Genomic DNA, 72,089 nt, shown 5'->3' on the forward strand with positions numbered 1-72,089 from the left:
GATGCAGTAATTCCTTCCAGATTCACCTGGAACACAACTAGGAAAACAATCACAGAGCAAGGTAAGGAGCACCATTAGAGAGGTCTGAAAATGTGCTAAGTTGGTCCAGAACAAGGAGCAGCTGGTGCTAACTAAGAGGCAAGGTGGGTACGCTTCCCAGAGGAGGTGACATTTGAACAAGGTCTTAACGAACGAGTAAGGATTTGCAGGTGGAAAAGACAGGGCATTTTGGGCTGAGAAAATTACATGCACAAAGGTAAAGAGGAAATGATAATCACATTCAGGGTTTCAGATATGTGTTCCAACTTAAGGCCCCCAACACTATGTTAGGTGTTATGTTGTATTATTTCTTCTCTCTTACAGAGGACATAGGCACAGGTTTAGTAATTTGCCCAAGGTCTCTCAGCTGGCAGTCAAGGAATATTAACTATTGCTCTTATTTCAGTCCAGTTATGTGGGCCATTGTTCTAAAGCTGTACTATCCAATATGGTAGCCTCTAGCCAGGAGGGACCATTGAGCTACTTAATAGTCACTCGAAATGTCGAAATGTGGCTATTCCAAGTTGAGATGTGCTATAAGAATAACTACACACTGGATTTTAAAGACTTAGTAACCCAGAGTTCCCTGGTGGTCTAGTGGTTAGGATTCGGCGCTTTCACTGCCGTGGCCAGGCTTCAATCATTGGTCGGGGACCTGCAAGCTGCATGGCACAGCCAAAAATAAATAGACAAACAAATAAATAAATAAAGACTTAGTACCCAAAAAAGATTGTAAGATATTTCCCTAATAATTTTTATATTTATCACAAGTTAAAAATGACAATGTTTTGGTAAAATAAAATATATTCTTAATTTCCTTTTACTTTTTTGTAATCAAGAAAAAATTTTAGTTACATATGTGGCTCACATTATATTTCTGTTCATCAGCACTGTTCTAGGGTGGTCTGCTGCGAGGGGGCAGGGTGTGGGAAATGGTGCCCAAGGGCAAAGGCACGCAGATGTGCCCAGGTGTGCTGCTCCTTGCCAGGAATCTCCACCTGCAGAGCCTCACACACTGGTGCCTCACTGCTTCGGTAGCTTGCCCCACGCTCCATGGCTGCAAGTGGCAGAGCTGGGCTTGGAAACTGGGCAGCCCAGCCCCAGAGCCTGCCTTTGAGTTCCAGAAATGTGACTGATTGAGATGTAGTTGGCAGTGAGCGCAAGGGGACAGGGTCAGGGCATTCATCTATTACCCCCTTCAGGGAACAGGTTTGTGCACATTTCCAGAAGGCCTCTGAGGAGTGAGTGGAATGCTGGGAATTTCTGGCACCAGCGGCAAAGCCTCAAGGAAATAACTTCCATCCTGAACCAGCATCCTGTGAGAGCCAGGCGCTCTGGGTGCTATGTTGGAGGGCAACGAGATTTTGGCCCATTTTAGCGAGCTTCTGTCTGAAACCTCAGCACCGCACAAGGATCCAAGCTCCTCCACGCCCCGACCCCTGCTTCCTGACATTGTTCTAGCATCTGCCCCACCTCCTGCCCGCCACACACCCGGCTCCCCGTAGACCTCACACACTGCTGAGGTCCTCGTTAATCCTCTGCCTCAGCTGATGGGTCCTTTCCTATCTTGCCCAGAAGACCAACTCATCCTTCAAGACCCAGCTCAAACATCACCTTTACTCCCGCCTTCCCTGACTCGCCCGGAACAGAAAGTATCACCCCCTCCTCTGTTCTCTACCTATCCGTGGCCCCTGCTTGATGATGTGCTCTACCTGGGTGCTGGCAGCATCCTACTTGTCCCGGCCGCCCCAGCGGAGCCAGTGTGTGCACACACCAGATGCTCCATGCCTGCTTTGCAATGGAGTTGAATAGAATCACATTTAACCAACTGAAGGAGAATGGTGACAGCTCCTTCACGATGGAATTCCCCTTCGCAAATCCTCAGGAAGGCCAGTGGCTCCTGCCTGTGAAAATGCAGGATTGAAAGAGGAAACAGGTAGCAGCTGTTGTTTAACTTCTGAAATGGTTGTTACAGAAGCAAACCATGCAAGAAGAAACCCCATGATAACTCACCTGTGTGAGTCAGCAATGAGGCACGTTCCCGGGGAAACAGAGTTGGTTTAGCTCACAGGCTCTTAATCTGTGAAACTGAGTCACTCTCCCTCACAGGGGTCTCATGCTCTGATGTCTTAGGGCAGGGATCCCCAACCCCCTGGCCTGGCCTGTCAGGAACCGGGCCGCACAGCAGGAGGGGAGCAGCGGGGCGGGCGAGCAAAGCTTCAGCTGCCTCTCCCCATCGCTCGCATTACCGTCTGAACCATGACCCAATGCCGTCCGTGGAAAAATTGTCTCCCATAAAACCGGTCCCTGGTGCCAGAAAGGCTGGGGGGCCGCTGTCTTAGGGCTCAAGGCACAACTGGGGGCCTGGTCTGTGACATTGGAAGGCTTCTATGCTTGATTCTTCACTTGATTCATTTGTTTCTCACAGCAGCCTCACGGAGTGTAGGATGTTTGGGGGTATTTTCATTGGTCTTAAAGTTTGGTCTCATAAATTAACAAGTTGTGACAACTTCTCCCACCTCCGCATGGTTTGATGTTTTCCTTTCAAACCCACTACTGATGGTCATAGTGCTCTGGATCACGCCTTTTGAATCAGTACTTGCTTCCCTGACTGTAGCCAGATGCTGACAGCTGCAATTAGGTGGCTGGTGATATCTTTAAGACGGCAGTAGGGCCTGGAGGACACGCCACAGGCCCTGAAAAGGAGCCCCGTGTCAGACTCAAGAGCTGGTACATGCTGCTGTGTCTGTGAAGGAGTTGTCCTCCCACCAGAATAAAACTCTTATTCTAAAAAGAAAAAAATTGACAACCTCCGCCAAGCACACTGTTATTATACCCCAGGAGCCTGTCCATTCCATCACCTGAAATATTATTTTGCATAAAAATTTCAATTATTTTCCTGTAATGTCCAGTGAAGATTTGGCACCTTGAAGCCAGACAACTCAACAGGACGATCTCTCAGTTTTCTTCCTGGTTGTAAATTTGTATCATAAATGTTGGAATATGTACAAATTAGAGAAGGAAACCTGCCTTCTGCTCACAGTGGGGAATTTGTCTATGCAGTCAATGTGTGAAGAACTGTGTTGTGGAATGATCTGCTGATACTTAGCTTCTGTGGTAGTGCTCTCATTCTTCTCCCCCTACTCCATCTCTTCCTCCTGCCTCTCTTTTCTACCAAGAAAGAAATCAGAAAGTCTGGGTGGGTGAGCTGTCCTGAGGTACTGCAGTAGCTCCCTCCATCTGAGGGCAATAGGGCACCTTAGAGGCCATCAGGATGCCCAAACATAAGAAGTGATGGGTAACCCTGTTTGCTGGAAATGAAGACCTTTTGTATTTCAAGGGTTGAAAAGGAAATGTCGCCAGACCTACGGTGGTGTGGTCCCTGGAGATGGAAAGTTTATGGAAGTTTGGGGTCTGCAGAGCCGGACAGCCTGATAAAATCTGATGCAGCCCTCTCAGGTGACTGGATCTTTGGGGAAAGATCACATAAGGGACTGAAAATTAGCACTAAGAGCTGCAATTCTGGGAACCTAAGCAAGGGACAGTCTCAGCTGGGCTGAGCATGAGGTCTCAAGAATCTCCTTCCCACACAGATCTTCAGCAGCTTGTGCAGAGCCCTGCACAACATCATCTGAAGGCTCGTGTGGGGCATCTTCCACAGCCACGAGGCAGCAATCAGTGACATTTCTTCCACTGGCGTGTAGGAGTCAGGCTGACCCTTCTTTAATCCAAAAAGAGTCCTCAAACTCTGCACTCCCAATGCAGGGGGCATGGATTCAATCCCTGGTCAGGGAATAAAGATCCCACATGCCCCGTGGCACAGCCAAAAATAAATAAAATAAAATAAATCCTAAAAAACACAAAAACCCAAAAAGAGTCTTCAAGATTTTGGACGAGTCATGGGGTGAGAGACAGCCCCATGACAGAGATGCTGGACTTTTTGCTAATCCCACAATCTATTAAATGATGGGAAATTAAGCCACTTGTTTTGTGTGAAAAAACTAAATATGACAGTATTTGCCCCCTGGATTTCTGGAGCAATCCTACTGGTTATTATATCCAGGATATGTGTATGTATGAACAATTTGAAAGCCAAGAAGTTTTCACCACCAGCCCAACATTGAAAGTTGCTGAAGGTGCTGACCCCACGCTTCTGCCCTGATGGTTCTGAGATTCACTGAGTCAAAAACAAACAGCAGAAGCCGCTTAATGTACATTTTGTGTTTATAATGAGAAATGAAAATGATTACTCTTGGGACAGATGGTGCTAAATCAAAGCAACACGAGAGCCTAAGCTTTGAGACAAGGTTTGCCCATAGTCATTCTGCATTTAATAAATGTCCATAGTACTCACTCTTTGCCATGCACTGTGCTAGATACTAGGGAATAAAGTGATAAAGCAGACGTTGTCCTTGCCCTCTGATATAGTGATGGAGAAATACATTAACGAAATCATTACTCAAAAACGTAACTGGCTGTAGTTAGCACTGGGGACTAATTATTATTTATTTTCAGGCTGATTAGTTTTCAGCTAAGAGGATAGATGAGACTCTAGGTATAGAGTTCAAGATAGGAAAGAGTTAAGCCCTGCATGGGGCCTTGCAGAGGCTGTCCCAGGGGAAAAGAGGGGCCTCTTCATCAGTCCTTGGGCAATGGGTTGGTTCTTCCTCTACTGTCATTTCAGAGAATGTATGCTCCCTCCGGCATCCTTGCTGGCCTGGAAGGTCACTGCAGGCTCAGGGTGCCACAAACACAGGATTGTTCACTCTCTTTGGCTGGAGAACTGGGCTGGGAACCAAACTGGCCCGCAAACTCAGGTTTTCCCATTTCATTTCAAGGGCAGCCAACTTCAGGGACTTAAAAACGAGCTTATGGCAACACTGAGAGTGATGGTGAGGGGAGCCAAAGTCAATGCCATCGATAGACCATGCTGCCTTCAGAATAATTTCCCAGTATTTGAAACAACTACAGAGTGATTGCCAGAGGGTTCAGAGGGGAGGAGAGTTGGAGTGACTTTGGCTAGTAGGTTGCATGTTGAAATAATATGAAATAATACAAAGAATTTCCTAGGAATCCCCGACCTAGTCTATTTTTTTTTTTTTTTTTGCGGTACGCGGGCCTCTCACTGTTGTGGCCTCTCCCTTCGCAGAGCAACAGGCTCCGGACGCGCAGGCCCAGTGGCCATGGCTCACGGGCGCAGCCGCTCCGCGGCATGTGGGATCTTCCCGGACCGGGGCATGAACCCGTGTCCCCTGCATCGGCAGGCGGGCTCTCAACCACTGCGCCACCAGGGAAGCCCCCTAGTCTATTTTTGAACAGTATGGTTTTGGTTTCTTCCTATAATTCTTGGGCATATGGTGAATTAATATGGAATTTTCTATTAATTAGCTAATTAATTCAACACATATTCATTTTAGTCCACTCTTTTACTAACTATAAGACCTTAGGTTACAATCCATCCATCCTTCCTTCCATCCAACTGATCATTTATTTAGTGCCTACTGCAAGTCAGACATTGTGCTACACACAAAGAAGGGAACCTAACCCAGATTTCGCCAAATCTCATGCCATTCATCTCTTTTCCAAGCACATTTCCTAGATCCCTTTGGGAGTCCTTTTCAGGTTGGGGCCACATGACTGGATTCTAGCTAATAGGATAGAGTAGAAATGATGTATGTTACTCTCAGGTCTGACCATAAAATTCATTGTGTAATCGTCCAGTTTCTTAATTTCACTTCTTTGGTGAATCCAGATGGCAGCAATATGAGATGAAAGGAATGTGGATCCCTGAGTCACCACTTGGAGGAGAGCCACAGAAAGATTGCAGTTTGGAATTTGTTGTAACCTAGCCTCGCTTTCCCTAACCAATACACACTCTCTGAGTGTGGGGATGTCTAAGTTTAATACTGAAAGAAAAGAAGAAATTAGGCTAAGTCAGGTGATGTGAGCACTTTTAGCTATATTTTTCCAGCTAGAAAAAAAAAGTATATAAAAAATAGCCAGCTTACCAAAGAAAGCCTTGAATGAACCCCAGGTTTCTACTTGAACAACCGGGTACAGTGGTTGCATTCATCAAAGTAGAGATTGTAGAAATTTCCTGAAACACTCTGACTCACACTTTACAAAGTTTTAACAAGACTGAAGGAGGTAACAGGTTAGTTGAAGAAATCACTTTCTTATCATAAAAATGGATCATCTACTTCTTGACTACTTGGAGTTTACAGCTTAAGTGTAGAATAGAGGAGAGCAAAGATAAAATGTCAAATTCATTCAAGTCCTAGAGCCTTGGATTTAGATTTTTTCCCCCCCTTCCAGGCAGGTTCTTCTTGTCATTTGCTTCCTCGGAGAATGCTTTGCTGACAGCTCGATATAAAGCAGCCACCCAGTTACTCTCTATTGAATCCCCCTATTCTAATTCTCTGTGTAGCTCCTCACTATCTGATAGTTTTCTTGTTTATGAATTTGTTTGCTCTATTGGGTGTCTTCTCTCACTAGAGTGGGGGAAATAACACTTTGTTCAACATTATCTCTAGCATACTGAACAGTGGCTAGCACAGAGGAGGGGACCCATAAATGTTTATCAAATAAATGAATGGAAGGCAGCCAAACAGGAGTGAAAAATCAGATGTCTTATTTTGCAACAGGTTTGTAAATCTGAATGGCCAAGCTTGGGATGTTCTTCAGATGAGAACTATGAAGTAGCCATGTTTATCATTCTGTATCCAAAAAACCAATGTCAATTGACATGGATATCTTGCAAAATTTCTCAAATGACACATTGGAGAAAGTCTATTCCTGGAGAATTCTTTCTTTAGACTTGAAAAATTCCCAGAGATGCAAATAGTTTTGAATCTAACATAGTTGATACACATTAAACCCCTCTATTGCAACATGTCTCAGATAAATTGATGCCTAGGATGCAATTTTTGCTGTAGAGGCTGAAGGAAGCAAGATCTCTCTTTCAAAAGGGATATGAATTCTTTGGCTTGGACCTCCTCTACCTGACCTAACTTCTCTACACCCTCAGCCATGGGCATTTCAGATCTGAGTTATCAGGAAATCATAATAACATGTAGGGGGTCTGTTCCATGACCTAATATCGTCTTCATGCAATCAACTAAAATCTCAGGTTTGAAAGTCATGTCTGTAATGAGTGTAAAGACTTAAAAGGATGTGGTTGCAATCCTGAAGCTAGAAGCTATAGACAGAAAATAGGTCAAGAAAAAATTGACTAACAAAATCTGCATGGAACTGGATTCTGCAAGGGCTAGCCTTACTGGTTCAGCAAACAGGGAGGACTCCTCAGGAAGCTGCCTGAGAAACTCATTTCAAGCCTTGCTAACCAACTAAAGATGGCCTCACATAATAATAGCTTTAAGAACAGTTATTTCAACTAACACTTACTGAGTGCTTACTGTATGCCAGGCACTCTACCAAGTGCTCTACATGAATCACATACTTAATTCCTCATGGCGTGTGCCAATAAAGGAGGGATAAATCAGTTCTTTATGGGCCAGGAAGCTGAGGTTGATTAACTTGTCCAGGTATGGACAGACTTTCCTGAGTCTAAAACTCAAGGTTTTAATTACGACCCCTCCAACCTTAACATTCATTGGAATTCATGAAAAATAGTAACACTTCTAGAGTGGCCAAAAAAAAAAAAAAAAAAAGAAAGAAAGAAAAGCATAGGATATGAAAATGTATAGATACAGATATATTTCATTTGAGTTTTCTTGTAATAGAGAGGATCAAAGGATTCAATTCAGGAGACAGCACGTGGTGTTGTGGGAGGTGTAAAGTATGTCAAGGCCTCTGTGTCCTGTCTCATCCCTGCACTAACCACTCCTATGACTCTAGGTCCCTCACTGACTTTTCTCTGTCTCAGTTTCCTAGTCTATAAGATGGGACTAATCTCTGCTCTGTATTTCCCAGTCCTGAAAAACTTTCTGAAAGTCCTAACAGAAGAAGGATTCTAACTTGGCTTGTCTAAAACCGTTTCAATCCATTTTAGCCTCCAGGACTTTTTTTGCTGCCCACTAGGAACACAGGAGAAAAAAAACAAACCACCATATAATCACAATAAAAATCTCATCTGCACTACAGGAAACCTAAACCATTCTCTGTGGCCTATATTGTGCTTCTTCCCTTTAGAGGAATAAATAGGAAAGGTAAAATCTTATGATCCATGCCGCGGAGGATTAACTTAACTTGTCCAGGTTAAGCAGGAGGTAGCTTGGAAGAGGGGTAGACACCAAGTTTTCACCTCTAGCTCTAGTGGGAGGCAGCTGGTATAGTACAGCAGCCGAGAAAATGCCAGGAGAGTAGAGGTTGTGCCATATCCATCTACTTAAATTCCTTCAACATTTTTATTATCTGCTGTACAAATTATAAAGCTTCAGGATAACGTAATTTTGGTGTTTTTAGGTAAAAATCTTGGATTAACTCCAGTTTCCTGGTCTGCCTGCGTGTCCCTGAGAGGCAGAGGTAAATCAGGGAGGGCCCTGGATGCTGGGCTGGGGGTCTGTGCATCAGGAAGACTGTAATGCCCAGAGGTGCTGAGGGACCTGGGCTTGAAGGGCTCTGTGGTTGAAGGGTGGAGCCCAACAGATGGTTCAAAACAGTATTCTTCCTTTCACAAATGTTGATTGTGTGACACATGCCAGGCATTGTCCTGAGCACTGGAGATGCAGTAACAAAGAAGATAGTCTTTTATATCCAGTTTAGGAGACTTGAAGCAATCAGACTTGGGCTTAAATCCTGCCTGTGCCACTAATTAGCTGTGACCTTGGGGAAATATCTTGACTCTTGGAGTTCAGCTTCTTCAACTAGAAAGTGGGGACAACCTCAAAGATATGCTTGTGAAAATTAAATTAGATTATGTAAGTGAAGCTCTTAGCACAGCCACTGGCATACTTACAATGCTTACAATGCTGTAAGCCCTAGGAAGCAGGGATTGTGTCTTGGATTCATTTTGAATAAATGGTGCTTGCCTTAGTACATAGAAGGTGCTAAAAGGACTATCTGTTGAAGGCTTAAAGGTTAATAGAAGAGTCAGATTGGAGGCCAGGAAGCAAACTAAGGGTCTGGAACAGGATAAAAAGCCAAAATATCAAGAAGTAGAAAAAGCAGGGACTTCCCTGGTGGTCTAGTGGTTAGGGCTCTGCACTTCCACGCAGGGTTCACTCCCTGCCTCATTGGGGAACTAAGATCCCGCAAGCCAAAAAAAAAAGAAGAAGCAGTAGAAAGCAGAAACAGGATGTAGGAAGAGAACATTCATAGAAACTAAGGTTACTGATGGGGAGGCCTCTGTACGAGGTGGTAGGTGTACGGGTGAGCACGGACCAACCAGCTCCACAGGCTACTGACGCCTCCTCCTTGCTCCCATGGACACACCCTGCTCCCTTCTAGCAACAGACAAAACCAACCAGCATAGCAAACAGTTCAGTTATGAGATATTTGCCTATTGGGAGAGCCGGGGACCGAAAGACAGGCTCTTGAGATCATAGCATTCCCAAACTAGGGCCCAGTTTGAGCCGTGGCTGCTCAAACTTCCCTTCTACCTATTTTAGGTGCTCCCTGCACCATCTCCCTTAGAGGGAGGGTGACCATAAGTCCACGATGTCCGAGTTTAAGCTCATGTCCTAGTGCAAACATTAATACAGGGGAAGGAGTATACACTGTATATACAACTGGTATACGGTATACACTGTATATACCAATCACCAAGACATCTTGCTAAAATGCAGATTCTGATTCAGTAGGTCTGGGTGGGGCTTAAAAGTCTGCATTTCTTAAAAACTCCCAGGTGAGGCTGATGCTATTTGTCCAAGGACCACATTTTCAGCAGCAAGGATCTACCACTGACTCTTAAAGGTAACTAGTCAGTATCACCTTTAAATTGCAGACTCTGAGACCCCAGCCATCTACTGGTGTGTCTCAAGGGCTCAGAAAGACCAGCTGTGAAATAACTCCCCTTTATGAATTTCTACTTGCTTTTCTACCAAGGCTTTTCTTTGGGTTAAGGGAGTACAAACAGAAAATCAACCTGTTAACCTCAATGAACACACCTTGGTCTACATGCAGGGGAAGGCATCAAGGGACCTGGCAATTATGAGGTACTGGGAGGGTAGCATGTCTACCAGGTCCAAGGAGCCACTCTGGAGTTTGTCCTTCAGATGTCCTGGGGTTTGGCTGGGAGACACATGTGAGGCTTTGTTGGGCCTGGTTAATATACTGCGGGCCAAGTACTGAAAGAGGCACTGTGGAGGGTGAGGAAAGCCGCACTCTCTGGCTTTAGGGAATTTTAAACTAAGAGATAGGATTTCAGATCCTTTGAAAGTCCCGGCTGACACATGCAAAAGAAATCACACAGAACACCTGGGTGCTGAAAAATAAACCTGTAGGGAACTGAACTGGATGAGGTGAGAAGAGCGAGACCTCCAGGTAGAAGTGAATTTCACACTGGGTCTTGCAGGGGATAATCCAGGGGCAGTAGTGGAAGTGGATGGAGGATGTTGCTGAGTTAAGGGACTGAAAGGTGGAGGTACCCAGGCAGGAAGAAACAAGCTCGAGGAGGTGTTTTAAAAATTGGAGAGAATAACCTCACTCTGTCAAGGACCCGCAGGGCACTCTCCTCCAACAGCTCCTGATGGTGACGATGGTGAGTGCCTGAGGCAGCGACCAGACCACATCCTGCCCTCCTGCTCAGGACAGTGTGGCAACCTGCAGTGCCTGGGCTTTTGGAGACTCCCCAGGGGTGTTATTTTGATCGTTCTTGCCCAGAAGTAAAATAACACCCAACGAATGAGCTGCCGATTGCAAACTGTTGGAATTACCTCCTCCTTCCCTGTCCCTGTTCTAACCTATCCTGGAGTGGCCTCACTTGGGCAGAAAGGAATGGTAGAAAAAAGCAGATTTTCCACGCATTTCATAGCAGGGTCAAATGAAAGGCACAATCAGGACTTCTGAGGGAGAGAGGAAGGGCAGAGAAAGGGCTGCCTTGCTGCAAGACAAAGCTGGGTGAACAACCGACTCTTTCCCTCATTGACAAAGGAGAATGAGGGACTTGTGCCAGGCTGACTGGAGAAAAGTAACTTTTGTAATTCATGGCCCTCTGCATGCTCTGGAAATGCTGGCAAAGCAGTGAGACAGGCACGCACCCTTCAGGCAGAAAGAGCATGAACCGTGAGACAATTTCGGGCTCCAAGGTCAAGGATGGGGTTGTTCAAGGTGCCAGGGCAGCCTTGGGGAGGCAGGGGCTGCTGGGGTAGGGGTCTGGCAGTTCCTGCAGACCTCTGGGTCTACCACTACCCCTGCCCCGCCTGCTGGGCTAGAAGGGGCTGCAGCTGGCTCTGCCCACTTCTGTAATCACGTGGGACAAGGTTAGCCATCCCACAGCTGGGTGCTGTGGGATGTTGAGGAGAGCTGGGAGACTTCTCTGTAGGGAGGGAGGACACAATGAACAAGTCGGAGATTTGTTCTGACTGTGGCAGGAGAGAAGCTAGTCTACCCTCTCTGTCAATTGGTCAACAAGACACTGGGTGTTTCCACTGGGCTCAGCATGGCAGCTGAATTTGGCTCCCACTGCCTAATTAATGGGTTTGGGGTGTAGGTAGTGACTTAGCAAGGATGAGGTATATTGAAGTCTTGTCCCCTCAGCCACTACCTAAACCTCAAAGAGGAGGAGACAACCCTGTTGATGGCCAATACTGGATTTCTCATCAGTGTTGGTGACTGTGGCCAAGCCAGAGGTCATGATTTAGAACAAAAAAATGTGAAGTTTCTTACATTCAAGTGGTCTGGGAAAATCCATACTAATTACATGGTGTAAACCTGCTGTGATCATGTGCTAAGTTGGGTGGCAGTTGAGTACCGCTGTGGTGAAGTAGAGCGATCCCTAAGGGCCAGAATGATCAGGAAAAGTTTTGTGGAAGGGGGAGAACTGGACACAGGTGCTGAAGGATGGGCAGACTACGGATAGGGAGAGGAAAGTGGGAAGGCATTCCGCGAGGGAGGGGCAGCATAACCAAAGACCCTGAGATGAACATGGTGAGTTTATGGGGCTTTAGAGGGATTAGGCTGTTTGGAGTTTAGCAAGTGCTTTGAAGAGCATGGGAGAGAAGAGAGCACAGGTAGCTGGAGCTTAGAGAGGAGCTCACTGCAGGGCCCCACAGTGCTTAGGAGGGCCTCAGCTGTCAGGGTCTTCCCCTGAGACGCATCCTCAGCTCCTTTGGGGCTTTAGGGAGATCTTTCATCAGAGTTCCAAGCACTTCAGTTGATTTTCAATCCCCCTCACTGAATTTCCATGGATGGGAGCCAAAAAAACTGGTGTCACTTATCAGACGTACTAAAACTCTGGTGCAGAAAGGATGAGGCTGCTCCAAAGGGACCTTTGAGAGAGAAATATGGGTGTCTTAGAAGTTTCTAAAGTCTTTTAAGCATGGATCCAAGAAGGCAGGAGGAGATGCTGAGGGGAGACCCTAAGGAAGCAGAAAGACTTTGGGCACAGGACTGGCTGTGGGGCCAGGAACCTGGGCTTTAAGAAAGGGGCAGCACTGGGGAGAAGCTAGATAACGTGAGAGTCTCAGGCCACTGCCATAAAGGTGCTGCACTGTGAGATCCTGGGTATCTGCAATACCTCCTCCTTCTGGAAGAGACATCAGGGCTCCCTTGAAAAGAGAACATCCAGGATCTGTCAAAAGCACAGGACAGAAAGAGGCAAGAATGTTTGCTTTCACTACTTCTATTCAGTTTTATACAGGAGTGCTAGGCAGAACAATTGGGCAAGAAAAAGACATTAAGGACATACACATTTGAGAGGAAGAAGTAAAACGGTCTTTATTTGTAGATGACATGATCTTGTTTGTAGAAAAGCCTAAGGAACATATGAAAGTCTACTGGAGGGACTTCCCTGGTGGCACAGTGGTTAAGAATCTGCCTGCCAGTGTAGGGGACACAGGTTTGAGCCCTGGTCTGGGAAGATCCCACATGCCGTGGAGCAACTAAGCCCATGCACCACAACTACTGAGCCTGTGTTCTAGAGCCCACGCGCCACAACTACTGAGCCCAGCTCCGCAAGAAGAGAAGCCACTGCAATGAGAAGCCCGTGCACCACAACGAAGAGTAGCCCCCTCTCACCACAACTAGAGAAAGCCCGTGTGCAGCGCAGCAACAAAGACCCAATGCAGCCAAAAATAAAAGTAATTAATCTTTAAAAAAATGTCTACTGGAACCAATAAGCAAGTTTAGTGTTGTGGGTTACACTATTAACAAATAATCAAAAAATGAAATTAAGAAAATAATTCCATTCATAGTAGCATAAAAAAGAATATAATACTTAATGAAATGAAATGAAGTGCAAGACCTGTACACTGAAAACCTCAAAACATTGCTGAGAGAAATTAAAGAAGATCTTAACAAATAGAGACATGTACTATGTTCATGGATTGGAAAATTCAATGTTGTTAACATAGGAATTGTCCCCAAATTGATCTATAGTTTCAACACAATCCATATCAAAATCCCAGCAACTCTTTTTGGGGTAGGATTTGGTAAGATGATCCTAAAATTCATATGAAAATGCAAAGGAGCTAGATAAATCAAAATAATTTTGAAAAAGAAGAACAAAGTTGGAGGATTTATTATAAAGCTATAGTAATCAAGACATTGACCAAAAGATAGGTACGTAGATCAATGGGAAAGAATAGATTCCAGAAATAAACACTTACATTTATGGTCAGTTGATTTTGACAAAGCTGTCAAGGCAATGCAATAGTCTTTTCTATAAATGATGCTGGAACAATTGGATATCCATTTGCAAAAAAAAAAAAGAACTTATATCCTTACCTCACACCATATGCAAAAATTAACTCAAAATGAATATAGAGCAAAATGGAAGAGTTAAAATTATAAAATTTCTAGGAGAAAACATAGGAAAAAGCCTTTTTGAACATGGATTGGGCACAGATTTATTAGATATGACACCAAAAACATGAATTATAAAATTTTGATAAATTGGACTTCATCAAATAAAAAAACTTTTGCTTTTCAGAAGATACCACACAAAAAATGAAAAGGCAAGCCACAGACTGGGAGAAAATATTTGAAATCATACATCTGATAAAGGACTCATATCCAGACTATATAAAGAACTCTTATAACTCAATAAGAAGATAAACAAATTGATTTTTTTTTAACATGAGCAAAAGACTTGAGTAGGCATTTCGCCAAAGCAGATATACAAATGGTTGTAAGCATATGAAAAGATGCTCAACATCATTAGTTGTAAGGAAATGCAAATTAAAACTACACTGAACCACTCCCACCCGCCACTAGAATGGCTATAATAAAAGACCGACAATGTCAAATATTGACAAGGATGTGGAGAAACTGGAACTCTCATACATTGCCTTTGGGAATATAAAATGGTATACCTAATTTGGATAACAGTTTAGCAGTTTCTCAAACTGTTAACTACATATTTACCATATGACCTAGCAGTTTCATTCCTAAGTATTTACTGAAGAGGACTGAAGATATATATCTGTATAAACATATGCAAATGTTCATAGCTGCATTATTTATAAGAGCCCTCAAAGGGTAGCAAAATATGCCACCCCAAAATATACATTTTTGGCATAAGGATTATTTTGAGAAACATCAGACACAGGAGAAGCTCTGAAAACAGAGTAGAAGTTACTGTTTTGTAAGTGAAATTTACATTTATGAAGGAAGTCTCCATTTGTAACGTTGTCTCCCTCTCTGTAAAGAAAAGGATGATTCTAAATCACAAGAGAATCTAAACAATGGAGAAAACACTGACTTAAATGGGGCTCCATTACCCTTGTTTACCTTGTTTTTCTTGGTAACCTCTCATGACTCCACTACCAGCCTCCCCATACACAACTCTCTTTTGTCTTTAGCTGGAGATGGTATTTAAGCTAGTAGCTTAGGCCACCTAAGGGAGTTACTTATTTTATTCCTGGATATCTCCCATATGTACTTGAAGGTATACATGTTAATACACTTCCTTTATAAAAAAAATCTGTCTGGGAATTCCCTGGCAGCCCAGTGATTAGGACTCCACACTCTCACTGCCAAGGGCCCAGATTCAATCCCTGGTCGGGGAACTAAAATCCCACAAGCCACACTGGTGTGGCCAAAAAAAAAAAAAAAAAAAAAAATTAATCTGGCTTTCATTACAGGGGTCTCAGCCAAGAACTCAGAAGGGTAGAAGGAAAATTATTTTTCCCTCCCCTACACCCCAAGCTGGGCATAATCCAAATGTCCATCAACTGATATATAATAGATAAACAAAATCTAGTACATCCATACAATGGAATACTACTTAGCAATAAAAAGGAATGAACTACTGAAAAACATGCAATGACATGGATGAGCTTCAGAAACATGCAAAGTAGAAAAAGTCAGACACAGTAGACATTTTGTATGATTTCATTTATATGAAGTTTGTAGAAAAGGCAAAAGTATAGAGACAGAAAGCAAGTCAGAGGAGTGAAAGTGGGAATGGGATTGATTGTGTAAGAATAAGATGGAAATTTTTGGTGCAATGGAAGAGTTCTAAAACTGGATTTTATGATAATCGTGATGATTGCATGACTGTTTAAAGTTACTTTAATTATCAAACTGTACACTTATGATGGTGAATTTTATAGTATGTAAATTATACTTTAATAAAGTTATTTAAAATAAAGTACAGGGAGACTCCTAGAGAGATCTCTGGGGAGAGGGTGTGGTGTATGTGTGTGTGTGTGCGTGTGCATATGTGTGTGTGTGTGTGTGTGTAGTTGTCACAGGAAGAGAGAAAACATCTATGGGAGATAGTTATGAATTTAATTGCAGTGGAAAAACACAGGGGTTCTGGAGCCAGGGTTCTGGGTCTGAATCTTGGTTCTCCCACTTACTACCTGTATGAACTTGAGACAAATGACTTAAACTCTTTGAGCCTCTGTGAAATGGGGCTCCTGATAAATACCAAGGTAATTGTGAGCACTGAAAGTGATGTATGTAAATTGCTTAGTTCAGAGCCTGACACCATAGTAGGTATTTGCTGAGGGAAAATTCTGGACCAATTACTTCTGCAAATGATTCAGGGCTTGGTAGTAACTGTAGAATTACGGGCCCTCTGGTGCGTTGCAGCAGGATTATAAGTCTCTCACTGACCTGATTTAGCAGCTTCTTTAATGAGGAAGCCTAGGAGCCCGGGCCAGAAGACTTGGGGTTCAGTACTGGCTCTACCACAATCGTACTGTATAACAGTGCTCCCTGACCTCTCTGGGTTCCTAATATATACCCCACCTCCCAAATAGGGTTGTTGGGATGCTTCTGAAGTCAGAGCTCACCGCCAACATTAAGTGTCCTGTGTAAGGTAATAATGGCGCCGAGCACACATCGGGGGCTAGAGTCCAGTGTGAAAGAAATATAATCTGACCAAGGTCCCTGTGCCTATGGGCTGGGATATGTGAATATTAGCTCAGCAGGAGGCCATGGAAATTTTCATAAACTAAACTGGCATTTGGAGCTGAACAGGAAAGATGTGAACACAGGATGTTACTGAAAATGGTGACGGGCAGGGCTGCTACCTGAGGTTTTGGCAGACTTCACCCCCTGCCGATTGATTGAAGAAGGATGTTGGATCATCAGGAAACAGGGATTTAAAATGATCCCACAGGAAGGTGTGAATAACAACAGAAGTAACAAACGAATCCAGCCAGGCCAGGTCTGGCTGGGGGTAGGTTGGGGGCGTGTTGGTTGAGACAAGTGAGTTCTCACTTTCTTCAACACTTTAGGAATTTCTGAGGAAGAGCCCAGCTGGTATTCAAACATGGCTTTGTGATAGATTCCTTCACCTCCCTTCCCCTCCTCCATTAATCTCTCCTGGAGGAGCAGAGGGACAAGTAGTGGCTTAAGGGGCTAGCTCATTTCTGGTTCAGGACACTGGTAGCCCTCCATGTAACAGTGTGTAGTGGATGCTTGCTATACTTCTGGAGGCCCAGCACAAGCTCCTACCCTTTTCTAGTAAGATCACTCGGATTCTTTTTTTGCGAATTTTCTCTCCTCTTTATGTACAGTCTAGGTGGGGCTGTCAATACAGGTAAACTGCCCTCCTCTGGCCAATTAAACTCTCCCTCCTGGACTCTGAGTTGAGATGAGTGATGGACAAGGATGGGGAAAAAAACCCCAAAACACTGTTGGAGAGGAAATGATGCCAGGCCCTCACTCAAATTTTACTTACACCTACAACATGAAACCCAGCCCTGCCCCAGTTTCTCAACCCTCCATCTATTTTGTGAGCCCCTGATATCATTCCCAAAAGTTCTGTTTTGCTTACGTTAGCTGTGTTCCATTTCTGTTTCAAAGAACAGACATGGGGCACGGCTCTGGCACCCTTGCTCAGGGCAGTTTTCATAGAGGACATGAAAGGGGGGCAGAGAGAGCCCAGCTTCAGTCACCTACTTTAGTTATCGACTCCTCAACTTTCTAACCATGTGACCACAGGCAAGTCATTAAATCTCTCTAAGCCTCAGTTCTGTAAAATGGAAATACTATTGCTTTGCAGAACTAATTTAATTCATTAGGATTAAAAGCATTTATTTATTCCTCCATTTACTGAATACCCAGCAGCCACCATTTTCTTGGCACTCTGAGGAACCAGAATAGAAAAGTGAATAAGACAGACATAGCACAGTCCCTGTCTTCATGGAGCACATACCCTAATGGGAAGAGAGTCATTGAACTTAATGTTTACAAATCTGGTGATGTAATAGTTCAAGGCCCTGTGAGTGTGGTTCATAAGGGGATCCAGGGAATCCAGTAGAGGGCCACATATGGAAGGCCCTTAATAAATGTGACTTTCTCCTGGCTGTTGTCTTCATCAAGGTTCCTTTGCCACTGAATAGCCCACTTGTATCCATGTTCTTAGAGCAGAATTAGGACGCTCCAGAGAAGTCCTGATTTGATTCAGTGACTGAAAATTTGCCTATTGTGTTTAAAGCAGAAGTTGGAAACCACTCAACCCAACAGATGGGCCAACTTGGTGGGGGATCCTTACCCCAGGATAAAGGGAGGCCAAAACTAAAAGGTTGATGAAGGGAATAGGAATGCGCTAACACCTTCAGAATTGACTACGTCTCAGACTAATAAGGTTTGCTAAGAGTCGAGAAGGAAGAGGTGTGCCTAAAGTTGATATTGACAAAACAGAGCATGCAACTTATCTAATCCACTAGGTACCTTTCTAGCATAAAAAGTCTCAGGGCTTCCCTGGTGGCGCAGTGGTTGAGAGTCTGCCTGCCAATGCAGGGGACACAGGTTCGTGCCCTGATCCGCGAAGATCCCACATGGCCGCTGAGCCTGCGTGTCCGGAGCCTGTGCCCCGCAACGGGAGAGGCCATAACAGTGAGAGGCCCGCGTACCGCAAAAAAAAAAAAAGTCTCAAAAATGATTCACAAAATGTTAGCACCAGAAAAGACTTTAGAGAACAGTTAGGAATCTCTTTCATTTACAGATGGGAAGTCAAAGTTAACTGGAATTAAGCCTCTTATCTGTGTCCTGGGTGTGTAATCTGTGACACATTTAGACCCCTGCTAAGTAGTGAGAGAGCCCAGACTGGTTCCTTTTTCATGTGGACAAATCTTGGCGGATACGCCCCCTGAGAAACAGTCTAGGTTAACCTCTCAAAGAGCAGGCACCAAGGGAGTGAAGCTCTGTGCTAGGTCCTGGGGAGGGACAAAGATAGTAAGACACAAGTCTGTAGGGTCCTTCTGATATAGCTGGAGAGCTGAGATGCACACAATGCCTTATAATCACACAAAGCAGTGATAAATGGGAACTGTTCATTGGTCATGGCCACAGAGATGGTACCATTTCCCTCTCAATATCTCTGAAACCTGTCTGATAATTTCTGTCCACATTTCTCCCCAGTCTCCTACTGGAGGTGCCTTCTCCTTGGAGACCTGTATCTATTAATAGTAGTAATATCTTCCAATCACAAAGGCTTGAAATATTTTTTCTCTCTTTTCCTCATCCCTGCATGCAGTTAGTGACTAGGTTCTGTTGATCTGATCCTTAAATTCTACCTCATTCTGTCCAAAGACACAAAGTAGTATTCTTAGTACACAGCTCTTATGTCATTCCCCTGCTCAAAATCCTTCAGGGTGTCGCAGAAGAGTTTGTAGAATGAAACCCAAACTCCTTAGCTTAACATCTGTTTTTCCTCATGATCTACTCCCAACTCCCATTCTCCCACTTCCTCTCTCAAGTTCTGCTACTTTCCTGTATATCAACCATGTCTTTTTCTTTGGTTCTTTGACATCTGGGGCTTTGCTGACCCCAGAGGGACTGCTCCTCCCAGGGCTAACCGATTCCTAGAGGTGGTAAATGACTAGCCCCTGAGTGCACCTTTCAAAGGCAGAACAATCAATCCAGAGCCCACACTCCCAACCACCCCTTCTATTGGGCTTTCCCACCTAGGGCTACTATTCCTCTGCCCGAAACACCCCAGGGCCAAATACCAAACAACTAGGAATGATCTCTGTGCCCCTGAGCCCACTGAAATTATTCACATTTGCCAATCCCAAGCCTGCTCACTCTGTCTTGCCCATTTCTTCCCATGGAAACCACAATAAAAGCTCTTGCACGTGTTTTCCTCTGCTCCTTCTGCTTCCTGACCAATCCTGAGTCTTCCCTGTGTGGCCCCCTGTGGTATGGCATGCCACCTTCTCCTGGGACCTGTGAGTATGACTATCTTTTCAATGGCAGTCCTCTCCTAATTGGTTGTTCTTGCCAGATCTAAATAATAATAAAACCTACACTTGTTCTCAAGGAGCTCTCTCTGCTTCCCAAATAAGCCCCTGCTCTCCTGCACCCATGTCTTTGCCCATGCTATTCTTCATTCTCCCTCTGCAATTTCTGCATCTTACAATTCTATCCGTCCTTCAATGTACTCTTAACAGCACTGGCTTGAATCACTGGTGATTTAAAGATGTGTGTGGGCTTCCCTGGTTGCGCAGTGGTTGAGAGTCCGCCTGCCGATGCAGGGGACACGGGTTCGTGCCCCGGTCCGGGAAGATCCCACATGCCGCGGAGCACCTGGGCCCGTGAGCCATGGCCGCTGAGCCTGAACGTCCGGAGCCTGTGCTTCGCAACGGGAGAGGCCACAACAGTGAGAGGCCTGCATACCACAAAAAAAAAAAGAAAGAAAGAAAGAAAGAAAGAAAGAAAGAAAGAAAGAAAGAAAGAAAGAAAGAAAGATGAGTGTGCGAGGTTCACAGTGGTTCATGACTGGTACCATGGGTTGGCCAAAAAGTTCGTTTGGGTTTTCTGTAACATGAAAAACCCGAATGAACTTTTTGGCCAGCCCAATGTGTCACACAGTAACTGGAAGATAGGGTCAGGCCTCAAAGCCTAGTAGGCTTTCTTTGTGTCCTTTTCTATCATTGTATTGGCTCAGGTCCTTTGAGTATGTGCAACAGAAACTGACTAGCCAACTTGAGCACAAAAAGGATTTCCTGGAAGGATGTTCGGGCAGCTCAGGTAATTGGAGGAGCTGAAGGACTAGACCTTGGATGAAGTGGGAACAAAGGCAGTCCCAGTGATATGAGTCCTTGAATCTTCCCTTAAGATCCCAGTCTTTAATAGGACTCAGGTCAAGTCTACTCCCTTAAAGTTTCAAATATCTGAAGGTGAAAATTTGAGGGACCCCCACCTGGTCAGGTGTAAGTCCTGGATCATTTGGCTATGGTAGGGTGTTTGGGAGGGGGCAAGGTAACCAAACACTAATATGATTATCACTCCCATGTATTAGAGACGTTTCCCAAAGGAAAAGGGAACTGTTGAGGCCTGGGCACACACCCTAACTTGAGTCACCTACGGCCATCTTTCTAATATTTTAAATACTATGTTCTCCAAATAAAATTGGATAATGGAAGGGTTGGATGAAAACAGCTCCAAAGCAAAGCATCTTTAACAGTTCCACAAATAGTCATTGAATGCTTATGCTGTGTAAAGTACTATGCTAGACACTGGGTGGGGAAAGAAATAAGGTTGGGATGTGAAAATCAGTAAGATCTGGCTCAAGGATAAGATAAGCATATAAATCACGACAATACAAGTCAGGATAAAGGAAGCCACGCTCCAAGACGTACAAAGTGCTGTGAGGTTTTACAATATGGAGAGATTCCTAAAATTTATATGTAGAGGAAAACCAAAAAACTAAAGTCCGTATTTTCCTTCTTTTTGCAACTTCACCATATGCTGGAGAATCTATACATGCATGACTCCATGCGGAAAGGAACACAATGTTCTTATTTTCACCTACTGCAGCCCAGCTGCCAATTCAAGCATGTCACCCTTTAAATGTGCACTTAGGGAAGCGTCAGTTAGGGGGCTCATGTGCCACTGCCAAGCCCTGCTTAGATGGACTGTATAAACACGGTACCTGGGAAGGAAAAAGGGACTTGATAGAGGAGAATCCTGCCTATGCTCCTGCGAAGATTGCAGATGACCAGGGAGACACTTCTGAAAGTCTGTGGGCACAGACAAGAAGAAAGCTGTGTGCAATTCTTACTGATAGGGTTAAGGACAGGACAGAGTCCTTTGCTGATAACATCGCCATACAAGGAGTTTGCTGCAACGTTTCCTAACTCATGAGCTGCAGGCCCAAGGCCATGCTGTTGCAACATATTTGGATCCATCTCACATTATGGTGGTGAGAGTGAGAAGAATTTAAACATCTGGTCCCATTGGGATTATCCAAACAACTTCTTTATTGAGAGCACCAGGTACACCTCATGACCTCTCAGGGTCAGGAAAGATCAGCTTAGGATCTGATACAGGGGCGGGAATCTGATATGGGGTCTTCCTCAATTACCACCAATCATTTGGCTTATCTTTAGTCAGTGGTTATGGGAGGAGGCGGGGACGAAGGGGATGCAGAGGAAGGGAAGGCTAAAGAAGCAGGGAGGTTAAGGAGGGGGGAGGGTGCATATGCTTGGGAACAGGTGGGAAAGGAAAGGAAGAACAGGAGTTGTTAGCACGGTTTTCTCTACTGAAGTAGGGGAGAGTAAGTAAACAATCAGTCTCACCTTTAGCAGTAGAGAGCCAGGAGGTGATCCGTTGAGGGAGAAAATGAGCCAGTCATTATTTCTGTAGGCCCACTTTGGGTCAGGCACAGCTGCATCTTCTCTGACTTGGGAACTTACTTAGGGACAGAGAAACCTCCAGCGTTTGCACTTGGAGACATACAAAGACGCAGCAGACACCTCCTCACCCTTAATGAATACATGGGCTTCGTCTCTAGAACGTAGCTTTCTTTTAGCCAGATGTTCGGCCTCCAGCCCTGGGTCAGAGAGCTGAGACCGCTTTTGTTTGGAAGTTGAGAGTTCATGCTCACACACAAATGAGACGCCCTCAATCTTGAGGCTCTGGTCAATACTGGGGGAGTCAGAATGGGCAGTGTGGATTTAGCTCACTGCTCATAGTCATGAGAAGGAAGAGCAGAGCCTCCCATTCAGATTTCTGACATTTATCTCCAGGTGAGGTTGTATTAAGTGGAACTATATGAAACAGTTGTTTTTCTAGGTCAAAAAAGTGGTTGAATATCAGTAATATCATGTGGCTTAACTTAATACATAACATACATTGTAAATTATATATGTTGATAATTTGTTAGATGAAATATTTAAAAATTATCATTTTTGTAAACCTGCTTTGTCATCTCATTCTTTTATTTTTATGTTTTAAAGTTATTTATTTATTTTTGGCTGCGTTGGGTGTTCATTGCTGTGAGTGGGTTTTCTCTAGTTGCGGCGGGCGGGGGCTACTCTTCGTTGCGGTGTGCGGGCTTCTCATTGCGGTGGCTTCTCTTGTTGTGGAGCACGGGCTCTAGGTGCACGGGCTTCAGTAGTTGTGGCACGTGGGCTCAGTAGTTGTGGCGCACAGGCTTAGTTGCTCTGCGGCATGTGGGATCTTCCCGGACCAGGATTCAAACCTGTGTCCCCTGCATTGGCAGGCGGATTCTTAACCACTGCACCACCAGGGAAGTCCCTTGTCATTCTTTTAAAAATAATATATTGGGATCTTTAAGGAAATGGAAGTGACCCTTCTTGACTCTGGCTAAAACTGGTTCTATCTTTATCTTGGGACCCTCTGACACACATTTACATGAGCATCACGCACTGGTCAAGACCCAGAGCACATCCTTAGAAGTGCTTCTCATGTTGAAGTCTGAGTCTTTTGCTGAATGTTATACCTCAGCCTAATTTCTATAACTGTCTAAATCTCACTTTTCCTGTTATGTATTTTTATATCGCCATATCTGTTTGGTCACCAGATGGCTGCTCACAAACATCTTTTCTACCTCTTCAAATTTTCTGCAGCCTCCCAAACTCTTGCTCTGCAAACCACGTTTAACTTCCTACAAAGTTTGACATTAATTCTAAATCCACTAGAGAATTCAGGCCAACATAAAACCTATTCATTTAGTGCAGCAGCTGTCAAAAGCTCACCTGGCTGACTCCGAATGTACAGATGTTGTTGTAGGGGGAGAAAAAAGGCCTAGTATAGGTCCCTCCTACCATTTCTCTTCCTCTGCTTCACTGAGCTCTTCAAAACACAAAACAAAATCGTTTGCTTCACTTTGTTCATACTGTGTGCCTATGTGTATACTATTGTTATATGTGCTCATTTTTCAACAAAGATTTACCGAGACCCAATTTCGTGCCAGGCATTGAAGATTCGATGGTGCATAAAATTGACATGATTCTTGTTGTCATGATGTTTACAATCTAGTAGGTGATACAGATAAGACTGATGATATAGGCTGTAAGCACCACATAGGAATGACTGGAGGCTACAGGGTGCTATGGGAGCCCAGTCATTCCTTACCATAGGGGTCTGAGTGTCTACTTGTCCCAAGCACTGTTCTAGAGCCTAGAGGAAGAGATGATAAATAAGTAAACTGGGAGGCCTATATGAGCAGGCAGCATTTGAGCAGGGTACTGAATAGTGACAGGATCCAGGAATCAGGGAAGAAGAGTACGGTACACTGAACCCAGAATGAGAAGTCAAGGAAGCCTTCCTAAGGGTGGTGATGTCTGAACTGAGCCCTGAAGGATGAACTGGAGTTATCCAGGTGATGGTGGCTGGGGTTTGGTAGAGAAGAGTTCCAGGCAAAGGAAGCAGGATATGCAGAAGCCCAGGAGAGAAAGAGCAGAACATGTAAGTTTGTGACTGAAAAAGATGAGTGTGTGGTAGATGATCACTAGCTCCTCCTTTGCCTGGTAAAATTGTTTTGATTGTGTAAGGGCCAGTATTTTTGGGTACCTTCTTGTCTGTTTTAGTAGCCTTACTGATACACCAGTCCGAATGTGTCTAGACAGCTGACAGGACGTGCCAGAGGAACTCCTGCCATCTGGTGGACAGACAGAACATCACAATACATAGAAGATTAGCATTACTATAACGTCGGGCTCACAGCGTCCCCGATTATCGCAGTTTTCCATTCAAAGGTATAAAAGCCCTGATGCGCTAATTTTTTTTTAAAGGCTAAGGAAGAAATATATACAAATGTTCTCAGGCCCTACTCCCCTGTATGGGGGAGATGAAGGGAAAATTGGGGGCAGAAAGGAGAACAACTGTGTACTGTGTCAACCTTATACTTAGGAAGCAGGCTCTCATTCCTCCAAACAATAGATAGGCGTATCAACCCCGTTTTGCAGTTGAGGAAACCAAGACTCTCAGTAAAGGGAAAAGCCAACCTTTGCTGACTCCTTTACGTTATACTGCCTCTAGGCAGGGTTTTTTTTGATTGTTAGCCGTGCTGCTTGGCTTGTGGGATCTTAGTTCCCCGACTAGGGATCGAACCCTGGGCCCTTGGCAGTGAGAGCGCTGAGTCCTAACCGCTGGACCGCCAGGGAATTCCCTAGGGTTTATTTTTAATCGACAAAGGGTGAGTAAGAGGGCATTAGTTCTCCGGTTGTGACCTCTATACTTTTAAGTGTGAGGACCTCAATGAAAATACTTAAGGCCCCATCCGGTGCTCAAAAGGCATTAGAAGACTCTCCATTATACTCAATAATATATACATCAGCTGGTTCCCAAAGAAGAGAACTTCAAATGCCACATATGTTATAGTGGACACATTTTCAAAGCTAAAAAAAGTAGAATGCAGTTCTAACAATTTCACACTACTTCTAGTTAGAAAGACATTCCAACGCAATTTGGATGCAGAAAATATTGGAATTCTCAGAACACATCAATGAGGACTGATATTTTTGTAACAGAAGCTGCCTCAGAAAAATCCAAGATGAATAGGGTCCTGCACGTATGAAGATGAATCGCATTATCAAAGCATAATCAAGTGTGTATATAATGATTTCCCATAGGAATTTACACATGCTTATAAGTCATTAAAACAAACTGATTTTGTTGTTGTTATGGTGCTTGGCACACAGTAGGCGCTAAAACCATGACTATAATAATTATAAAACTTTTGCTCACTTGCCTCTTATACAAGGATGTTAAGGGTTATTAAAAACAGAATGTCCACCAGCTGTTCTCTGTCTCTGAGGTCAAAGCGATGGGAATTGGAGTGGAGAAAAATTAGAAATGATATGGATGGGAAGGGGGTGAGAAGCTGGGAAATTTTAGGACAGACTACCACGGGAAAATGTTATAATCCTGTAGATGTTTAAGAATGAAAGTGGCTGCCTTTAGGCTGAGATTATTTTGTTGGGGTTTGGAAATAACCCCTGGTGTCAGGTCCTTCGTCAACCCGTTTTGACTGAGTACTTAAGTCTCTAATGCGTTGGTAAGAAATGTGTGTGTGGGGGTGGGTGGGACATAAAACAGTCTCTACCCTCCTACAATCTGGGTACAGGGAACCGAGAAAACGATCCTTTGGATTGGAGTGATCAGGGAAGGTTTTGTAGAGGAAGGAGTGGGACTACTGGTAGCCTAGTAACAATGAATGCATCTGGGCTAAGGGAGGGAAAGGCAACTAAAAGTCCAAAGACCCCTTTAGGGCTATCCTGAACCTAAAGCCTGGCATCAAAATCGTGCCTTCTTTACACTACATATTTGTTGGGGGGGGGGGAGTGGGAGGGGACGGTCGACTGGAGATTATGTAAGGAGGGATGAGGCATTTCGTTTTTCTTACCATTTGGTGTCACTCCCTATCAAATAAGTTGTACCAAACAGGAAAATAGGCACCCTTCTTAAGAGAGGCTTTTGGCTTATATCTTGCCAAAAGAAGCAAATTAATTAGGTGTAACTTAAATGCATGCATTCAACAAATATCCATTGAACACCCACTCAATAAATGCCTAGTCACACTGTACGGGGGCAAACAAAAAAGATGTTTCTTCATAATACGCAACATAGAGATGTAAAGATGCTGGTGTTTAACACATAAAAGTGACTGAAATTTTAAAGAGGAGTACACATTTGATATGGCCATTTATGGAGGTTTTTTTTTTTTTGCGGTGCGCGGGCCTCTCACTGTTGTGGCCTCTCCCGTTGCGGAGCACAGGCTCCGGACGCACAGGTTCAGCGGCCATGGCTCACGGGCCCAGCCGCTCCGTGACATGTGGGATCTTCCCGGACCGGGGCACGAACCCGTGCCCCCTGAATCGGCAGGAGGACTCTCAACCACTGCGCCACCAGGGAAGCCCCCATTTATGGAGTTTTAAAATAAAAAGTGAAAATGACAAAAACGACACTCACAGAACACCAGACATTCATTTCACTAACGTTGGGGAAAAGCGTAAAGGAGCATTGATAATATTTGTCTAACGATTACTCATATACATACACATACAGTGGGGCTGGTTTTGATTTCAGTCAGAACGTTTGTGTGTAGGAAGACCAGCAACATGCCAGAAGAAACAGAGAAACTTCTATCGGGTAAAAAAGCAGTAAGATGAGTGTCTAGAGAAATTCGAAGGTGGCTGGATTCCCGGGCCCCCTGCTCCTTTTGCTTATGGACAGAGCTGAAACAACAATGTGAGGCTATGGAGCCATACATCTGTTTCTGATTTACTGTCTTAGTCTTGTCCTAGTTGGAGTCATTTCTAGACCATATGCTACAGTCTTCAGAGAAATTACAGAAGGAATTTACACAAAGGGTGAATACATAATTAAATATACACATATAAAGACACACCATGAATAGAATGTAGACAAGAAACGTATGCAAAAATTAGAAAGAATTATCAGATGGCTCTTTCATTTTCTGATTTGTGCCACTCACCCCTGCAGCTGACAGTGTTGTTATTACTGTTCTGATTTCAGGATGTCAGAAGCCTATCCCTTGGTTCATCTTCTTGGTTCCCTACTAGAGTGGGTGACCTTGGCCTTCTCTAAATCTAGAACTAGAGATCAATCTAGATGCTATTTGGTCTTCATTTCCCTTCATAAGATAGGATTAAATTTTCTAGTGTAAATCCATTGCTTTCCTCAAAGAATTGCTTCAGTAGGGTCCAAGATGGAATCTGCTTAAGGGCTAGGACAGTGTCGTGTTAAATTTAAATGGGCATTTTGCATACAGTGCATCAAAATTCTAAACCATTTACATCTTGGGAGTTCCCTGGCAGTCCAGTGGTTACCACTCAGTGCTTTCATGGCTGGGGGCCTGGGTTAGATCCCTGATCGGGGAACTAAGCCCAGCACGGCCAAAAAGATACAACATTTACATGTTTTGTAGTCATCTTTCTTGCCTTATAAAGGGTTTGTACATGCTCTCCAAATAAGTTTTTCGCTCCTCTAGAATTCTTTTACATACATTGCTAATTTTTTAAAGTACTCAAAACAGAGATTAGGGATAGGGAAATTCTATTCTCTTAGTTCATTTTCTTCTACTGAGAAAAAAAAAAAATAGCAGCTCAGATTAAGCACAAACTATTTTGGAATCTCTTTCTTCTGAACTTCATTTTTATAATTTTCTCACCCAACTTCCAACTGCTTTGCGAAGATCATGCCTTTTTACTTCAGGTATCTAAAATGTCGTTATTTACTATATACTTGCCTTAGCACTGAACTTTGTGGTGACTTTGTTGAAAATCCTGCTGTAGTTTGACACAGCATTAACTACTTCTGATTACTTATCTAGTACATGGGTGATAATACCCAGCTTTCAAGAAAGGAAGATAGTTGAAACACCTAATTTGACAAAATTAGGAAATGGCAACGTCAGTTCTAAGAACATAGGAAAAAAATCTGAACAGAGAATTGACATTTCTGCCTGGTGTTAGTGTTCTTTAAAGACCACAGACAGCACACACAGTTGTAGGCGGAAACAATACATCTGCAGACACTGGCAGACAGCATTACCCGCCAAATTTGGCCACAGTTTCTTAAGATAAATAACTTTTCGGTGACGCGTAGGGCTGAAATTACATAAACAGCAGAAATTACTAAGACCTAAGCCTACGAGTTTTGTGGGTTTCAAGATTTCATGCAATCAATACTCTGACATCTGTAACACCATTTTGTTACTGATGCCAGGAACGTAAGAGATTAATAACATCACTTGATGACTTATGTTCAGATTTTGAATAAACTAAGTTTAATTCTTTGGAATAACCATTCTTGAGCCACATTTTTATTTAGGTCATTAAGACAACTATAAGCATCTCCTTATAAGGAAAAGTTTCATTAAAAATGCTAGAGAGCTGCAGCCTGTTTTGAAAACCAATACTTGTAGCTTGTTATATTAATAGTTATAAATGTCTAAGGTTTATTAAATGAAAACACCCATAAGTTTTATCTCAAGAGTCTGAGCAATAAGAATTTTAAAAAGCTGACAATGAAAAATAGCTGAATATTCTGGGAGATTCCATAGTAATAGGAAATGGCATTAACTAGTTACCTTCTCAATCTTCCCCTAGAAATGACTATTCTGCCTATTAATATCATCTTTTAGGGAGATATCTGTCGTTACAGTGTTCAGAAGGCTGAAAAACCTGAAGAATATGAATAGGGAAGCTCCTTCCTAATTTTTAACAACAAAACACCAAAAATTGAGGCAACATTCTCTAGTGGGATTGAAATTCCCTGAGAACTAACTTGTAACACTGGATATCTTTTAAAACACTAGCTCCTTTTACCTTCCCTTACATATCAACCAAATTCTATTCTTAAAGTCGAGTATTTCAACTTTTCTATTCAAAAGACATTAATGGAAAGTTGAAACCACAGCCCTGAATATTAAACTTTCTTAGAGAATGTCTCCTTACTTGCACTTTTGGTAAATTTTTCTTCCTGTTAATTTTCTGAGAATATGTTAACTTGATTGTGAGCCACATTTCTATAAAGAAATACATCTATCTTTCATATATTACTTGAGTCAGGTCAATGTTTGTTAATCTACTACCAACTGTTTGCCGAACAGAGAGAATTCATCAGTCTCAGAAGGAAAATAATCCTAGTGGTCAATACTTTTTTAAAAAAGGGCATTTTTCAAATGAGTAGTCTGACATTGACATAAAAAATATAAAAGGATGACTTTATTAAACATACAAATTCAACAACATTCAAGTTTTTTTTAAAAAAGATTACAGCATGAGAAGATAGCAGATCAATGGTAATGGTATATATATATATAATACTTGCCAAACAGAGTACAGATAAGACATACTAACTTCAGTGCTCAAAACAACAAAAAGAATGTTGTATCTTCCTTAGCCGTATTATACCTCTATGACTACTAAGTGGGAAACTTCTCAGCAGATCCACACTCGCAGACTTATTTCCCATAGTAAATTTGATATGCTGTCATTGATATATATATCATTTTGAAATGTCGTAATATATAAACCTCTATCTTAGTTCCTTTTCTACATTGCCTACTTCATTAGAACTCTTCCCAACCTACCCCAAGACACTAGTAAGCATCCTTCTCTGAGCAGGACCAACTTGGTCAAAACAGGATATAGAATGGCTCTAGGCAGAGGAAAAGTCTCCAATAATATTCTCAATTCTGTGTTCACTTTTCCTTTTAGCAGCTACCTAAGATGGTATGAAAAAACCATACATGTTTAGAGAAAAAGAAAAGCATTTTGGACTATCAATAGCTACCTTAGTCCTGCAGCTTCCCTTTATCAACCAGTGAACACATTATTTTAATTTCTCAACTGTGAACACAGGCAATATTTAACAAAGCACCCAGAAACTTTGTGGCAAGTATCATAAAATTTCCAAGGAGAATGTGTTAGGTGGGGGTAGAGAAGGCAGAAAAATCAAGAGAAACCATTAAGAAAAACATGGCAATTCACACAAAAAATGCTTTCACAAAATACTTTTAAAAAATGAATAAATTAAATTCAATTTCAAGTAATATCCCCCCAATATTTTCTCATTGTTTTAGTGTTCATAAAAGGTATAATATATGCCTCTAGAAAAGGAAATTATCTTCTTTACCTACAGAATGGTTAGAGTACCAGCACCAGGTGGAGTTTTCCAAAAGTACAGATAGTTTGAAGAAACCAGTAAACTAAGTCTTTTGACTCATTTAATCCCTGTCACAACCCTTAATTTTAAGACTCGTACCTTGAACCCCTATGAACTAGGCTAAAACTGCTCTTATTTCTGCATATGGCAGTGACAAGTAATTAGGGAAATGAAAGATCTGATCCTACTCGGGTAGATCAAACTCAAAGATCATTTTGTTAGTCTAAGAACTATCCTAGTCATTTTAAGTAATCTTAATCCATATTTTAGAATCTGTCAGGAGATTTTTAAACAAATTATTCACCCTGCCCGGGTCTCCAATCAAGAATTTATGGCTATTACAAATAACTCTTTTTCACCTCACCTCACAATACACAACAGCAGACTTTAAAGAACAATAATCATAAGCTCATATCTTTGAAAAATGGATGCAACAAAGCTTCTTCTGCTGTTATTCTTGAAGCCGGATTTAGATCTAGGAGTTTATCAAGCAGGTCGTAAGCTGCATCAGGTACCTCATCCCAGCCTTCTAGATTGGTAGGAGACTCATCAAGATTACCCCCACAGCCATTACTGTCCCCTTTACACAATGAATTCCCTGAGTGTTGTGCTTTAGGTGTTTGTATGAGGTGAGCACCTTTATGGTCCATCTTCTCTGAAAAAGTTGGGTCTTGAGAAGTGAGCTCTTGTATATCACTTGTTAATTTAGGAGTGTTAGAATTTACACCTCTGAGCTTCTCACAGAGTTTTCTCAAGTCTTGTGCTGGAACTTCTTTGCTACACAATATTGATTTGCCTAAAAGAGAAAAAATATACATATTTTATATTATTTGAATATATCAGAAGTCTCTCCCATGAGAAACATGCAAGTCCAACTGCATGCTTTTTGGATATATTTACACTGAATATGAGATAGAACATCACGTGCTATATTTAAGTTGTGTTTTACCTTACATAGCTGAAGGTCAAATCATAAAGTGAAAGATAGTAAGTAGAAAGCAGTGACTTAATAAGTAAAGGACTCACTTGACTCTGTCAAAGTCTCCAGCTTCATTATATTCTTCTGTAATCTTTAATCAGCAGCAGCTCCCATTCCCTCTCCCCCTTCCAAGCTTCTACATGCCTCTAACTACATGGTTCCTGTCTTTGATTAGGATGCCCTGCACCTCCCCCCCAACTCCGTGCCCAGAATACTCCCACTTAGGGCACCACTCAGTTCAAGCCTTACCTCTAAGATGCCTGACACTCACAGAGTTGATCATTCTAAGCTTCTGTTATATCCTGTGAAGGTTTCTATTATTACTTTTGCTATTCTGTATTGTAACTGATAAAATATATGTCTGTCTCACCTGCTAGACTATGAGCTCTCTGAAGATAGGGACTATCTTATTTATCTTTGAACCCCCAAAACCTAGACATCCATACTAGGTACATACTAGGTTCTCAATTAATGCCTGTTGGACTAGACAAAAAGGTGTTATTCTGCTTCTCACGTCTTTGTTCAAATATCACATCATTATTACAGATGCAGTCCTTAACCAACCTATTCAAAATAGCTAAGCCTTCTTCACTCCCTTTACCCTTTTATTTTTCGCAATACCACCCATCTGTCTGACAGTATGTAGTTGTTTATTTTTTCTCCCCCATTAGAATTTAAGCTCTATGAGAAGAGACTCAATAATAGTCTACCTAACCTAGTACACATACGGTCTCAATAAATGTTTTTAAATCAGTTAATAAACCAACCAGATCTTCGTTTTTAGAAATATAAATGTCTTTGAAACAATTCCCCAACAAAATTATTAGACACGGGCAAAAATAAGCTAGGCACACAAATAGGCAATAGTCTGTTACTTTTGCCGTATTTCCTTATTAAATAGAAATGGCTCTAAACAATGAGTTTGCACAGCACTTAGATTCCTTTCTGGGGCATGTGGATTGTTAACAAAACAATCTATCTCTGGATGATAAAAAGTTACTTTTACATACACCATACACTCATCTCTGCTGGATAGGTAGACCAAGGTGGTGGGAAAAAAGGTGGTGGGGGGAAGCAGTGAGGGGACAAAGGAAATAAACTACCCAAAACTAAGTTTGTGGGGGTAGAGCGTGTTAATCCTGTTTTACTTTTAAATCTATTTCATTATTCCTCTTCTCTCTAAAAAATTATAGCCAGAGGAGAATAGCTCAAGGTTTTTCTTCTGAATTTATTTAATTCAACGAGTACTTAATGACAGTCTACAATGGGGCCAGGTCTAGGGGTTGAGGACAGAGGGGAAGGTTACACACAACACAAGAGAAGTAGAGAAGTGCTCCTGCTGTTCTGGTAAGTCTCTTTGGGTCATAAAGGGGAACAAGGTCATCGCTGTTGAAGTTCTGAATCCTTTTGTATTCAGCCCAAGGTTATAGTAAGATTTGACTGCAATACAGCTGACCCTTGAACATCGAGGGAGTCAGGAGGGCTGACCCCATGCAGTCAAAAATCTACATATAAATTTATAGTCTGTCCTCCGTATCTGCAGTTCTGATCTGTGAATTCAACCAACTGTGGATCGTGCAGTACTGTAGTACTTACTGAAAAATAGCTGCAAATAAGTGGATCCAAGCAGTTCAAACCCATGTTTTTCAAGGGTCAGCTGTAACTACAGAAGTCATACTAATGAAACTAAGACAAGTGCTATATAGCATTTTTTAAAATATGAGAGCAAGCATTACAATGATAAATCTCTAAAAGCCCTTGCCTGTTATGCTGTCATGATGCTTGCCCTACGATGTTTTTTTGTTAGATGTTGCACTTGCATTTTTGGTCATCATTTACTATTACAAATGGGGGAGATTTGAGCTCTTCAACAAAATGTTTAGGGTTTGATATATCTCATGTTCATAAACTTCTTAGCAAGTTACTCAACAGCAGATGATAGTTTTCCCCATCAGTTGAAAATAAACATTCTCATGTAAGAATACAATTTCCAAGGCTTTGCTTCATGGTTCCATTTCCCATGTGTATATGTAATATCTCACCCTATCACCCTCAGATAAAATTTTCTTATTATAGTTTCAAGAAAGGTGCAAGTCGTAGACTGACTGTGTTGCAGAACCACAACCGCCACTAAGCCTTCCTGGTGGATCAGACCACGGCACTGGTGCCCAAGTGAGGGACAATCATTTTTGCAGTAGTTCTTACTCAGAAATAGTTCTTGGTCAAAATCACTTGTTTTTTCAAACTAACAAGTCTCAACGCTTTCTAGGTATCATACTTTTCTGAATCATATTTTCCAGGAATAGGTGGGATGAGACAGGCATATGTATTTCTTGAAGTTCCTCAGACAATTCTGATATGCACCCCTGATTAAGACCCACTGATTCTGGGGCTGGGCAACAGGCAGCCCAGCTACTTTTGAGGTGGGCTGACTGAAATTTTGTCCCAAAGGAGTGTTCCATATTTTGGGGCAGCATGCTGACTCAATTACACCCACCCACTTTGGAAAGTATTAACTATAATTGTGCATGGAGAATAAATACAAGGTGGCCATTTGAGTTCAAGTTGTTGGCAAGAGCAAGGCTGAGATAATTCTCAAGTGCCCTATGAGGTACACTGCATATCCCAGACTTGAAGTACAAGAACTTGTGTAGCTAAGATGACTTCCCACATCCAATAAATGCTTATAATATTAATCCATCAGTAAAGGTATTCTGTTCATTTCGCTTCTCCACTACTCTTAACCCTAAGGAACCTGACAACAAGATACATCCTATTATGTCCCCTACTGCAGTCCTTACTACACTGTATTATAATTAACTATTTACTTGTTAATACAGACTAAGAGTATTTAAGGCAGGCCCAAGAGCACCTGATGCTTAATAAATATACAATAAACAAATTAAAACATATTATAAAAAATATTTATGCAATAAAGTCAAACCATAACTACAGGGAGTTAAGATTTTATTCCTTATTCTTTTGTTTAAGATTATAAAGTTGAGCTCTAAATACTGGAAAAGTGTAGTACTCTGCGCTTGATAAGATAAACTGATTACATGTAGAGAAGAGAAGTGATAAATTATTTTCTTACCCAATGCAATTAATTTTCAAGCAATTGAGAAACTTTGTATCTAACACCAGAGAACATTATGAATATGTTTATTTGTAAAGAGAATTTCATAATAATTTATTAAGTGATTTGTAGGAGATAAATCAAAGGTATTTGTTTTGTTCCATAATATAAAACTGCTTACCAAAAGTTTTAGCAGCCTGGATAGTTTCCCTGGATCCACGAATTGTCATAATTTGAGCCAAAGCGGTTAAATCATCACTTGCTTTATAAAATGGATATCGTCCACTAAGCAAAGAAAGGAATATGACACCTGCAGACCACATGTCAATTGCTGTAACAGAAAACAAACTTTAATTGTACTCCTACATCAGTAGTTCTCAACCTTTACTGTATATTCAAATCCTCTTAAGAGCCTTAAAAAAATTTTGATGCCCCAGCCAATCCCCTCAGAGGTTCTGATTTAATTGGTCTGGAGTAGGGCTCAGGCATCAGTTTTTTTTTTAAAGTTCCTCAGGTGCTTTTAATGATTTCAGGGTTAAGAATCCCTGGTTTAACATCCTTAATGCAAAATACAATATTTTCTTTCTTGAGCAACATGAAAGCTGCTAAGTTTAAAAGGATATCTCATCACTAAGTAAATGCACATTTTATAACATCAAAATAAATCCAAAGTAGCTACGTAGGAAAAAATCTGGATGTACCCCAAGAGTTACACACCATAGTAATGAAAGTGTTTCACTTTAGTGAAAAGCATTAAACGTTAGAAGCTCATCTTCAGCAAGATGTTAACCCTAACTTTTGCTGTAGAAACTATCAATCTCTAGAATTCTGGCAGTTATGATTAAGACCAGCTCAGCCTCATGAGAATAAACTCATTTAAAAAAAAAATGTTTAGGGGGACTTCCCTGGCTGTCCAGTGGTTAAGACTCTGCACATCTACTGCAGGGGACATGGGATTGATCCCTGGTCGGGGAACTAAGATCCCACATGCCTAAGATCCCACATGCCGTGTGGCCAAAAGAAAAATGTTTAGGGACATCTTCTCTCCTAATGGCTGAACTCCCAGTATCATCAAGTTGTTGGCTCTACTCCCTTGGCCACTGCATCATCTGCCTTTCTTGGTTCCCTTTGTACCTCCGCCTGCTCCTTCAATGTTTCCTGTAAGCCTTAAGGGCTGAGGTTACCCAGAGTTCCAACTTCTACCCTATATACTCTCCCTTATTGGCCCATACACTTCACAGCTTCAGCTACCTTTTATATAGTAATGATGACAGTCAACTGTATTTCCAGTCCAGACTTCCCTGTGCTTCACTTACTTTTATTCTGTTGGACATCTCTATCTGGATGTTCCACATATATCTCAAACCAATTATGCCCCCAATCATCTTTATCTTTCCCTGTATACCAGTTACCTCTTTATTCTCCCCTTGGTTACTGGTACCCATTCAAATCTCCCAATCTAGGAGTCTGAAAAACATCTTGGATGCCTTTTCCCCACCACTTCATACCCAAATCCCGCATCCAATTATCCATCAAGCTCTGCCTTTCCCATTCTTTGCTCTTCTTTTCAAAGATTTTTTTGATGTGGACCATTTTTAAAGTTTTTATTGAATTTGTTACACTATTGCTTCTGTTCTATGTTCTGTTTTTTTGGCCATGAGGCATGCGGGATCCTAGCTCCCCGACCAGGGATCGAACCTGCACACCCTGCACTGGAAGGTGAAGTCTTAACCACTGGACCGCCAGGGAAGTCCCCAATTCTTCAATTTTCTGTTCATTTGTATTATTACTGCCCCCGTTCAGGTTTTCATCATCTCTCACCTGGACCTGGTCCTCTCTGCACACCTGCCAGAATGACCCCTCTAGAATACAATTATTACCATCCCTTTCCCTTGAATAACTTTCCAAAACCTACAGGGTACAGTCCAAGCCATATAACAACTGTGATCCGAGACCGTCTACCTTTTTCCAGGTTTATTTCTCACCACTCCTTGACTTTCATCATACATTCTAGCAACACTAAACTTTTATTGATTCCTGTATGACCATGCTATTTCTTGAGTTCCTCTGCTCATGCAAACCCCTCACTTCAATTTACATTCTCTTTTCAGACGTTCTACCTTCCATGAACTTCCTTCCATAATCCCTTCAGATAAGGTTAGATACCCCTAAAATACTCTGTATAAAGTTTTATAACCATACTTAAAAGGTTATTTTATATTTGCGAGTATGTCCTGACCAGAGTGTAAGCAGAGTTTCATTCATTTTTTATATCATTAGCAAGCACAGAATAAACACAGAACAAATGAATACATTTCTGTAAGGTCCATAATCCAAGTGAACAGCAGGGTTCATCTATTCAATAAGATGTTCCATGACAACTCTTTCAGGCTATAGACTTTTTTCTTTTTCAGAAATCTCTTTAATGCTATTATATTGTTTTCACAATAATAAAAAATTTTAATCAAACACACAATCATATGTGTATCACAGAAGAATTTTCAGGTATTAGACAAACATAAAATGTTGCAAGTCTTAAGTTAGCAAATACTACTAAACACAATTTTTTCCCCCACAAAGGTGATGTTAAAATTATTCCTGGTGAAATCATCTTGTAAACAGATAAGCAAAATGCAATCTATCAGGTAAAAAAAAAAAAAAAGGAAACACTAGGATTAGGAGCTTTCATAAATAGCACTATCTCAAAAATGGGAATGCCACACTGCTAGAACCACTTACATAACTTAGTTAAAAGCAGCAGAGCTCAAATTTAATCATAAGTAGACAAAAATCATAAAATAAAACACACCCACGGCAACCAATTTAACTGGGTTCTGTATTTCTAGTGCAACATACCTGTAGTTTGGTTGGGGCACTTTGTCAAGACCTCTGGTGCTCTGAATCCTGGTGTACCTGCCCTAGGTGCAACCTGTTGCCGCCTTATGATGATGAAATAAGATTTTTCTAGTTATGTAAAGTTTAATTATTTAAGACCAAAAAATAACATTTATCAATTTAGTTCACAGTAAATTCTACCTTGATATCTATATAAATAAAAGTTATTACAAAGCAAATGATAATCCAGTGTGATGAAAATCCTGGATTTTGTTTCTATAGGTCTCTCCCCCGACACCAGTTCCCAGGCCTTATTCCAGAAGGGTTTTAAGGTAACTTCCAGGCATAGAAAGAGGTAGTATATGGTAAGAACATAACAGAAAAATAGAATACAATGGGAACTCTGAGGTATAAAAATTTATTTCTGTTTGGAGTGATTAATTTCTGAGATACCTGTTCACTTATATACTTGAGTTAATCAGGAAAGGCTCATGAAAGCTTATAAAAGTCTTGAAGGGAAGAAAAAATTTATGTGGCAAAGAGTTGGAGGTGGGAGTGAGAGAAGAGTTCTAGTATTTGGTTCAGGTTATTCTACACAGGCAAGAAAAAAGAAAGAAAACAAGATTAAATCAGCAAGTAAAACATGCAATTCTGAAGTTTCATAAGAGCTATCCCTACCCCTACCAAAATTATTTGCATGTAAAAGTAAATGTGTTTTCCAAAGAGCATTTGCATGTGAAGGGAACAAATATGACAATACTTGTCATTTGCTCTTCAAGGTACCAATCAGCATTAGTGCCTATGCAGTTCACAGAACTGCATTGTTCCCTTTCACTCACTCAAATCAACTGTCCACCAAAATCAATGCAATTTCTCATCTTGTCTGGCAGCATGCTGGTGATTTTATAGCACCATCAAAACACATTACCTTGAAAGGCAAATACTGCAAACTTTATCTGTTGCATAACAGTCACAGGTCAGGCTAGCTGGGCAAGAACTGGCAGTTTTCCTCATCACACTACTATTCATAACTTTTGTAGAAATAGCCTTCTTTTTTGTTGCTAATTTTCTAGATAGTAAATCCACAGTCTTTGACTGCTTCATAAGCTGTAAAAGAAAAGTCATATTCTCTATTTTCATGGCATTTAACATGATGCCTTTGAGATGCTAGTAGAGCAAAAAGCAATAGGGGAAGCATAACTTTCAAAACTGCTGAATGTGCTGTTGGATTGTAAATAAACACTCGTCTATCAAAATATTTAAGGTCTTTTTAGGTTACTATGTTGAATAAACATATTAAAAATTTACTAACCATTCCTAGTTTGGTGAATATTTGAATTACACTTTATTAGAACTTTTCCTGAAATGTTACAAAACAATTACATTCTAGTGTCTAACTCCATTTCAGAACTGTAAACTGCACAATTACATTGGCTAAAATCAGTTTTAATTTGTTCCTCATGCTATCTAGCTGCTACAGGATATCATAAGTCAATTAAAAACCACTTAACATTGGTGATAATTTTGTAAATTTTACAAACATCTTTACGCTATCAACTGTGTGTCAGAAATGTGTTAGTTGTTGGGAGCTCACGTTCCAGCCAATGAGAGAAAAGGCCTTAACGTTCTTTCTAAATGTTCCTTTAGAGAAAGAGCAACAATAGTCAGCTAATCAAAAATGACAAAAAATTCCAAAAGAAAAGTTCAGAACTGGAGAAAATGAAAGCATTGACTAGATGCTCAAAGCAGTAATACCTTCTGCTACAGCAAAACTCTTAAAAACTTACTACTAATAAAAGCTAGCCATTCCCCAAATTCTCTCCAGTGTACGACTGGCTGATGATTGCACTATTAAGCTACATTACTTACTTTCACTGCAGGGCTCTCATGTGAAATGGAGCTGTGTATATTGAAATTTCTTTCTCCAAAAACAGAGCGCTGGACAGAAAGGCCTACAGATCCCTCCTACAATACCAACAAAAACAAGGAAAATAAGGATTATATCTGTAACACTTTCTGCCAGCTGTACTCTGCCATAGTTTTGAAAGAGTTAAGTGACATAAAACAAAAACAGCTGCATCCAAGTCATTCTCAGGCACCAAAACACTTCTGTGAAAGGAGAAAACAGTCTAGACAGAACTCTTAACCCCCATACAATGTTATCATAGTCCACAAATATATATAACTAAAAAATTCTAAAACCACCTGCATGGATGTTACATTTTGCTGTGCAGCTAAAATGGAGATAGACACTTCAGAATTTTTCCCCTATAACTAATGCTTTCTTTTAAAAAGGGTAATTAATATGAACTTTATAACATGCAGGGAAAATTACTTTCCGTTTTTGTTATATAATGCAATTATAATGACAAAGACATTATAAATCTACCAAGCAAAATTTTCAGTTTTGAAATCATAAAACAATCTATTGTAAATCTTAGTGAAATCTAATCAATTGAATATATAACACGTGTAAACAACATTGTTTTTTTGTTGCGTTATCCTAGAATTATAACTCCCCATGTTGAATGGAGTACATTTCTAAAACCGTATTAGTACTTAAGAAATAAAAGAGGTAGAACCTTTCCATCTTTTCCTTGTTTAGTCTGAATCTGTGCACTTGTGTAGGGCCTTTTAACAGCAGTTTTTGTGGTAGGCTGCTGATCCAGCTCCTTAGGTGCTGCTGGGCCGCTCAATGAAATTTTGTTTCCGGTGATTACACAGGATTTATTTTGTGAACAGCTTTCCTGCTGAGCTTCAGACTGGACAAATTTGAGAAGCTCTATTTTCGTATCGTGGGTTCCTTGGGCCAAACCAAAGTCTACCAAGGCATACCTATGAAACAAAAATAAGCACTTTTACTTCTCTGTAACAAAGCTTAGTTAATATCATAATATGCTCAAACCATATTCACACAAACTGTATTCTTTGGGGGATAAATTAAGGATTTATAACATTCTTGAAAAAAGAAAAGTAAGTTTTACAGACAAGGTAAGGATTTAATAGCTAACTACTGAAAATTAAGGAAAGATGTATCCCACACAAGAAAACATCTTTTCTCCCCTTCTTCCCATGGCTTGTGCAGACAAGGCAACAAGGAATGCAGGATGTAAACACAATCCTTTGTCCTCTGATGGTGGCAGAGATGGCACCATAGCAGATAATTTTTAATTAAACAAGTTTAAAAGAAAAATAAATTAAAATCATGGTTTAAAAATCTGATTAATTAAAGAAAAAATTAAAAGTCAGGAATACAAAAGCCCAAGAAGTTATGGTTCTATTATCCTTATTATACTCAATACGAGCCATTATATAAACAGCAGTTTTTAAGTTTTCAGCTTACAATGCCTCTACGTATATAATCAGCATAAAAAATAGTCAAAAAACAAAACTTTAGTGTTGAAACATGAAATTGGCTATCATGTGGTCCAATCCCCTCATTTACTAGAAAAGAAAAATAAAGCCCAGAGATAAATGTATAAGGTTAAACAAACAAAAAACTAGACCCTTTCTAAGTCTCTTTTAGCTATTTCCACTGAGCCATGGTACACCTCATGACGTACACTGTTTTACTAATAGAATTTTTTTTTCTCCTTGAGTGTATTTCCCTTCCTCAACCACAGTGAAAATCTGAAACAGAAAAAGATGTGTGTGGCTGTTACAGGATGCTCTGCATCTAAGAGATGGACCCCACAGCACAGATTCAGTCAAGTATTAAGTATTTGCTGGTAACTTTCCATACTTACTTTCTCAAGCGCCTATTATATAAAAAATTGCTGGGCTTAACATCACGGTGAACAATACCAAACTGATGAATGCGTTTCAAAGCTTTGAACAGATTAAACATATATTCCCGTACTTCTTGAAAAGAAAGAGAATTCAAAATGTCCTAAAATAAAGTTATGAATAAGGTTATAAGATTGTTTTAATGAAATGTTTAGCTAATAAAAATTCAAGAAATATTAAAACCTACCAAAAAGGACTCATGTTCCAGATATGGCATAGCAATAACCACATGATCATTTTTCCTAAAGCAGTATTTAACTCCCATGACATTGTCTTGCCCCCTAGTGGAAAAATGCACAATGAACTTGAGAAGAAAGGTCAAATGAACTGAAACTTTATGCAGTTTTTTAAAAAATGCAGTTTTAGCAATGCATAAATAATGCCAGAAAACTAACTTAAAACCATCACCATACAGGAGAGATTACTCATTTAACTGACTTATGCAAGATAAAGGTTTTTTTTTTTAAACAAACAGTACCAGTTATGAGGTTATAATTCAAAATGAGATAATTATAATTTTAACTGAGGAGGTGACAGAATGGGAAGGAAAAGATGAATAATAAAAATGAATTAACAAGACTTAGTAGCAGATAAGATGGTAACAATAATAAATAAATCAAGTAAAAATTAATAATAGCTAATATTTATTGAACATTCACTACATGCCAAGCTCTGATCTAAGCACTTCACACCTATCAACAAATTCACTTAATTTTCACAACAACCCTATAAGGATGGTGCCATTATTTCCTACACCCCCCCTTTTTTTTTAACATATAAGGAAACTGAGGGACAGACAGGTTAAGGAACTTCCCCAAGGTAACTCAACTAGTAGGTCATGGAGCCAGAATCTGAATCCAGGCAGTGTGCTCCAGACCTAGACTCTTAACCACTATACTATACTACCTCAGAGAAAGGTGAGGAAAATAGGGTAAACTGGATTTTCAGAGTTTTGAGACTGAGTAACTAAAACAACATGGATACCAACAAAATATGTAGAGAAAACAGGAAAAGAAGCATCAAAAACCAAAACCTCATCATTCTGATAGAGATATCTAGATACAAGACTATATCTTAAGTGAGAAGTCAAGTGTAAGTCAGTGACAATATTATAGATAAATGATACCTAAAGCTGTGAAATTATTAGAGAAGAGAAAACTAAGCCTTGGAAAAGTCTCATGTTGGAGGGCAAAATAAGGAAGGAGCAGAAAGCCCAGATAGGGACATCCGCAAGTGAGGAGTTTTCAAGGAAGGGGTGATCAACAAGGAGGTCAATTAGAATAAGGACTGAGGGAAGGCTTTCAGTCTGGCAAGAGGAATTAACTGGCAAAAAGAAATTAACTAATTTTCAGAAAGCAGTTTAAGTGGAAAGGAAGAGGCCAAACAGGATTTAAGGAGGGAAAATAGTATACAATGGAAACAGAACATAAAGACAATTTTCCTGAAATATCTGTCAAAGAATAAAAACCAGTGTGGGAGCTAGAAAGGAAGCAAGATCAGGTAGACTTTTTTTAGCATGCACATTTTTGAACAACAAGGAAAGAAAAAGTGGTAGAGGGAGTTATTTAAAGTGTGGAAAAAGGAATAATCTTATTCAGGGGACTAGAAGGTACTATGTAATCATGCCTTACAGAAGCCATCTTATCCTCTTGTCTTCTGTAATAAACAGAGGGGTAAAACAAATTAATAGGCGTGTTTATTCATTCAATAGATACTTAGTGGGCACTGTTACTTGACAGACACTATGTTAGACATTAAGGATGAGAAGGTGAATTAAAATTAACATGATTTCTGCCCTCATGGACTTTCCTAAATAGTGGGCAATATGGATAATAAACCAGGTAACAAATAATGACAAATTATGGTAAGGGTTTTGAAAGATATCAAAAGGTGCTGTGACAATAAAAAATAGAATCTAATTCAGAGAAGACCTCTTTGAAGTGGTACCATTCTTGCTCAGAGCAGAAAGATGAGGGGTTAGCATGCAAGGACTGGGAGGGGTCTTCCTGGATAGGGAAGAAGTATGGGTAGTGGCCGTGAAGTGAGAACGCTCTTGACACAAATTTGAGAAGCTAAAGAAAATAGAGCACAGTGAAGGAGGTGGAAAGACTGGCATGGGATAAAGTTGGATTTTTTTTTCAAAGAACATTGGGAAACCACTGAAGAATTGTTAAGTAGTGGAAGTAACAGTATCCAATTTATATTACATACATACATATTTTTATATTTTAAGGATCACTCTGGCTGTTTTGTGACTATGGGATTAAGAGGGGAAGAGAAGAAGCAGGCTACTATAGTAATCTAGACTTGGACTGAGATAGCAGTTGAGAAGACAAAGATATGGATGAGATTTTAGAAATATTTTGGAGGCAGAATTGCCAGGACATGGTGATGGAGTGGACTAGGAGAGAAATGGAGAAATTGAGTGTGATTACTAGGTTTCTGCCTTGAGTAACTAGGCAGACTGTGGTACCATTTGCTGAGATGGATAGATGAAGGCAGATTGTTGCCATAGGTAATTTTTGGGGCAGATGAAGGTGAATTAAAATTTAGTTTTTCGCATATTAGGTTTGAGATGTTTATTAGGTACCCAAATGGAAATATCAAATCATCAGGTGGATACATACAAATCTGCAGTTAAGAGGTCTGAGGTTAGATATACACTTATGGGAATCATTACTATATATTTAAAGCCACGTGGAATACATGACACCACCTAAAGAAGTCTAGAGAAAGAAAGTCCAGGATCAAGCACTGAGGAACTCCAACATTTAGGGGTCAGGTGGAAGAGGAAGAACTGGCAAAGGATACTGAAAATGAAAGGCCAAATAAAGCAGGAAGAAACAAGGAGTATATGGTAGTACAGAAGTCAAAAGACAATGGTTCAAATCAATTATGTTAAACACTGCCAGGAGTTCATGTGAACAGAAAAAGGAACCGGCAAAACAAAGTCATGGTTGCCCCTAAAGTAGTTTCCATTTAGCATAGCGGAGAGCAGCCTCACTGTGTGTGTGTGGCAAAAGGCGGGTGTGGAAGTGAAAACAGTCTGTGCAGGTAATTTTTGAGAAGTCTGGCCATGAAGGGAAGCAAAGAAATAATGGAGTAGCTGGAAGGGGGACGGCAGTACAGGGAGGATAAGAGATACTACATCACGTCTCTATGTTGACAGGAATGACCTAGCAGAGAGAAACCAAACAGAAAGACATGCCAGAGGATTCTGTTGTTCAAAATAAAATATGAGATGAGGCTGTCAATATCTGGGAAGATGTGAAATATGAGTTCCCCACATTTTAAAAAATATCTACACCATGGAAGCCAAGGTTTATGATTTGGCAGAAAGATTAGAAAAAGAAGTGGTAAGAGAACAGGAAGTCAAGCTGAGCCTCAGGAGAAATCCACTTTAAAAATTAATATAAACTTAACTAGCCATTCCAAGATTAGTGGAAAAGTGCTAGCAAACTGCAAACACCTGACTGAAGAATATGTTTAATCCACAATCTCACCATCCCTATTAGATATCTACTTAAAAATCTTAAAAAATATATACAGCAGTTCAATTAAAAATATCTTTAAATTGCCTACCCAGCCACTGTTAGGCACTGAAGCTCAGCTGCAATTCTTACAGGATGACTTGTTGGAATTAAGTGTTTCAGAGCAATTTTCTCTTCAGGTCCTACTTTTAACTGTGTTGTGGCCAAATACACAGAGCTGAAAGTGCCTGTAAAACAATTTATTAGATTTTTCAATATTTGGTTTTTAAAAATGTTTATGAGACAATGCTAAAATAATTCTTAAAAACTGTTTGGAACCCATAAAATTATCATAATCTGTCATCAATATTTTAATGACACTGAATACAAAAAGCAAACACATTTGTAAATACAACTTATTTTCAATTTTTAATACATTCTTAACTGTCCTCACATCTTTAGGGGGTATATTAATTCAGCAAAGCTATACAGTAAATCTGTTTAACTGAGTTAGCATAAAATATTTCCATGGTATGACCCAATCTACCAAGTATCTTTCTACAATATTATCATTGGAAATTACTTTCTTAAGACTTGGATTCAGTTCTGTTAGAAGTAAAAATGATAACAGTCTTAGGGGGCAAAAAAACCTACATTTTTTATTTTAAAAAGTTTTTTTAAACTTTTAAATTCACCATGAAACTAAAGAGAAAAAAATATAAGATTTGGTGGTCAGTTAAATCTGAGAAATACTGAGTTAAAGCAAACTGATAGATTATTTCTAGAACTTTAATGTACTGAAGTATATCATAAATAACCAAAAGGGAGCTATACATGCTATAGTTTTCAAACTTATTAGCCTTAGAACACACTCCACTCCTCCCCCTCTCCAGGAATAGTTCACTATTTGTTATGAGGACATCAGTTTTCCAGAACAAAGTTTTTGAACACTAAGTCAGTGTTCAAAAAAAGGTAAGAAAAAAAATATAAAGATTTGCTTCTTACATCCCAAATCATCTCATCCTCTAATCTCTCTGCCCTCGCTGACTCAGCCTTTTCTCATCTCACACTTTCCATTGTGAAAAGCAAGCAATGAATAAATGGAAGTGTTGTTGTTTTTTTTTTACTGTTAAGTTTTTACTATTTCTCAGTATAGTCACTAAAAAGTTCTATTATCTTTTATCTTCTCAATCCCTTCACATCTGTCTGCCAAATTCACCCTTCATTCAATCAATATGATTGCCAGTCTCTCAATGGTATTTACGTAAATACTGACTATCCTATAAATATTGTACCACTTTATTTTCATCATTTTGCCATGAAAAATTGCCATTGTTCAACATACAATTCTACCTAAACGCAATGGAGAAAGAGAAAAAAGATTCAGCTTTCCATGATCAAATCCCCCCACTTAAATCTTAAACTTTTTATTTTTAATAATTATCTTTAATAATATATTATTAATATAGCAATACTTTTTTTTAAAGCAAGCATCTGCCTTTTTATTTTTAATTAATTAATTAATTAATTTTTGGCTGTGTTGGGTCTTCGTTTCTGTGCGAGGGCTTTCTCTAGTTGTGGCGAGCGGGGGCCACTCTTCATCGCAGTGCGTGGGCCTCTCACTGTCGCGGCCTCTCCTGTTGCAGAGCACAGGCTCCAGACGTGCAGGCTCAGTAGTTGTGGCTCACGGGCCTAGTTGCTCCGCGGCATGTGGGATCTTCCCAGACCAGGGCTCGAACCCATGTCCCTTGCATTGGCAGGCAGATTCTCAACCACTGCACCACCAGGGAAGCCCCCAGCAATACTTTTAATAGTATAAAATTATAAAGGTTAAAATAGGGCTGTTCATTTTACTGTAAATATTTATTTATTCTTAGATTCTTTCCAAGGAAAAAAGAAAAGCTGATAATTAGTAATATAACCATGGTCTTAGTATTTTTAAAAGGGGTATTTTTCCAATAAGAAATAATAATGAAAATCAAGATTATATAAAGGAAAACAGGAGGAAAAAAAAGCTTATAAAGATAATGAAGTATATCCCCAGATTACCTTCTCCAATTTTGTCCTTAATCTTAAACACATTACCAAGCTGTGGTACAGCTTCGTAAAGCTTCTGAATATCTTTCTTAACACCTATCAAGGAAAAAAGAATTTAGATACAATTAATTACTTAGGTTGAAAAATCTCAATAAAATAATTTCTAAAACATAAGTAATTACATTACAAATAAAAGTATCTATAATAAACCTTAAACTCATGATAAGACTAAAACCCCATCAAGTTGCTCTAACTCACACACCTCCTGAACAGACAAAACTGCAAAGTAACTGAATCACTCATACTCAATTGCTGCTACTCTGAAATTACATACTAACATATAGATACATTGTCACTGCACAGAGTACAACACAATGAAGAGGCTAAATTTAAAAAATAACTAAACAATTTGTGCTGCGATCACTAGATGGCATGACAAGGACACAATGCAGTCTTCTTGAAAACTGTTTCTTTCCCCCAAAGATACAAAATCTTACAGGCTTGGAAAAGTTTTACATATTGAATATTCACAGTATACTCTAGAAAGAAGGTCTACTAAAGGTCTCAAGAATGTTAAAAAATATATTCTTTAAAAATTGTCCCAATTACCAGTAGTATCCTATATCTTGACAGCAGAAAAATCATTACTTTTAAATAAATATAAGCTCTTTACAAAAACCTACATGGTTAAAATTCAGAGAGGCAATAATACAAAATGTGATAAACTACTGGATACAAAAAAGAACTACATACTTAAGAGTCCTCAGATTTTATTACAATATCTAGGCCAAGCATCAGCTACTTTTAAAGTTATAATATTCTGCATCATGCAACAGTTTTAAGGCATTTTCAAAGCACCTTCACACATATTATCTTTTCAGATCTACATAACAGCACTGTGATATTGGGAGAACAGAAATAATTATCCTGATCTTTCAGAGAAGGAATCCATATTCAGGGAAATTAAATCACTTATCCAATTTCACAGAGGTACTGCTGGTAAGTTTATAGACTCACTCATTTAACAAACACTGTGTTTTTAAAAGTGCCCAGCAATTGGCATATTAAAAATACAAATGAACAAAGGTGGTGGAAGCCCCTGTTCTCTAGGAGCTTAGCCTAGTGGAAGAGACAGATGTTAAAAGCTCACTTTTAATACAAGATTTTAACTGTAATATTAGAGGAATGCACATATTACTAGGTAGAAGGGGGGAGGGGAATGAACACTCCTGAAGGTGCCAGGTGGCTTCAGGTGACTGTTAACCTGTGTTTTGAAGCATTCACCAAGTAGAGAAAGTGCAAGAAGGCATTTTAGGAAGGAACTACTATGTATGCAAAGACATGGAAAAGGAAAAAGGCATGGGTTATTGTGGAGTGAGGGGAGACTAGGAGAGAGAATAAAATTCAATGTGGCTGAGGAAGGAAAGGCAGAGGATGCAAAGGAAGGCCATGTAAAGTTTTTAAGCAGGAAGATGACAAGTGGAGGATAAATCTGAGGTGAAGAATACTAAGAATACTAAGAGGTGGAGATTAAATAAGAGGCCAAGAAGACCTAATCCAGTAGCCTTTCCACTACATCACTCCATCTAAGGTAATGGGAAGAACTTACTTAAATTACCCTCACCTTCCCATCTACCTTGCAGATGAACTGGAGAAGCTTCATGGATTTCAATACAACAGGCAATATAACAGTAATCCTGTGAACCAGTTTTGGAGATGACAGGCCTAAATCAAAATGCTGGCTCCACTATTACCCAGCAGGTATGACTTTTCTAGAGCACACAGCTTATCCTCTGTGAGCCTTAATTTCCCCATCTATAGAAAAGGGGGCATAACAGTACCCATGCCGCTGAAATACTGTGAGGATTAAATGAAATAATATACACAACACAAGAGCAGCTTCTAACACAATGCCCGACACATTGTAAATATTAAATTATACTGGTGATTCTTATTGCTGTGGTTACTATTATTAACATTATTTCTTTAGGGCTTTTGCTCTTACTATTCCCTCTGCTTGAAATCCTCTTCCCTTATAACTTCGTATGGCTGGCTCAATTGTCACAGTTTCCTCTGACATCGCTAGTTAAATTAGCGCTCCTCCCATTATCCACATTACCCTGTTTATTGTCTTTGGAGTTCTTATTCACTATAAAATTATCCTGTTTATTTATTTGTTTGCTGTCTGCCTCCTCCCACTAGAATATAAGTTCCACCAGTACAGGCTCCCTGTCTGTATAATTCACCACAATGCACTCGGCTCTTAGAAAACTGCCTGGCATGTTTGTTGAATGAATGAATGCTTACTATCATCATGGTTGTTCAGAGACAGCTGTAGGAAAAAAAAAAAAAAAGCAAAAGTTTACAAGTTACAAGAGAGTGAAGCCAAAGATAAAAGCAATCACTTCACCATCAGCTACCACACTACTTCTCTCTCAAAAACAAAACCAAGGCCTGGGGGAAAAGCTGGCTTTCTAGCAGTAATAGTTGCCACAGTCAATTACAATCATTCCTAATGAGTGTCAAGTCCAACCAGCTTCAAATTCTAGTGTCATAGGAAAGGCATCATGAAAAGGCACTACAATGATATATTCAATTTGTTATTACATTTCTTTGATTCTAAGACACAATTTTAACGACTCTGAAATTGGGATGCAACTTACAACTGTTGCTGGCCAGCATCAAAACTTATACAACAGGTGTCAATGACCTGAAGAAAATTCAAGAAATCACAGAGGAGCATTCACATTTAATCCTTAAGAGCCAAAATGGCTGTAGGGAGGAATAGTAGAGGTGGTGAAGTAGAAATCAAATGTAGGCCAGCTCCACATAACTGGGTTGTTCTTAAGAACTCATTAACAATGGCTTTTTTAAAAAATGAATTCTTCAAAGAAATTCTGCATCACTAATGTTTGAGAACAGGGACTTCCCTGGTGGCGCAGTGGTTAAGAATCTGCCTGCCAATGCAGGGGACATGGGTTTGAGCCCTGGTCCAGGAAGATCCCACATGCCGCGGAGCAGCTAAGCCCGTGATCCACAACTACTAAGCCTCGCTCTAGAGCCCGTGAGCCACAACTACTGAGCCCGCATGCTGCAACTACTGAAGCCCACGCGTCTACAGCCCGTGCTCCGCAACAAGAGAAGCCACCGCCGTGAGAAGCCTGCGCACTGCAATGAAGACCCAATGCAGCCAAAAAAACAAAAACTAATGTGTGAGAACAATATTGTGAGGGGAAAAAAATAGGATATTAACAAGTCTGAGTATAAAAAGTGATTCAGAAGGGACAGATCTGAAATGTTTATTTTCCATTTCATGTATGTCCCAGAGATATACAATTATTTGTCTAATTACATCTAAAAGAACTCTTCCAATAACTATAAAAAAAAATTCTAGGTGTTAAGGAAAGCACTGTCACAGTATAACTGGCAGTATTTCTGAGCAGTACATAAAATAATGGTGTATCTTACAATTAATGGTGTTTAGGTATGACAAAATATTTTAAGAACCATTTGTGGTCTCTTTATTACTAAATGTATTGAAGTGTTTGTGTGCATGCTTTGTTGTATACACATGATTAATTACACAAAAAGCTTTGTAGTAGGATGATATAGTTTCATGTGGCTATTTAAATTAAAATGAAATAAAATTAAATATCAACTTCCTCAGTCACATTAGCCATATGTGACAACATACAAACATTTCTGTTAGTGCATAAAGTTCTAATGGACAGTGCTGATACAGAAAAAAGCCTGGAATCTAAAGAGTCTGGATTCATTCAACTCCTATAATTAAACGACATTACTGTTCAGGTTTTTAATCCTTAAAACAAAGGAACTGGATTAGATGAACTTTACTTTCCAACTACAATACTCTATGCTTTTCCTACGAGTTCCACATTTTGGAACTTCCCTTTGCATAAACATGAGCTGGCAGTTAGTAGTAGAGGTGCTGGTTAACTGTTAGAAATAAGCAGGAAGAAAATATAAGTAGTAAGAAAATACTGTAATGCAAGGCCATGTGAATGACTATGCAAGCTCAATGTGCTTCCACACCACCACTCACTTACTATGCACTTACATATCTCTACAAAACTCAAACTATGTTTATATTAAGGTTTCCTGTCACTGCAGAACAACTTTGATGTTTCTGAACAACAGAAAAATTTCCTGACAACCAAAGTGAATGAAAAATCCCCAGATTATGAACTGGGAGATGAGAGTAGACAGTGAAAGAGAGTACTCACATCAAAAGCTAGAAAATACTACTAAAGGCAGAGACCAATGAATATATACTTTGAGGACTGGGGAAAGACCCTGAAAAAAGTCCACAAACTAAAATATTATTTAGGTCTTCATTAAATATTATGAAGGTCTACGCTTCTGTTTTGAAATTTTAAGCGAATTTTTTTTCTGCTACATAATATATCCAAGTTGGCTACAGCAAAAGCATCCTTAACTATACTCCCTGCTTTCACCCTCATCTTGTTCCACATAAAAGCCAAAGAACTACCTCCTTTCCTCACCCCTCTCTTCGTCTTCACTCCCATCACTCTCCCACTTCCACTCACATGACCTCCTAGCTATTTCTAAATGCTAGGCACACTCCCAGCTTAGGGCCTTCGTACTTGCTGATTCCTCTGTCTGGAATGCTCTTCCCCAGATACACGCACAGCTCACTCCTTCTCCACCTTCAAGTCCTAGTTCAAATGTTACCACACTGAAGCCTTCTCCAACCAATCACACTTACTAAAATCACAATCTCCTCTCCCAATACCTCCTATCTCCCCTTCCCCTCTACATTTTCTTCACAGCACTAATCACTTTTGAACATACTATTTATTCATTTTCTATCTCTATCCACTAGATTGAGGGCACTGATTTTTGTCTGTTTTACAAACGGATTTATTCCTAGCACCTAGCACCTAGAAAGGTGCCTGCACATAACAGACATAGACATTTAAGAAATATTCATCATACAAATGAAATGTTTTCAATTACTTACCATGGAGTAAAATTGACCTCCAGGAATATATGTCATGCTTATTCTGGGGCTTCATGTATTGCCTAAAATAATGCTTCCTATAACTAGGGAGATCATATAATTTAGCCCAAACTGGGAGAGTCTTCAGAGTGAAAGGGGGCACTAATAATTACACTGTGACAACAGGCATAAACTGGATCTGTCTCAGGCAAACCAGGACGTTACCTATAACCCACTTTAGAATCGTAGGCTAAGAGCATCCATATAACACAATGAAAGCAAGCCTTCCAGTACAGTTCAACAGTATGGAGGAGACATTCAGTATATATACAGTTTATACTTCATTCTTTCACTGAAAAGATCTTTATAACTTACTAAACTTGGCATATGGTAGATACTTAAAAAAAAAAAAAGCCTGCTGAAAGAATGAAAGAATAAACATTTGAGCTAATACTTTGCCAGGTACTTTGTTCACCAGCATTTTTCTTAATAGGAAAAAATGGAAAACAATCTAAAGGTTCAATAAGAAAAGGCAATTAAATAAATTATACAATACCATGCAGTGGAACATTAGGCAGTCCAAGTGCAGAGTATTTAATTACATTAAGAAATGTTCAAGGTATATATTGCTAAGTTAAAAATGGAGATCAGAAATAAGTTGGCTGTGATCCTAATTCAGTTTTTTAAAAAATGTATCTCTGTATGCACAGGAAGACCAAAGAAATATAACAAAATGTCAACAGTAGCAATATCTGTACAGTGGGATATTTTCTTACTTTGACTTTCTGTATTTTCTTCAATAAGCATGTATAATTTTTATCAGAAAAATAGTTATAAAAAGCTGACAAATATCCCAAAACAAAGGGTCATACTATGCAGGCATTGTACTAAAAATTTTACTTTATATCCTTTGGATGAATGATATCTAATCATTCAACCTAATATTTTCAGGTACCTACTATGTGCTGAAGACTGTTAGGCTCTGGGAATACAAAGATATATAAAAATCCCACCATTCAAAAGTTATTACATCAGAGGAGAGTAAATCATATTAGATCATGAGACAGTTATGTGCCTGGACTTCACCAGCTTTACTCCTTATTCAAGTTATGTTTTTGATATAATCTTAGCTTTTATTAAGGGTCAAATAAAAAAGAACCATATGAATAAAATTTCAGCATGTTTTATAAATTATCAAAGGTACTGTTTATAATGCTCAATGTTCTGTTACATATAAAAGCCACCAAACTTTGGAAATTTGGAATAAAATTCACACCACTCTTCATTTCCTAGCAGGTTTTCAGAAGAGTATTAGAATAGTAATTTTTACCTGAACGTATGCTAGAGCCAAGTCAGATTCATTCATTCATACACTCTGCCTAATGCACAATGTACATCAGGAGCTATACAAGATACTGCCTTCAAGGACCTTATAGTATAACTGAAGAGACAGAATACACAGAGTGCTAAACAATACAAGAATAATAATAATGACTGTTATTGTATTATGTGTCTGATGACATAGGGAAAGGTGAACCATGAAAAACAGGTAATTGCAAGAAAAATGGAAGGCAAGAGGGAAAGCATCCATGAAACTGGATGAAAGTGGCATTTTAAGATTATTCTAGTGGCAGTGTACAAAATGAACTGGAGGATGAAAAAAGAAGCGAAAGCAGGCAGTTTAAGTAAGAAACTTCGTTGTAATTCAGGAGCAAAGTGTAAGGGAATGAATTAATGTGGTGAAAGTGGGAATGGGAAGAGGCAACACTCTACATACTAAAAAGAAGTAAGATAAAATTGGGTGACTGGATGAGGGGAGCAAATACAAAGCACAAGTTAAAGATAACTCTAAAGTTTTAAGCATAGAAACTTTAACTGGAATAATAGTGGCTTTCATCAAATAGGGACATCAGGAATGGTACTCATTTTAACGTCAAAGATGAGTTTACCCTTAGTCAGAAAGCAAAAGTATGGGATGTCATATTTTTCTAGGGTCGAGTTAAAGTCTATTTTGTAGTGTATAAGTATATATCATGGACGAAAGGTCAAAATTAATATTTTTGAAAAAGCACTAAATATGCTTAAGACAAAGAGAAAATAACATTTAGCTACATTTTAAGAAAAGAAAAGAGAAAAAAAACAACAGTCAATTGGAACTCCTATTTAACCAATATTTATTAAATGCCTGCTATGTCCCAGGCACACTGCAGGAATGAAGGTGCGTGTTTCAGTGTACAAGATTAGGCATTGTTTGACCCTCTCCTTCTCATTTCAAGGTCTGGGTAAGGGTGAAGCAACACTTCATGATGTACACTGAGATACAGTCCTTCATTACTGCTACAAACATTTCATTTACTTTTGTCAACTAATTCTGCCTTTGAATATGTAAGTTAAAGTCCCTCCAATGCCGATTTCTAAATTCAAGCTTAATGCAATATGGTGATTAGAAATAAGAACACAGGTCTAGAAGAGAAATTCTAGTTTGGGTATCAACAAACTTTGTGTTCTTAGACAACGACTAATATTAGACTGTAGCAACTTCATCTGTAAAATGACATGGTTGGACTACAATCCTCCTTCTAAAATGCAATCCAATCCTAAATCTAGATCTTATGAAGCTTCACTGATTCATAAAATGCTCCTATATAAACATACAACTCACTTTAAGATTCAGGACGTGTTTTTTGTTGTTTGTTTTTAAATAATCGAAATTACAGAATTGTTGCCTGTACATCTTTGGCAATGAACACATACCTGGTAGTTTAAAATTCTGCTCATGTTTTAATGAGCCATCCGCCAGAAACCGGCCACGAGGAGAAAAAGCCGTTGGCTCCTGCATCTGAATCCCTAAAGAAGCCTCCATCGCAAAGCGACTGCGGCGCAAAACGCCAGCTAAGGGGTCATGTCCACAGGGGGAGCAAAGCAGCTGTGAAACTCGGCATACTGGAGAAGATGAGAAGTTTAAATCACTCAGTGAACTAAGCACTAAAAAATGCTACTGTCCCCAAAGGGACAAACAATTAAAAACGCACCGTATGTCCAAATCCCCAAAGGAAGGAAAACTGTGAGCCATTTCTAAGGATTCCATGGGCTCCACTTTCACCTCCCAGAAACACCGGCAGGGGGCCGAAGGGAAATGTGCCTAACAGAGGAGTCTCCCCGGCAGCCGCCGTCAGGGGCAAGGGCGGCGGTGGGAACTGCAGAGGCAGCGAATGCGGGGGGAGAGGCCTTAGTGGGGAGAGCGGTTCGACCTGAGGAAGAGGGCTGGAGGAGGAGATCGTTTGATTGCTGAAAGGGAGCGCCAGGAGGCTTGTCCAAGGTCCCACGCAAGTTGTTGGAGAACTGATACGACACGGCTCACGAGCGCCGGGCGGAGGAAGAGAAGGGGGAATGAATGGGATCCCTCGGCGAGCGCGGATTGCGAGCTCCGCGGGGAAGGACCTTCTTCCCTCAGACTCCAGACCGAACGGGATGCTTAGTGCGCAGGCGCACGACTTTCCCGCCGCAGGTCAGGGGGATCCGAAGTGGGGGTGGGGTGTGGGGGGGTAACTGCGCTGCTAAAAGACCGAAGTCACGATCCAGAATTCGTTTCTAATCCCTCACAATCCCGCGCCAGGGAGCAAACCGTCGGAAACTCACGGTTTAAAGGAATACGACTTCTCTGGCTCCCCAAAAGCCTATGCCGCCGCCTCCGAAAGCGCCCACCTAGCGAGTCTGCCAAACGCGCCTGCGCAACACTTCTCGCGTTGCTGCTTCCAATTGCTCATGCGCACTGTAAATCCCTGTGCGCCGCGTTATCTGCTGCTGGGCGCTTGCGCAAGCGTGTTGGGTTTCTTCCGCAAGGCCGTGGCTGGCTGAAATAACGGTTACAGATATGAAGTCCGGGCATAATCATTTACTAAAAAATGGAGTGAAACGTAAGGTTAAGGATCTAACAGTATTTTCAGGAAAGAGGATAATTCAGAGACATAAAAGTCTCAGGTACTGGAGTCGTAACACATCCCGACTTACAGAGACATTGGGCACGCTGAATAAAAGACATTCATTTTCTTGACTCCCAGCTTCACTTGTTTTTGTTGAGTGCCCTACTTCTCCGTTAAAAGCAAGCAAACAGAGAAAGGCAAGTACTAATTGTTTATGGCTGTATTCGAAGAAATGAGCCCAGTGACATTCACTCAGTCAGTCAGTCGGTCAGTATATATTTGAGCCCTTGGCTCTGAGGCTGGTTTCTAGAGGCTGGAGTTACAGCGGGGAACACATGATAGAAAAAACCGCCATCCCTTTATGAAGCTAAATTCCAGTGAGGCAGTGGCAATAAACAAACAAATGAGCAACATTCTTTTTAGATATTGATTAGGGCTCCAAAGAAGGAAAAATTGTGGAAGGATGTGATGGTGACTAAGAAGGACTCACCATGATGGGAGCCAAATGGGAAAGAGACTAATTGGCAAAGGACAGAGTAAGTGCAGAGGTAGAAATGAGCTTGGTAAGTTAGAGGGGGGAAATTTCACAGAACATCAACACCAGACAAGGCTACTCTGTGACCATGATTGATGAAGACAAAAAAAAAAAAAAAAAAAGATCACTGTAATCATGCCTGGATATAGACTAAACATAAACATTGTCCAAGCCACAAAAATGAGCAAACATTTCCTTATCCTGGATAATATGACTGAACTGCTGCTCCTGTACTAATTATTCAGTCATTCTAGATAGTACTAATTAAAATACACAATTATAGAATTACTCCTGCCTTCCTACAGCTTCCCATCCAGAGTAAAGTCCCTCTTCCTTGAACCCTTCCCTAAATCACATAACACAAACCCAAGTTGCTAACACCCTCTTACTGAGATGTCACATGGTTCTCCATGGTTTGCATTCTCACAGAAGCAAGTAATAAACCTAACTCGTTCAATTACAGTTGTGTTCCTAGCCGGTCTTTTGCTGGAGGGCATTGACAATAATCAAGTCCAAGATGCCTGTTAGATATCTAAGTGATAATGTCAAGTAAACAGATGAATATACTGGTCTGGAATGGATTCTGGGCTGGAGACATAAACTTGGTAGTTATGAGTTTATACATGAAACTTAAAACTTTGGGACTAGATGAGATTATCTAATCAAAGACTGTAGATAGAGAACTGGGCTAGGGGAATCTCCAACATTTCAAAGTTGGGCAGAGGAGGAAGATGGACCAGCAAGAGAATGAGAAGGAATAACCTGTGAGGTAAGAAGGTGATGTCATAGTAATCAAGAGGAGAATGTTTTACAATTGAACAGGAGTGGTCAACGATAGTAAATGCTACATGGAAGTCAAGTATCAAGGACAGAAGTGACAACGGATTTGGCAACATGGCAATCATTAGTCGCTGGCAAGAGTAGTTTCAGAGGTATAGTGAGACAGAAAGACTGAAGTGTATGAAGAACAAAAGGTGTACAAGTAGGACAAGTCTTAAGGTTTTGTTTCTTTGGTTGGTTGGTTTCTGGGTTTGTTTGTTTTTTGTTTTCTTTTTGTTGTTTTTGTTTTTTTGGAGGGGGAAGATCAGAGAAATAGGATGGTGGCTATAGTTGGTCAAATAGAGCAAGGGAAGTTTTTTGTTGTTGATGTCGTGTTGGCAGATAAATGCTTGTATTTTTGTGGGAATGATGTAATGCAGAAAGAAATATTTGATGCTAGATAAAAAGGGAATACCTACAGGAATGAAATTATAGAGGAGGATGAAGGAATGGATCCAAAGCATAAGGAGGTGGGATGCACCTTTGAAAAGAACCCAGATTCCCAACATTTTAACAGGAGGGAAAGACAGAAGATTTAATTCAGATGCAATGGTTTGTGTTTGGGTGGGAGAATAAGATAGCTCCTACCTGATCACATCAATTTTCTGAATAAAATATGAGATGAGGTCTTCAGCAAGAAGGGGATATTAAAGGTTGGAGGAGTGAGGAGGTCAGAGGTATCTTCTGAGAGTGAGGAGGTGAAGTGTAGAAAGACTGTGACATTGCCAGCGGGGTTGAATGCCCATTTTCTATTTGTGTCATAAATTTAAAGTGAGTCCAGACAGCATAGTGTTATGTTTATTTCTCAAGTAAACTTCAGTCAAGAGAATGCAGATGTGGAAAGGAATAGCTGGATTTAACTAAGGATGGACATCACACAGAGAGGGGCAAGTAAGGATATTTACAGGGAAGTGATTGTAATGATGCACCACGGAATCTCTGGGAGGTGAAGAGGAAAGATTTTAGGAAGGTGATAGATAATGATATATATATATAGATTGATGGGCTGTTGAATCAATAGATAGGTAGATAAGAAGTGCTGGGAACAATGAATTGGAACTCTCTCTATAATGTAAGGATTGGTTATAATGGAGATATAAGGTTGAGTTAGAAGAATGGAAGTAGTAGATGGTTCACAGAGTGGTGAAAACTGGGATTTCAGAGATAAGAGCATTCCACAGGGTAGTTAAATTTGCTGGAGGAAAAGTTGTGTTTTGGTGTGAAAAGACCAAATTATCCTGATTGAAAATATCCTGATTCCCATGCTCAGGCTCAGTTATTTTGCCTATTCCAATTTCTCCCCAGGCAGTAAGTAGTATCCCCTCCTCTGGGCTCCATTAGTACTTTCTGCTTGCAGCCATTTCAGCACATAGGCACAGGAAAGAAATACAGAACCTCATCCCCACCCCATACCTCCTGGATCAGAATCTACAGTCCAGTGTTCTAGAACACTGGTTCTCAACCTTGCCTACACATTAGAATCACCTAAGAAGCTGTTAAAAATGCCGAAGCCCAGACCAGTTACATAAGAATTTCTGGGGGTGGGATCCAAACATCAGATTCTCTTAAAACTCCCCATTCGACTCCCGTGTGCAACAGGGGTGAACAATCTTATTAGTGGGGTTCAAAGTACTTGGGCACCAGGCGATCTGTGTTTAGATTCTAAGTGATTATAGACAGCTAATATGGGGAAAACCAGGTGCCCACCAAGTAGAGACTTAATTTGAGTTGAGTACAGTCTCTCACTCTGGGAAGAGTGTGGAGTTCCTGGCTAGTTGTACAGTCAACGCAGAATAAGTTCCCAGCACAACTTTCAAATAATTCTGTTCATCTCTTCTCTCTTCGTGGAGGTACCTACTAATGGAAAAAAGAAAAAGAAAGAACCGCCTAGTGTATAAAAAGGAAAAGTTATGAGAAGGCTTATCCTCTCCCCACTTATTTATTTTATCTTCACTATTAAGCTGAGAAGCTGAGGCACTCTCTTAGAAAGTCCTCAAAGATAGACAACTTAGCAATTACAAGTGACCCTCGAACAACACAGGTTTGAACTGTGTGGGTTCACTTATATGATGATTATTTCAATAAATATGTACTGCAGTACTATAGGGTCTGAAGTGGCTGAATCCATGGATGTAGAATCATGATTATGTAGGAACCATGGGTATAGAGGGCTGACTGTAAAAAATTTTGGACTGCATAGAGGGTTAGCACCCCTAATCCTGTGTTTTTTTATAAAGGTCGTTCAAGGTACATAACTTTTGAATATGAACAAAAATTGTCTCTTAGGGCAATTGCTGTAGACTGAATGTTTATGCCTCCCCCTGCTCCCCCCGCCCCAGCCACTTCACACGTTGATACTGAACCCTAATCCCCAAAGTGTTGGTATGAGGATGTGGGGCCTTTGGGAGGTGATTAGATGATGAGGGTGGAGCTTCATGAATGGGATTAGGGCTCTTATATAGGAGACCTCAGAGAGCTACCTCACCTATTCTGCCAGGTGGGGACATAGCAATAGTAATAGACATAAATAGTTCCTGTCTATGAACCAGGAAGCGTGTTCTCACCAGATATTCATTCTGTCTAAATCTTGATCTAGGACTTTCCAAGCCTCCAGAGCTGTGAGAAATAAATGTTTGTTGTTTAAGCCACCTAATCTATGATTTTTGTTACAGCAGACTGGACTAAGAAATAGTCAGGTAAATGAAATAAACCCACATGTTATAAAATAAAATCCTAGATTTTCATGGTAAAATATACATAGGACGAAACACTTAGAGTTTCATGGGGAAAATGTGTATTTCAAAAATAAAATTATAGGGAATTCCCTGGTTAGGATTTTGCGTGCTTTCACTGTGGAGGGTGCAGTTTCAATCCCTGGTTGAGGAACTAAGATCCTGCAAGCCATGTGGCATGGCCAAAAAATAAATAAATAAAAATAAAATAAAATTATAAATTATTTAAAAGTCAAAGAGCTGTCCATGAGTCAATTCTGAAACTGCAGAACAGCAAGGAATTTTGAAATACACAAAGTTCCACTAATGAACTGAAGTTTATTTTCTCAATTAGTAATTCAGAAGAGAAAAATAACTGCTTTGCAGAATTGTTATATACAGATTAAGTAAAATATTTAAAGCTCCTGGTAGGAAGCAACCTAAGTGTCCATCGACAGATGAATGGATAAAGATGTGGCACATATATACAATGGAATATTACTCAGACATAAAAAGAAACGAGAGTTATTTGTAGTGAGGTGGATGGACCTAGAGTCTGTCATACAGAGTGAAGTAAGTCAGAAAGAGAAAAACAAATACTGTATGCTAACACATATATATGGAATCTAAAAAAACAAAAATGGTTCTGTAGAACCTAGGCACAGGACAGGAATAAAGACGCAGACGTAGAGAATGGACTTGAGGACACGGGGAGGGGGAAGGGTAAGCTGGGACGAAGTGAGAGAGTGGCATGGACACATATACACTACCAAATGTAAAATAGATAGCTAGTGGGAAGCAGCCGCATAGCACAGGGAGATCAGCTCGGTGCTTTGTGACCCCCTAGAGGGGTGGATAGGGAGGGTGGGAGGGAGACGCAAGAGGGAGGAGCTATGGGGATATACGTATATGTATAGCTGATTCACTTTGTTATAAAGCAGAAACTAACACACCATTGTAAAGCAATTATACTCCAATAAAGATGTTAAAAAAATAAAAATAAAGCTCCTGGTGGAGCTCATAGAAGACACCTAACATTTTAATTTATGTATTTATTCAGTAAATAATACCTCCTCACATCTCGTGTGCCTAGCAGTAGAATAGGTCCTGTCATACGGAGATAACTAAGAAGAGGACTATTCCCTCAAGTAGTTTGAAGTCTATCTAGGGGTTGAAGTGGACAGTTTCCATACTCATCCTTCACCAACTCAGCTTTAAGCACCTTTTTCTCAGGGAAGCCTCACCAACTGAATAGGTTAGTTCTTCAAATGCACGCTTCCACAGCATCTTGTACTCATTCTTTTACCACATTGTGCTATAATTGCTTGTTAATGTCAATCTTCCTCATTCGCCTTGTTATCTCTGTTACGATATGGATGAGGCTTGTCTTGAACATGCATGCACTCTGAAGCTGGACTGCCAGGGGGAGCAAGGGCAAGTTACTTAACTTCTCTGGGATTCAGTTGCTTCATTTACACAATGGTGATAGTAAGAGTATCTACTTCAAAGAGTTGTTACTCAGGTCAATGAATTAGTACATGTATATCATTTAGAACAGTGCCTGGCACAGTGTGAACTCTATGTGAGTGTTAGCCAGGATGACAATAATGGTGATGAAATTCTCTAGCACAGTACTTGACATGTGTTACATAGGTCAGTAAATATTTGTCGAATGTTACTGAATTTGTCAAATAAATGAATGAGTAGAATGGAATAAGTGCATAGAAGAAGGAGTTATTAATTCTGAATGAGAAAACTTTTTCCAGGGGCGTTGATGTCCAAGCTGGGTTTTGAAAATTTGATAGAAATTCCCCAGTGATGGGGGAAGGAAGAGGCATTCTCTTAGGCTTTCTAAGAGGACTGTTCAGGGAACTATAAGTTGCTTGGTATTATTTCAGCACAAATAGAGAAAGATTGGTAGCAGAAAAGCTAGAGAGTAAACAGGAACCTCATCATGAAGCTTCTTGTGTGCTATTCTCAAAATGAGGGCGGTAGAGAGCTAGTAAAGGATATTAACTGCAGGAGAAAGAGAGAAAAACACAAGTTTTATTAAGATCACCTAGGAGAGAGTGTAGGAGGAAGTAGCTATAAGCAAGGTGCCCTTTTCAATAAGTGTTTAGAGAGAGAGCGAACAAGAGTGAAAACTAGAAATAGATGATCTGTAATGGTCTCTTTATGGAAAAGTTTCAAAAGGAGTTTATTCCTACATGATGCTTTATGCTGCATACAAGGTCTTTCTATTTTGTTTGTGCTTATTTCTCCTTGAGAGATGTTGAAAGGAGAGACACATCTAGTTTGTTTATAAACTAAAAAGGTTACAAGAAAGCAAAAGTAACAACCCTGTTCTCATCATTGCTGATGTGACCACAAGAATGTTATTTCTAGTGTTGCCAAATGTGGTCTCCTTTGCAGGAGAAAACAGCTGAAGCCACAATAACCAGGTCAGTGATTCTAATGAGTGGATGTAGGAACAAATTAGCCAGTGAAGAAGACCTCCCTTCTGCTGATGTAACCATTTTTGCGGGAGGTGGATTAGTGAGCAGTGGGGCCCTGTGCGGAGTAGGGGCTAGAGAGGGGACAGCCTGAACCCTGGGCACAGGAGGAACTTCCTATGTGTATCCTGCTTGTCTGGGTGATGATTGAGACTGGGTTCTACCTTTTCTTGCTTCCCCCTGAAGATGAGTGTCAGTTGCAATTGAAGTCACAGTCCAGGAAAGGTCACTAACATGGCACTTGCCTCCAGACACATCTCTCCTGTGAGAAAACACCTAAAACAAGAGACTACACTGCTCTGGGGTCCATGGTGGGAGAATATGAACAAACAGAACAGATATTCCCTGTATACAGGTGCTGGCTCACAAAAAGAGGCTGACAGCTGTTGGCACTACTTTCTTTTTGGCTTGCTGCCTCTCGAATAAATAGGCCTATTTGTTTTTAAAAACCTGGTGGATAGTTGAGAGAGAATTGGGATAAATTGTTCCCACCCCACCCCTGTTCTCAGGGCCGAGCTCCAGTTGAGGTAGGTGGATAATGTTTAAGCTTAGTCTTAAATTGGAATAGTGAGAGAAATGGACATTTATAGGTAAAAGAACACAGTAGTGACATTGAGGGACATAAATTCTAGCAACCGAACTAGGGGCCTTCCCTCTCATCCAGGCATCCTGAATGGAAATTAGGAAAGTTCAATAGCAGTGCAATAAGGGAAAACTTCCAAGAATTCCCTTTCAATCCCGTTTGATGTATGTTTGAATTATTGGTATAATGAGAAGAAGAGAAAAGGATATATTGAATGGGTACTGTCACAGGCACTCAGTCGGGCCCTGTAGTAAGATCTTTATATGTGCTATCTCATTAATTCTTTAATTATTGAAACTATTTTATGGCCTAGGAAAATGAGCTTTAGAAAAGACTAAGTAAATTGCTGACGACTACCAGCCAGTAAGTGGCAGAACTGGAATCTGAATACAGGACTCTTTGATTACAAAGGTCTTGGTTTATATTAGACCCCAGCTATATTTAAAACAAAAATTTTTTTAAACAAAAATACACATAACCTTACCCATGTTAACCATTTTTAAGCATGCAGTTCAGTGGTATTAAGTCCACTCATATTGTTGTGTGACATCAGCACCAGCCATCTCCAGAACTCTTTTTTACCTTGCAAAGCAGAGACTCTATATCCGTGAAACAATAACTCCCCATTCCCTGCTTCCCTCAGCCCCTGGCAGCCACCATTCTACTTTCTATCTCTATGAATTTGACTACTCTATGTACCACCTAAAAGAGGAATCATACAGTATTTGTCTTTTTGTGCCTGAGTTATTTCACTAAGCAGAATGTCTTTAAGTTCATCCATGTTGTAGCATATGTCAGAATTTCCTTCCTTTTGTGGATTAATAATATTCCCCTGTGTACATATACCACATTTTGATTATCCATTAATCGATCAGTGGACACAAGTTTCTTCCACATTTTAGGTATTATGAATAATGCTGCTATAAACTTGGGTGTACAAATATCTTTTCAAAACCTTGTTTTCATTTCTTTGGGGTATATACCCAGAAGAGGAATTGCTGGCTCATATGGTAATTCTATTTTTAATTTTTTGAGTTTTCTGTACAGTTTTCCACAGCAGCTGTACCATTTTACAGTCCCATCAACAGTGCATAAAGGGATCTAATTTCTCCACATCCTTGCCAGCACTTCTTATTTTCTGGTTTTTTGTTTTGTTTTAGATAGGAGCCATACTAATGGGTGTGAGGTTGTATTTCATTGTAGCTCTGATTTACATTTCCCCAGTGATTAGTGATGTTGAGCATCTTTTCAAGTGCTCCTTGGTCATTTGTATATCCTATTTGAAGAAATGACTATTCAAGTTCTTCACCCTTTTTGAATTGCATTTTGTTTTTGTTGAATTTTAGGAGTTCTCTACATATTCTGGATATTAATCCCTTATCACATATATGATTTGCCAATATTTTCTCCTGTTCTGTGGGTTGTCTTTTTACTCCATTGATAATGTCTTTTGATACACAAATGATTTTCACTTTTATGAAATTCAATTTGTCTATTTTTTTTTCTTCTGTTGCCTGTGCTTTTGGTGTCATATTCAAGAAATTTCCAAATCTAACTATTGCCCTTTGTTTCCTTCTAAGAGATATATAGTTTTTGCTCTTATGTTTAGGTCTTTGATCCATTTTGAGTTAATGTTTGTATATGGTGTTAGGTAAAAGTCCAACTTCACTTGTTTGCATGTGGATATCCAGTTTTTCCAGTATACCTCAGTTATATTTTCAAAAATGTTTTGTTTAACATAGATAGCAAATAAGTGCCTCAGGCTAAGTTAAATTTGTAATTCAGTATGAAAATACAGTATAAGTAATTGCATGCTCCATTATTGGAAAGAAGATACTGTTTTGTAGCATAGTTTGAAGAGAGACACATCTCTCAGGATTAGGAAAAAATAAAAAAAAGAGGAAGAATCCAACCTATTTAGTATAATATTTATCTATCTTTTTGTTTTGTATACTTGTTCATCTATCCATCTATGTGGTACATGTGGGTAGTTTTAATTCAGTTCCAAAATTGAAAACATGAAGAATGGAAAGATCTGTAAGAAATAACTGGCGATCTACCAAGGGAGAAAAAGTATTCATAAGATGAAATAAACATGCTATACTTGAAGGTGATTGAAGCATACAAAGGAAACAACCTATTTTCCCCCCTAAAACATACAGATTTCAAACACTTTGGAATAAATCCTGTTATTATCACTAAAACTCAGAGAGACTCATAGAACCAAATTCATATTTTTAAAGTTCAAATGCAAACTTATGAAAGTTGAGATTTTCTTTACATTCACTGGGCTCCAATATAATGTAAAATACTGTCAGGACAGGGAGGTCAAGGAGCAAGTACTGTGATGTGTTGAGCCTCATCTCCTGGGACTAAATCTTGCTAGCATCTTATACCACTCCAAAATGAGCTGACAATTTTCACTTCAGCCATTAATGGGAAAAATATTCACTACAGTGAAGTCATAATTGTTTGACTTCCATTTTCTTGTTATCTTTAAAGAAGATGATTTAAGGTTTTGAAAAATCACTAGAATTTCCAAGTTCAGGGCCTTTGTCTTGGCGCCCTTTTGCTAGAAAGAAATATGCTTGAGGAAAATTTTTAAATGATATATCAGTTTTGTATGAAACTTTTAATACTCCTGTTTTTTTTTTTTGAATGGCACAGCCATTTGCTTTTTTTTTTTGGCTGCTTTGGGTCTTCGTTGCTGTGCACAGGCGTTCTCTAGTTGTGGTGAACAGGGTCTGCTCTTTGTTGCAGTGCGTGGGCTTCTCTTTGCAGTGGCTTCTCTTGTTGTGGAGCATGGGCTTTAGGCACGCAGGCTTCAGTAGTTGCAGCACGTGGGTTCAGTAGTTGTGGCACGCGGGTTCTAGAGCACAGGCTCAGTAGCTGTGGTGCCCGGGCTTAGTTGCTCCGTGGCATGCGGTATCTTCCCGGACCAGGGCTTGAACCCGTGTCCCCTGCATTGGCAGGTTGATTCTTAATCACTGTGCCACCAGGGAAGTCCCTCCTGTATGTTTTTAAATTACAGAAGAAAATTATAATTAGTCAGCTTTTATTTAAAATACTTAAAGAGGTGAATGTTCATTATTTTTAAGACAGTTAATCAAGATATAGTTTAATACAGCAACGTTAGTTGGGGTTCAGTCCTAGTGATTTTTCAGATTTAGAACAACCGTCTTCTCTATTTTAGGTTTTAAATACCAAATTTTATCCCAAAGAAGAATTTTACAGTAAGGTTGTAAATCCTTGCCCCTCCCCCAAAATACTAAAATAGAATTTAAAATGGAGACACAGGCATGGTTTACTCTGAAGCTTTAAGCACAATGATAAACTGTAACTCTCATAAGTTTGATATTGGAGCATCAGTGATCTGTGGGCCAAATCTAGTTTGCTGCCTGTTTTCGTACACACGGCAAGCTAAAATGAATTTACATTTTTAAATTATTGAAAACACTTTTTTTTAAAAGAATACTATCTTGTGACACATGAAAATTACATGAAAACCAAATTTCAATGCCATAAATAAAGCTGTATTGGGACACAGCCATGCTCATTTGTTTATGTAATGTCTATGGCTGTTTTTGTCCTACAATGGCAGAGTTGAATAGGTGCCACAGAGACATGTGGCCCACAAAGTCTAAAATATTTTATGGAAAAAGTTTGTCAGCTTTTAGAGCCTCACAAAAGCAGCTTGCACTTTAGCATGAACATACGAATTAAACAAATGCCATCAAGGAGTGCAGAAGAAATTTTTACCATACAGTAAATCAGCTACTTAATACAGAGAAAGAGAGGATACAAATGCACCAGTATTTGTTGATTACAACAGTTAAGAATTGAGACTAGTACTTTCTAATGGTAGTTTCTTTTTCTTGATAGGAGAGCCCCAATTCACCCTCTCTGTGTGAAAAAAATACAGAAGGCAGAGTGGAGGAAATATGGCACAAATCCATATCCTGGAGTCTTTAACAGTGTGACTCTGGATGGACAATGACTTTGGTCTTTAATTTTTTTTTTAATATTCTTTTTAAGACTCTTGATAACCAAGTGACATTATTTTTTTAAAAAAATAATTAGTTAATTAATTTTTGGCTGAGTTGGGTCTTCATTGCTGCTCGTGGGCTTTCTCTAGTTGCAGCGAGTGGGGGCTGCTCTTCGTTTGCTGTGCGCGGGCTTCTCACTGAGTGGCTTCTCTTGTGGAGCATGCGCTCTAGGCACGTGAGCTTCAGTAGTTGTGGCTTGCGGGCTCTAGAGCACAGGCTCAGTAGTTGTGGCGCATGGGCTTAGCTGCTCCGCGGCATGTGGGATCTTCCAGACCCAGGACTCGAACCACCCGTGTCCCCTGCACTGGCAGGCGGATTCTTAACCACTGCGCTACCAGGGAAGTCCCTGGTATTTAATTTTGATATGAAGAGGGAGAAGGCAGCAAATACTCAGTGCCTCTTTGAAGCGAAGGCAAAGATCCACTGAGCCTTTCCTTCTTGCATTTGTATAGCTGGTAATGGGTTATGGTAAAGCCAGTAAAATTACTTCAGTGTTCTCAAGAGCAATGATTCTAATCCTTCTTAACAGTTTAAGTCACACTTATGTTGTTACTCATACATTCTAATACAGGCTTTCTCCCTATCCACATGAAAAGGATTGAGTAGCACATGTGTCTTAAAATTTGGAGCAAATTATAAGCTACATCATAAACTTTCTTGGAGAATTTTTATGGCGCCTGTATAGAAACCTGCAAGTTCCTCAGAAAGGGTAACTCTGATCTCAGAATATGTTAGAGGGACCTAAAGAGGGTCCCTTGCCTACTAGTCATCCTTGAAGGTAGTGAGTTATTGGCTTTAAGAAGGTATAGCTACTGTCTCTTGAAGCCATCACATAGCTAAGAAAGTGGCAGAGGGTGGCAACCAAAATATAAAAGAGAAGGGAAAATAGAGGCCCAGAAATGAAAATGATTGGTGCCTTCTTTCATGTGACACACACATGAAGCATAACAACAGTCTTACCAAAAATGATTAAAATAAAAAAAATATATATTCTAGTTTTAGATCCTATAAGACAAACAATTGATTATATAAATACTCATCTTCTATATTGCAAGAAATCACATCTCCTTGATTTATGCTCAGCTCCAGTACGTCAATAATTCTGGTCAGATGAATCACATCTGGAACTTGTCAAAGCAAGTTAACTTTACAAGATAGTTCCTTGTAGCAAGACCCCTTCCAAGAAGCAAGGCCAGTGCATTCTTTCCACACATTTCCACTGCAGCTTACCCATGGATAGTCATCATGAATATTAAAAATGAAGGATGAGTTCCCTAAACTTTACACTTTGCTTGAACAAAGTGAACACTTCATTGTAAAATTGGTTTAACAGCCAGCATCCCAAATTTTCCTGTCTTTTTTCTTATTTTTTTTTTAGTTAATCTTGAGTAGGCAGTTATAGAAACTAATGTATTCATGGAATGAATATGCCCACTTCTCTCTTCCATGCTCTTTTGTGGTTATCAGTTTACATTTTCTCTTTTTCAATATGAAATTAGGGAGTCCTATGAAAGAAATTAAGAGAGGAACTAACCACTCTTCTTAAGGCACCTGAAAAGCGTTGGATTCTGTTAGAACCCAGGATTTTTGCACTAAACAGCTTAGTCCCAACACTGACAATAATAACTCTTCAAATATTCCAGACATTAATTTACAGGAAAATAACAATTGCTAAAACCAAGACATGTAAGATGGTGTCTTTGTGTGGGTTCCCCTTAAGGCCAGTAACATTTATTAAACTGTGTTATTCCAGGGAGCAGGTATAACAGGCAGGAAGGTGGAGAAGCCAAGACAAGGATGTGTTAAGGGTCTGGCCACCCCTGTGGGTGACTGGTGCACAATCTTGCAGAATCCTCTGAGGGGGCTTTTGAAATGTGTTATAGAGCATTTCACCCAGGTTTAAAAGAGGAAGCAAGTATTTGTTCACTGCTTTCTCTTCCCCGTTGGTCAACTCCCTCCTCCCTTCCAGGTTGCACATGCCAGAGTGGCCACAAGCAGACCTGCTCAAACTTTTCCCTGGTGAAAGACATGATCTTTATTTTATTGGCCAGCAAATAAATCTGCCCTCTACTCCAGAGGCAAATACTATCTCAGTCGTCCCAAGCTGTTTGCTATATAGACATCCGTAAAAAGACAGCCTAGAACAATAGCTATCAGTGATTCTATTAACAGGATGTGCAGAAAAGTGAGAGATCAATAGAAAATTATCTCCCAACATTTACGAGTGGTATTCAATAGAAATGGAGTTTAACAGGTTTAAGTAACAGAAATGTTAAGAGTCTTTTGAGACTGGTCACCTTGCTTAAATGAGATAATCTCTTCAGAGTCTCTTGCTCCTGGGTTGGGAAAATTCACACAATGATCTGAGCTAAACTATGAAAAAACTTAGAAGTTCTATGGGTCTGCCTTGACCCTTACCCATTCCCACACATTATTGTCATGACTAATAACTACATGTACTTATGTCATATTGACAACTTGTTCCATGCATACATGTAAAACAGAGCTTATGTAAATTTATGTTTCACACCAAGGTGGGAAATCTTCATTGTTTGAATAGCAGTAAAGAGCAGAAGGTATGAAAATTTTAGCAACATTACATTATCGATGGTTAAAGTGTTTGAACAATCTATTTTATACAACTTATAAGCTGTAATTAATTTTCCTTTTGGAGTAACTTGGATGGGAATAATATCTTATTTATTTTTATATCACTATCACCTAGCACATTACCTGGCGCATATGAATTATTAAATGAATAAATAAAAAACTAAGGTCACCTAAAGGAAAAGTTAAAAGATTAAAAAGAAACATAAATACCAATATTGAAGTGTAGCACTCCTTGACATACTTAATAGGGTATTGCCATCTTATCTCTACTTAAACATTCCTGTCCATTCAATTAGCAAGCAGGTGGAAAGTATTTATGAACACTTATCTGGTGACACTACTTTGTATGTTTATGGGTTAAAAAAAAAAAACTTGATTTTTTTTCAATGTCACATTCTCTTTAAATAGCATAATGTATTTGACAGGTAACATGATACAATGGATAGTGTATGAGCTTTATGATCAAAGTTATTAGATTTAATCTCAGCTCATCATTCATTAACTCTGTGACTGTGGATGAATTACTTCATCTAAATATAGGCACTGATTGTAATACTACCTGAACAGGTTCTTTTGAGGGCTAAATGACACAGCATGTTTGAAGCTCCTGTAAGAGCGCTAGCATGCAGTAGATGTGATTTCTTTTTTTTTTATTTTTTTGCCGTATGCGGGCCTCTCACTGTTGTGGCCTCTCCCGTTGCGGAGCACAGGCTCCGGACGCGCAGGCTTAGCGGCCATGGCTCACGTGCCTAGCCGATCTGCGGCATGTGGTATCTTCCCGGACCGGGGCACGAACCCGTGTCCCCTGCATCGGCAGGCGGACTCTCAACCACTGCGCCACCAGGGAAGCCCCAGATGTGATTTCTTATATCAGTACCTGTGGCTGCTATAATAAACTACCACACACTGGATGGCTTACAACAGAAATTTATTCTCTCACAGTTATGGAGAGCAGACGTCTGAAATCAAGTGGTCAGCAGGGCCACCCGCCCTCTGAAAACTCTAGAGGGGTCCTTTCTTGCCTGGTGCAACTTCTGGGGGCTCCAGCTATACCCTGGTTGGCGGCAGCATAATTCCAATCTCTGCCTCCATCTTCACGTGATCTTCTTGTTTTCTCTCCCTGTTTCTCCTTATGTGTCTCCTATAAGGACACTTGTCATTGGATTTGAGCCCTACCCAGATTAACCAGAATGATCTCATCTTGAGATTCTTGGCTTAATTACACCTGCAAAGACCTTTTTTTTTTCAAATGAGGTCACACTTATGGGTTCCAGAGACTTGGAGCTGGGCCTGTCTTTGCGGGGCACTATTCAATCCACTATAGTTACTGTCCCATTTTCCCTTCCTTCCTTAAATGTGCACAGCATTTATCTTAAATTAAATCAGAGTATGTTCAAAAGGATATTAGCAAATTATACCTGATTGAGGGGCAGCTGAAGTCTCAACAAAAAGAAAAAAAAATGAACAAAGCAGTCAAGTGATTGAAAACAACTCCTTATGGCTGACGAAAAGAGGTTTTATGTCGACAGTGACGTTGAGAGGGGAAGCAGACAGTATGAAAAAGAAGAAAACTAACTTTGCCTATTATGAACCAGACACTGTGCTGTTTTTCACATTATTAAATATTTTAGTGTAATATTTCAATAATCCTGTTAAGCAGGTAGTAAAAGCAGGTTTTTCTTTTTTTCAAACACAGTGTGATGGTTAAACTTATGTGTCAACTTGACTGGGCTACGGAATGGCCAGATAGCTGGTAGAACATTTTTTTCTGGGTGTGTCTGTGAGGGTGTTTCCAGATTAGCATTTGAATCAGTAGACTGAGTAAAGAGCGCCCTACCAATTCCGATAGGCATGATCCAATCCATTGAACCAAAAGAGAGTAGAGCAAAAAGGTAGAGGAAGGGTGAATTTGCCCTCTCTACTTGAATTGAGACATCCACCTTCTCCTGTCCTTGAACGTGGGTGTTCCTGATCTCAGCTTTCTGACTCAGACCAGGACTTCCACCATCACCCCCCCTCCCCCCTCCCCACCCCCATCTTCTAGTGATTGGCAGACACACTCAGACAAGTCTGGTCTGCAGAGTGACTCACTGCTTAGACTGTGCTCCCTACTGCGCCAACAAAACAACAGTATCATTTTATAACAGATACCAAACCTTGGAAAGTAAAGGCACGAATCTCTTTGTTTTACGATGGAAAGGAAGTCACTATCTTTTCTCAGTTCCCCTTCTATTCCCTAATATGGCCATTCAGTGGTACCTACCATGTGTTTACATTTTTTAATGACAAATTGAGGAGACTGCTATTTTACATTTTTATCCAGTTAGGACTATTCTGCTTATGAATTTGGGGCGAGGGAAGAAACCGAGAGCAAGAGATCATCTGAATTTTCTTTTGACTTAAGCCTTTGGAGCTGGCAAGACACTCCCTTAAAAAGCCATTTTCTGTTTATGCTGCCAGATGCCCAGCTGTCCTACCTTACAGAGAACTTCAGTTGTTGTAGGACAACCTCAAACATACTTAGCAAACAACGTGGGGACAGGGATAAGACAGGAGGCTGTTTCTTAGCAGGGCACGGAAGTCCCTCATTAACCACCTGCCAGCGGTATTTTAAGAAAGGAAAATACAAAAACTTAAAAGGTAGCTTTGGACTTCCCTGGTGGTGCAGTGGTTAAGAATCCACCTGACAATGCAGGGGACATGGG

General features: G+C 40.1%; 1 protein-coding gene across 1 annotated transcript; it reads right to left on the reverse strand.

The window, feature by feature from the left end:
- Positions 1-29,558: 29,558 nt before the first annotated feature.
- Positions 29,559-55,378, reverse strand: CDC7 (cell division cycle 7). Its single transcript, XM_029230725.1, has 12 exons — positions 55,305-55,378; positions 54,420-54,608; positions 46,697-46,780; positions 44,760-44,895; positions 41,365-41,458; positions 41,138-41,280; positions 39,974-40,226; positions 39,261-39,356; positions 38,320-38,498; positions 37,413-37,495; positions 34,738-34,887; positions 29,559-31,297 (listed from the first exon to the last, which is right to left on the reverse strand). The coding sequence occupies exons 2-12, from the start codon at positions 54,526-54,528 to the stop codon at positions 30,903-30,905; spliced, it is 1,722 nt and encodes a 573-aa protein (XP_029086558.1). The 5' UTR covers positions 54,529-54,608; positions 55,305-55,378; the 3' UTR covers positions 29,559-30,902.
- Positions 55,379-72,089: the final 16,711 nt, after the last annotated feature.

This window comes from Monodon monoceros, unplaced genomic scaffold (assembly GCF_005190385.1).
Source record: "Monodon monoceros isolate NGI ecotype Baffin Bay Population unplaced genomic scaffold, NGI_Narwhal_1 Super_Scaffold_18, whole genome shotgun sequence".
NCBI lineage: Eukaryota > Metazoa > Chordata > Mammalia > Artiodactyla > Monodontidae > Monodon > Monodon monoceros.

Bases quoted from the DNA above. Each gene is read 5' to 3' on its own strand.
- CDC7 (XM_029230725.1), bottom strand. From the start codon at position 54,528: ATGGAGGCTTCTTTAGGGATTCAGATGCAGGAGCCAACGGCTTTTTCT. The intron at 40,227-41,137 runs GTAAGTATGGAA...TTTGTTTCATAG, and splicing joins TATAATAGGCGCTTGAGAAA to GTATGCCTTGGTAGACTTTG. The intron at 39,357-39,973 runs GTTCTACCTCTT...TTGGTATTGTAG, and splicing joins AACAAGGAAAAGATGGAAAG to GAGGGATCTGTAGGCCTTTC.